Source organism: Lontra canadensis, unplaced genomic scaffold (genome assembly GCF_010015895.1).
Source record: "Lontra canadensis isolate GAN:19392208 unplaced genomic scaffold, GSC_riverotter_1.0 scaffold21, whole genome shotgun sequence".
Taxonomy (NCBI): domain Eukaryota; kingdom Metazoa; phylum Chordata; class Mammalia; order Carnivora; family Mustelidae; genus Lontra; species Lontra canadensis.
In genome coordinates this window covers 10,040,111-10,111,189 of record NW_022631015.1, presented here as the reverse complement: position 1 = coordinate 10,111,189, position 71,079 = coordinate 10,040,111, and the positions used below count along the sequence as shown (strand labels likewise).

General features: G+C 45.9%; 1 protein-coding gene and 1 long non-coding RNA gene across 5 annotated transcripts; one reads left to right on the top strand and one right to left on the bottom strand.

Annotated features, from left to right (window-relative positions):
* Nucleotides 1-39,534: 39,534 nt before the first annotated feature.
* LOC116869926 lies at nt 39,535-55,141 on the bottom strand. The gene is made up of 3 exons (XR_004383150.1): nt 55,063-55,141; nt 44,995-44,998; nt 39,535-39,545 (listed from the first exon to the last, which is right to left on the bottom strand). It is a non-coding gene; the product is annotated as an uncharacterized LOC116869926 (long non-coding RNA).
* TFAP2A (transcription factor AP-2 alpha) lies at nt 46,858-68,510 on the top strand. Of its 4 annotated transcripts, none has more exons than XM_032861546.1 (7): nt 46,858-47,044; nt 56,215-56,649; nt 59,777-59,828; nt 61,867-62,098; nt 63,993-64,111; nt 66,041-66,182; nt 68,101-68,510. In XM_032861546.1, the coding sequence occupies exons 1-7, from the start codon at nt 47,012-47,014 to the stop codon at nt 68,387-68,389; spliced, it is 1,302 nt and encodes a 433-aa protein (XP_032717437.1). In that variant the 5' UTR covers nt 46,858-47,011; the 3' UTR covers nt 68,390-68,510. The 4 variants fall into 4 exon arrangements, with proteins under 4 accessions (XP_032717437.1, XP_032717439.1, XP_032717436.1 ...); XM_032861548.1 differs by lacking the exon at nt 46,858-47,044 and adding an exon at nt 51,360-51,543 and having other exon boundaries at nt 68,105-68,304; XM_032861545.1 differs by lacking the exon at nt 46,858-47,044 and adding an exon at nt 51,364-51,543.
* The last annotated feature ends 2,569 nt before the right edge of the window (nt 68,511-71,079 follow it).

Below are 71,079 nucleotides of genomic sequence, written 5' to 3'. Positions count from 1 at the left end.
CTTCCCTTGAGTGGGTGTAAAATAATAAGATGGGATATCAGTATCATGATTGAGTTATATTACATGCCAAAAGAAATTTTGAAAGTGCAATTAAGGACACTAATCAGCTGACACGGAGATGATCAAAACAGAGATTATCGAGGTGGGCCTGACCTAATTATACCAGCCCTCTAAATTGCGTCTAAAGGGCAGAGCAAAGGAAGTCAGAGATTTGAAGCAGGAGAGGGATCTGACATAAAGGAGATTTTCCACTGCTGGTTGGAAAAGGAGGGACCATGTGCTAAGGGATGTGGGTGGTCTGTAAGAACAAAATGGCTCCCAGTCCACACCTTGATGTTAGCCATGTGATCTGAGAACGCAGCTATGCCATGCCTGAACTTTCAACCTACAGGACCGTGAGCTAATAAATGAATGTTGTATTAGGTTGCTAAGTGTGTGGTACTTTGCCAGTTAGCAAGAGAAAGCTAATACACTGGCCCACAGCCCTTGTAGATCACAACTAACAAACGGGTCAAATGCAGCTTCTTGGTTTGTCCCAACACTTGCTTCACCAGGCGTTGCACCACACCCACGATAGATAACAATGTAATTAATCATGAGGCCACAGCATGCATGGATTACTGGCATTCCAATTTATAAGGAACTCAGCACTGTGTTCAATGCAAGGGATATTTCCAATCTAGACCCAGCATCTCATTTGTGATGTTCTAGTTCCTGGAACCACTCCTGGCAATAAGTAGTCTATCAGTCAGGGGCAAGTCAGGAAAAAAAGAAACAATGTAATGTATCTCAACAGAGGGGATTCAAGAAAGGGAATTGGTACCATGGTGTTGAAGGGCTGAAGGAGGAAAAAACCAAAATAACCCCCTTCCCAAACAAAAAATAAACTTCATTGTTAGAATCCCTTCTTCTAAAGGTTCGGTGGGGGGCACACAGAAAACTTTGGAGTCATCAGAACCTGGAATCTTCATGGTGGTGATGGTTTAAAGAGCCCCTCCCAAAATTCCCATCCACCTTGAATGTGTGAATGTGACCTTATTTGGAAGGGCATAAGGGGTGTGTGCGTGTGTGTGTGTGTGCGCACACACATGTGCACAAGAACGCACGGGCATTAGGAGCTGGGTTGCAGGATGAATAGATACAGAGCCTGGACAAATGAATGATGCAAATATTCTCCATCCATGACTGGAGAAAAGGAGGCTCAGAAAGTGTCCAAAGGAAAGTTTATTCAGTCAAACTTGCTGTAAGAATGAGCAGGAAAAAAGTGAAATATATACTTTCAGAAGGCAAATAATAGAAGGACAGCATTACGTTAAAGACTGCTGTTCTTAAAGACAATTTACAGGGCACATGGATGGCTCAGTTGGTTAAGCGACTACCTTCAGCTCAAGTCATGATCCCGGAGTCCCTGGATCGAGTCCCATGTTGGGCTTCCAGCTCCATGGGGAGTCTGCTTCTCCCTCTAACTTTCTCTCCTCTCATGCTCTCTCTCAAATAAATAAAGAAAATATTTATTTAAAAAAAAGACAAGTTACAAAAAAACTAGTAATACTGAAATATTGGAGTTAGTCTTTAATATTTTCCCTTTAAATATTAATACTTTAAGTAGTAGCTCTAACGTGTATATCGAACAGTTTCTTCTTGGTTTTCATACCTTGGTCCTGCCACGACGGCTCCCACCAGGTGGAGCTGTGGAGTAGGTAAGTGTGGTCGGCCTCTCTGTTCCACCTTTGAGACTCCCCTTCCCCCACACAACCTCCAAAGGAAGCAGGACCCCCATTTTGCTCCCCTCGCCCCGCTAGCTCCATTTTAAAGTTCTGCCCAGGCTTGCACCCTAGATGGTACCTATTCTCACCTTTTTCTTCCCCTACGTTATACCTGGTTTTCAATTCTGGCCAATTAACCGAATAAAAGAAATCATGCCAAGCATTAGAAACGACAGTCTTTCTTTCTTTCTTTCTTTCTTTCTTTCTTTCTTTCTTTCTTTCTTCTTTTTCCTTTCCTTCCCCCCCCCCTTTTTTTAAGATCTCATTTTTAGGTCATCTCTACACCCAACATGGGACTTGAACTCACAACTCCAAGGTCAAGAGTTACATGCTCCACTGACTGAGCCAGCCAGGTGCTCCTCTTTCCTTCCTTCTTTCTTTCCTTCCTTCCCTCCTGCCTGCCCTCCCTCTCTCCCTCTCTCTTCTTTTTCTCCTTTCTGACAGCTACTCTTACTTCCCTATGTGCCAGAATGACTGCATCCTATGGTCACAACTCTGTTTGCAAGTAATAACCCCTTCTGAACCAGCCTGAGCAACAAAGGAGTTTTACAACAAGTCTACAAATAGATCTTATGGAGGCTCAAAGCTAAAAATCAGCCTTGGAAAAAAGGGACTAGAAAATAGTCAGGGGCTCTGGAGCTCTTAGGTTTACATGCCTTCTGTTCAAGAAAGTGCTCCAAATGGAACTGGAATCTCATGACCCCCCCATACTTAGTTTCTGATTGGCCTTATTTTGATAAAGTTTCCACCCTTGGTCCAAGCAACTGAACCCAAGTATAAGGTCATTATGAGGTGGGAAGACAGCAAATAATATGTCTATCATACATGTGTTAGTCATCAAGATACTTGTGAGAGATTTTATTTGTTGTTGGTTTGTTTGTTTGTTTAAGCTTTTATTTATTTAAGAGACACTGTGCATAAGCTAGTGCAAGGGTGGGGGGCAGAGGCAGAGAGAGAGGAAGAAGCAGACTCTCTGCTGAGCAGGGAGCCTGATGCAGGACTAGATCCCAGGACCCTGAGAACATGACCTGACACAAAGGCCGATGCTTAACTGACTGAGTCACCCAGGTGCCCCTATTTTTTTTTAAAAGATTTTTTTTTTTATTTATTTGACAGACAGATCACAAGTAGGCAGAGAGGCAGGCAGAGAGGCAGGCAGAGAGAGAGAAGAGGAGGAGGGAGGCTCCCTGCTGAGCAGAGAGCCCGATGTGGGACTCGATCCCAGGACCCTGAGATCATGACCTGAGCCGAAGGCAGAGGCTTTAACTACTGAGCCACCCAGGCTACCCCCCTATTTATTTTTTTTTAAGATTATTTATTCATTTTAGAGAGAGAGAGAGCGCGGGGTGGGGAAGGGTAGAGGGAGACACAGAGAGATTTCCAAGTGACTCCTGGCTGAGCAAGGGCCCCAATGTATGGCTCAATCCCAGGACCCTGATATCACAACCTGAGCCAAAATCAAGAGTCAGTCGCCCAACAGACTGAGCCACCCAGCTGCCCTGTGAGAGATTTTGTTATTATCTCTATTTTGGAAATGAGAAAACTGAAGCTCAGAGACCATGGAACTAGGTCTCTTAAGGATTTTTGCTTAAGGATTTTTGCTCCAAAACCAATGCTCTTTACCCAATTCTGAACTACATCTGTTGACCTGTTGTTGAACGGAGGTGTTGCGTTAACTTATTCATTCATCCAGTAAGAAATAGAAGTTTATGGTCATCTAGGCTTTACTGAGATAAAGGAGTGAACAAAAATGTTGCTGCTCTCAATGGGAAATAAAAAGGTAATAAACAAGGAACATAGGTGTTGGTAGTGATAAGTATTGTTGTATTAAAAACTAGTAGTCAGAGAAAGCTATGAGAAGGGTGGAGGGAAGTGTTGTAAATTGGGGGTCAGAGAAAGACTGGCGGATAGGGGAGATCTTGTGCAGGAATAACAAATTCTAGAATCAGAATCACAAGCCAGCAAGTGAGGCAGTTTTGCTTAGGGGTAGAAGGCTGTGCCTTTCTCCAACAATAATAAACCCTCACATATCACGCTTTCCAGTTACCACCTGCTCGCTTGTTAATTCTCCAATAACAGCAATTTGCATTCCCTGTATTTGTTAGCAACACAGAAAGAAGCTTGCAAAAAAAAAAAAAATCATCCTCGCTGTTGGTGAAATGATTGTGTTTGCTCAATCAGCAATAATGTTGGCTAGGATGCTGAGAGAAGGCCTTCACTCCAACTCATCTGGGAACCACTTCCTTCTCAAACTGTGACCTGGCTCCCCGCTGAAACCCCACATTCCCTTTCTCTTCTGTATCTGCTTTCTCTTCTGTAACCTTCTTGCCGCTGAGCCTAGGGGAGGAGGAAATCTCCTCCTGGCTCTTCATTGCCCTTTCCTTCCAGCTGTCTTCCCTTTCTTCTTCATGGATACATCCAGCTAGAAATCTCATGCCATTATCAGACTATTCCACTCATGATTCCCCCTTGCTGGTAGTCACCTGCTGACCCTGGGGTCACACCCTCCTTCCTTGCAGGGGCACACTGCCAATCTATCCAACACCACTCCCATCCCAATTCTGGGAGATCTCAATGTCCATTGAGATTATGCTTCTAACACCTTCGTGTCTCTGTTCCATGGCATTTATGGAACACTCTCTTAGTGGGGAGAACTACACACAGGTAAGGATTCTGGAAAGTGGGGTGCCTGGGTGGCTCAGTCGGTTAAGCATCTGCCTTCTGCTCAGGTCATGATGCCAGAGTCCTAGGATTGAGACCTGAGTTGGGATCCCTGCTGAGCAGGGAGTCTGCTTCTCCCTCTCCCTCTCTTAAAAAAGAAAGAAAAGAAAGAAAGAAAGAAAGAAAGAAAGAAAGAAAGAAAGAAAGAAAGAAAATTCCAAGAAACAAGGAACAATGGGGAAGCGCAGGACCATCTTGATCTCAGCTCCTTCTGGTGCTATGATCATGTTCAGCTTGTGCCCTGGTAGACATGAGAGTAAACAGAACAGCAGTGAGTAAGCAAAATAACTCCTTCTCGATTTTTAAAGTATTTCTAATATTTCTGTTTAGAATATTATCTCCATGATGGCAGGCACTGTATCTTGTTTGTTGAATCCCTTATGGAGCCATTTGTAGGTGCTCATGCAGATTTATTGAATGAGTAAATGCTCAAAAATCAAATGCTCAAAGATGCATTAAATCAATAATTAGTGCTTAATCATCCATTCCAATAGAAAAGAGAATTACAGATCATAGAAAAACCACAAATAGGGGCACCTGGCTGGCTCAGTCAGAGGAACAGTCAACTCTAGACCTTGGGATTGCGAGTTTGAGCCCCATGTTGGGTGTAGAGATTACTTAAAAATAAAGTCTTAAAAAAACCACAAATAATCCATTTATATTAGTCAACATTACGAATACAATTTTGAGGAATGGAATAATAACAGTGGCAGAGTGTATGAGCCCCTAGTGACTCTCCTTCATGATTTTGGTTTGCTGATTATTACTGTAAAGAGGGCAATCCAAGATCAGAATTGTACCAATTACAAGTTCATTTGACCTTCTGTGACTGTTGGCGATGAGCACCACCGATTCACCAGTAAAATTATTTTTTTTATAATTCTTTTCCTTTGAATTTAGGAAAAAAAATTCAAAACATACAGAAAAGTTGGCGATATGGTACAATAAACATTCACATACCCTTTGCTTGAATTTATCAAACACCAAGATACTTCGTTTCTAAATACTCCAGCAAGTGTCTTCTAAGATTAAAAATATTTTCCAAAAAAAAAAAATATTTTCCAACAATATAAAAGAGCATCATCACATCTAAGAAAGTTAACGCTAATTCAGTATCATATGGTAAGCTGGCCCATAACCGTATTTTCCTAATAGTTCCCAAAATCAGTTTAATACCTATTTGTTTCTCTTTTTAAGTAAGCTCCATGCTGAGCATGGAACCCAATGTGGGGCTTGAACTCGTGATCCTGGGCTCAAGTCCTGAGCTGAAATCTCGAGTCAGATGCTTAACCCACTCAGCCACCCAGATGTTCCAATAGCTCTTTGTTTTTTAAACCAATCCAGGATCCAATTAAGGATCAAATGTTAGGGCAGAATACATGAACAGACACTTCTCCAATGAAGACATACAAATGGCTGTCAGACACATGAAAAAATGTTCATCATCACTAGCCATCAGGGAGATTAAAATCAAAACTACATTGAGATACCACCTTATACCAGTTAGAATGGCCAAAATTAACATGACAGTAAACAACACGTGTTGGAGAGGATGTGGAGAAAGGGGAACCCTCTTACACTGTTGGTGGGAATGCAAGTTGGTGCAGCTACTTTGGAAAACAGTGTGGAGATTCCTTAAGAAATTAAAAATAGAGCTTCCCTAGGACCCTGCAATTGCACTACTGGGTATTTACCCCAAAGATACAGATGTAGTGAAAAGAAGGGCCACCTGTACCCCAATGTTCATAGCAGCAGTGACCACGGTCGCCAAACTGTGGAAAGAACCAAGATGCCCTTTGATGGATGAATGGATAAAGAAGATATGCTCCATATATACAATGGAGTATTATGCCTCCATCAGAAAGGATGAATACCCAACTTTTGTATCAACATGGACGGGACTGGAGAAGATTGTGCTGAGTGAAATAAGTCAAGCAGAGAGAGTCAATTATCATATGGTTTCACTTACTCGTGGAGCATAAGGAACAACACGGAGGACATGGGGAGATGGAGAGGAGAAGGGAGTTGGGAGAAATTGGAGGGGGAGACGAACCATAGAGATGGTGGACTCTGAGAAACAAACTGAGGGTTTTGAAGGGGCAGGGAGTGGGAGGTTAGGTGAGCCTGGTAGTGGGTATTAAGGAGGGCAGGTATTGCATGGAGCACTGGGTGTGGTGCATAAACAATGAATTCTGGAACACTGAAAATAAATTAAAAAAAAAAAAGGATCAAATGTTACATTTGGCTGTTATGCCTCTGTGGTGTCTTATAATCTTGAACAGTCTTCTTAGATTTTTTTTTTTTTCCCATGCATGGAAACATTTTGAAGAGTCCAGGACAGTTTTTTTTTTCTTTTATTTATTTATTTATTTATTTGACAGAGATCACAAGGAGGCAGAGAGGCAGGCAGAGAGAGAGGGAGGAGGAAGCAGACTCCCCTCTGAGCAGAGAGCCTGATGCGGGGCTCGATTCCAGGACCCTGAGATCATGACCTGAGCCGAAGGCAGAGGCTTTAACCCACTGAGCCACCCAGGCGTCCCCCCTTTTTTTCTTTTATAAAAATGTCTCACATTCTGTACTTCTCCGATGGTTTCTATATGTTTAATTGCCTGTTTCTTTGTTGAGAAGGTTGTATAATAATGTCAAGTATCTCAGATCAAGTGTACTCATTGTATTGGAAGGTGCATAAACCAGGTTTTCCTACTATTGGTGGTTCTAAGCTTGATCACTTGGTTAAAGTGAATACCCAGGTTGTTTTCATATTAATGAAACATCTATTTCATTTTCCTCTCTTTCTTCTATTTTCAGAGAAGCCACAGACACAAATCACTGCCTATCTGATAAATGAGCATTTATCTTTCTACCTTCCCAGCATCTGACCCTTCCAGTTTTTCCTGGACTGAGCCCAGCCTGTATCCCATAAACCCAGGGGGGACAAATAATTGCATCTAATAAAGGTTCACCTCACTCCTTGGGCTCTTGGCTGCAGGTGTTACCCCAACATCCAGATGTTGTCTGACTGCTGTAAATGGCTTTACTGTCCTGGGGAGCTGTCTTTGGACCTGGGGACTTCAGTCAAAATTTTTTTCTTAAGAGGTCAGAATAGTAGACTGGATAACGGCCCCCAAAAAAGCCCACATCCTGGAGCACCTGGGTGGCTCAGTCAGTTAAGTGTCCAACCCTTGATTTTGATTTTGGGTCAGGTTGTGATCTCAGGGTCATGAGATTGAGCCCTGCATTGGGCGCCACACTCAGCAGGGATCTGCTTCTCTCTCGCTCTTCTGCCCCCACAGCTTCTCCCCCCATGTTCACTCTCTCTCTCAAATAAGCAAATAAATCTCTTTTTACAAAAGACATCCACATCCTAATTCCTGGAAATTGTGGTCTTATACAGCAAAAATGGAACTTTGCAGATGTGATGAAGGATTTTGAAATAGAGAGAGACTATCCTGGACTATCTGATGGACCTTAAAACGGAATCACAGTGTCCTTGTAAAAGGGAGATTTTATAAAATAAGATGAAATCAGAGACAGAGACAAACCTAAGAGACTCTTAATGACAGGAAACAAAGAGAGTTGCTGGAGGGAAGGGGGTGGTGGGATAAGTAACTGGGTGATGGGTATGAAGGAGGGCACGTGATGTGATGAGCACTGAGTGTTGTACTCGACTGATGAACCACTGACCTCTACCTCTGAAACTAGTAATACACTGAATGTTAATTAATTGATTTTAACTACAATGAAAAATAAAAGAGGGAGATTTTATACAGAGGAGGAAGAGACAAAGTGACCACAGAGGCACAGACTGAACATATGCCCAGAAGGGCAGGCAGCCACCGGGAGCTCGAAGAGATAAGGAACAGATTCTCCCCGAGAGCTTCTGGAAAGGAGTGTGGTCCTGCCAACACCTTGATTTGGGCCCTTTGGTGCTGATTTCAGACTTCTGGTCTCCAAGATGTGAGAGAATACGTTGTGGTTTTAAGCCACCAAGTCTGTGGTCATTTGTTACGGCAGCCACAGGAAACTCATCACAGCAAGTGCCCTCCTTAATCCCCATCCCCTTCTTCTCCCATCCCCCCACCCACCTCCCCTCTGGTAACCATCAGATTGGTCTCTAGAGTTAAGAGTCTGTTTCTTGGTTTGCCCCCTCTCTCTTTTTTTTCCCTTTGCTCATGCGTTTTGTTTCTTAAATTCCTCATATGAATGAAATCACATAGTATTTGTCTTTCTCCGACTGACTGATTTCCCTTAGCATTATTCTCTCTGGCTCCATCCATGTAATTGCAAATGGAAATATCCCATTATTTTTTTATGGCTGATTAATATTCCATTGTATATAGATACCGTTCTTCTTTATCCATTCATTTATCGATGGACACTTGGGCTATTTCCATATCTTGGCTATTGTAGATAATGCTGCTGTAAACACAGGGGTGCATGTATCCCTTGAATCAGCATTTTTGTATTCTTTGTACTAAATAGCTAGTAGTCCAATTGCTGGGTCACAGGGTAGTTCTATCTGTAGCTTTTGAGGAACCACCATACTGTTTCCCAGAGTGGCTGCACCAGCCTACATTCCCACCAACAGTGCCAGAGGGTTCTCAGGGTTGAACTTGGATTCTGTCTCTTGGTTAGCAATGTAATCTGGGGCAGGTTACTCCACTTCACTCTCAGCTCTGGCTTTTGCAAAATCGGGATAATAATAGCCATCTCTTAGGGTTAATATAAATATTAAATGACACCACAAAGACATATTTTTAAAAACATTTAGTGAAAGGCTTGGCACATAGTAGCCACTCAATACAGGATAGCTTTTAGTACTCATTATTTAATTCAACAGGTATGTATTAAGTGCCTACTACGTGCAATATGGCTATCTTCAAGGAGCTTACATTCTAACAGGGGAAGAAAGACAATGAACTCATAATCAATAAATATATAGCATGCTAGATAGTAGTAAATGCTATAGAGAACAAAAACAAGGCAAAGAGAATTAACTGGATCTAATTAAGGCTTGGGACACATTTGCAAAAGACCCCATAGCCTACTTGCGGTAAAACATTATTATGATATTAATAACAGCTGTCATCTATTTATTTTGTTGTGTTCTCACCACGACGCTTAAAGTAAGGGTAAAATTATCCCCATTATGATGAGGAACCAGGCTCAGAAAGTTTAATTTTGTCTCAAACAACTGCCAGGACCAGGAATCAGACTCCAAGATCCAGGCTCCTTTAGCACCTCCATGTGCTGCTGTTAAGATGGAAATCCTCCCCTCCCCCAATCATTGACTTGTTGGTTCTTACACAGAACACAGGGTGTCTGTGATATCTCGTGTGGTTTTTGCATGCTTTGTCCAAAACACAGGAATAGCATGTGCCTCAGGCTCATACCAAATCTCTAACAATGGGGCCATTTTAGTCATGAGGCTGTCTTTCTCTCTAAGGCAGTATATTCTTTGAGTCAACCTTTCTTAAAACATTAATGAAAATTTTATCAGTGGAGTTCCATGATCAAGTAAATTCTGGAAATACTAGGATAACAACATGAAACTGTTTAGTTGTTTTTTGACCGGGGACCTTTCCTTTAACACGATTATATCACCATTAATTTACAAAAGGAGGTTACAATGGGCAGCATTTCCAAAATCGACACAAGAGAGCTTTTTCAGGGCCCATCTGTCAGAGCTAGTGATCCGAAGATCACATCTTGAGAAACACGGCTCTTAGGAAATCCCATACCTGCAGATGTAGATACATTTTTTGAACTTAGCTTATGTATTTTTAAAAAATATTTTATTTATTTATTTATCAGAAAGAGCAGGCAGAGGGAGAGGAGAAGGAAGCTCCCTGCTGAGCAGGGAGCCCAATGCTGGGCTCAATCCCAGGACCCTGGGATCATGACCTGAGCTGAAGGTAGATGCTTAACCGACTTAGCCACCCAGGTGCCCCTGGAAATTAATTTAATCATGACTCTTCTTTACTCCACAAAGTCAATATATTTAATCAGTGAGGATGCTTTCCATTTCAGGGGATGAAACTTTAACTCAAACTTGCTTAAACAGCAGGGGACTTTACTGATCCCTGAAATTCAGAGATCTACAGATAGGGTTACCTTCAAGTAAGGTTTGATCCAGCAGTTCAAGCAATATAATCAAAGACACAATTTCTCCATGTTCCTCATTCTGCCTCTCATGGTATCAGCTTCATTACCAGGCTACACTCAGGGGCAGGGGTGCGCTCCAACCCATGCACTCCAGGCTTTCCCTTCATGGTAGCAAAATGGTTGCTGTAGTTCCAAGCTTCTCATTTTCACTCTACAATATCCCAAGGAGAAAAAAGATTCTATCCTGGTATCTTATTTCTGGGAGACTGTCTTTCTTATGCGTCCAACTTGGGTCACTTGCCGATTCCTATACCAAATACTGTGATAAGAGGAATGAGATTTGCTGTGACACCCCTCCCCCAATTGGAATCCATCCCTGGAACTACAGGTAGGGGTCAATCCTACCCAGACTCCAAGACGGGGAAAGGAGGGAGTGCGTTCCCCATATCCATATACAAGAATCTCAACCATTTACTAATCTTTGTCCCATATAGGCTTTTTAAAAAAAGAATTTATTTATTATTTATTTGACAGAGGGAGAGAGAGTGCACAAGCAGGGCAAGTGGCAGGCAGAGAGAGAGGGAGAAGCAGACTTACTGCAGAACAGGAAGCCTGACATGGGGCTTGAGCCCAGGACTCTAGGATCATGACCTAAGCCAAAGGCAGATGCTTAACCAACTGAGCCACCCAGGCGCCCGCATATAGTCTTTTTAACATGAACTTTACTTAGGAAACACTATTTTACAACTAATAAGCACAAGTGTTTCCCTAAGTGCTTCCTAAATACTGATTCTCATAAAATCCTTGTTCTATAGATGAGAAAATGAGCACAGAATGGTTAGGTCTCTTGCTCACGGTCACACAGCTGGTAAGAAGCTGAATGTTAGAAAGTGTCAGAATCCAAATTTGGATACAGGTAGCTTGGCTCCAGAGTCCCTGCTTTCAACTTGCCCCTCGATTTCATCTTTGCAATTGCTTTTGCTAATATGGCTTTATTAGAGTGGGATGCTTCTAAGACTATTACCCCAGCAGATAATGAGCTTCTTGGTGGCAAGGAGCACCTCTATCTATAATAACAAAGATTTGGAGTGGAATATCGTGAACTGATTCTTTTTTTAAAATTTGAGCCCCAGTAAAGTTAACACACAGTGTGGAACAGAAGACACTTTCCTCAAATATATTGTTTTGTTTATGAACACATTGGATAAGTATTATGAAACAGCGTCCAGGAATGCTCGAGAAATGCCTATTAGTTGGACAAGTAGCGTTATTGTCCTGAAGACGCATCTTAGTGGACACTCGGGGTGTCTGCCCTACTCACAGCTTCAGGCATTTCGAATGTTCTTGGTCAGGTGACTCTCCTTCGTGGCTTCCTCTCCTGCACTTACAAAAGCCACCAATCTACTCAGTTGCCTGTGAGGCCACCTGGCCTTAAAGCTTACTCAATAGGGTGTTCCATAATGTGTGGCTCGCCAACAAGTCCGTCGTTATCAGCAAAATACACCCCAGCCCATTTGATCTAACCACCCCACTTTTGGAAGGCAGCTATGCTCACCACGATACCACCAACACTGCACACCACCCCACTTTTGGATGGGAAATACTCTGTAATGACAAATATTTCTAGCAGATCACAGGGAACTTACAAAATAGTGTTTGTACTATAACCTAAAACAATGCACAGTAAACTTTAAAAAAATAACTTTATTCTACTCACTTCAAGAGCATGTTGAAAATTATGAACATGCGTGTGAGGTAAACTATCAGCCATGAAGTGTGTTTGTCTTACAGCAATTTGAAAAAATTGATATATGCCTGTTTTAGCAATTGAGGCATGGGTTATTTCTACATAAGCAGTCATGGGTACAACTTCTAGTCTAGCTATTAGGAAGTATAAATCAGAAATACAGAAAGATGTTCTGCCACACATTGTAGGGTAAACCAAAAACTATAAACTCAACTGATAAAGATTTTTTTAAAAACCAACAATATAGCATCATTAAAAATCAGTACCAAAATAAATGACCTTTCCCAACAATAGCTAGCCTGCTCAAGGTCCTGGAAACCTTGCTTCCAAAATTCCTCAGAGACTTAAGCTATCCCTAACCACCTCCCAATTTGAAAGTATATAATGGGCCACTTCTCATTACCCTGGTACAGCACTTTCTGCCCATGGGTCCCGTCCCCATGCTTTAATAAACCACCTTTTTCTACCAAAGAAAAAAAAAAATCAGTACCAACTTTGACCCACAAAGTACCAACTTTGACCCAACTTTGACCCACAATACCCTCAGCAATAGCCTGGGCACAAATATGTCCAAGGAGGTCATGCACACAGGTGAACAAATGTCCTATTTTAGGCAAGCGAGTTCAATTTCTGGATTATGTCTCCTGTGAAGGAGGGGAAAGGAGGTGAGATCAGGTTTCTGGGCCTTACTCCTGCTCTGACATCTTCTCATTTACCAAGATGAACCATCGCCCAAGGCTTCAACATTCTCTTCAAGGGAGTGGGGAATCATGGGCCTCTCTCAGGGATCACACCCCAACGTGGCACCCAAGATCCAGCCACAGTTCTCAGGTTAGTTCATACCAAGCAAGAGTTAAGAGCTGTCAGTCATCTTGAGCGTGCCCAGGGGCTGCCTACTACTTACGGAAAAGGGCCAGAAGAAGTTGTTTTTTTTTTTTTAATTTTATTTTTTATAAACATATAATATATTTTTCTCCCCAGGGGTACAGGTCTGTGAATCTCTAGGTTTACACACTTCACCGCACTCACCATAGCACATACCCTCCCCAATGTCCATAATAACCCCACCCCCCCTCTCCCAACCCCCCTCCCCCCATCAACCCTCAGTTTAAGCCAGAGGAACTTTTAAGACACATTCAGACGCACGGCAACTAAGGTTCAGCAGTGGGAAAATCAATTTTTTTTAAACAAGTGCAGTTGTATATGAAAGACATTTTTGTAAACTACTATAAACAGACATTTTGGATGTTCTGTTCTTGATGCTGCAAAAGTTGGAGAAAAGGCAGCAAGAAGCAAAGGACAGGATATGAATCATCTGCTCGGAAAACGTAGAAACCACTGGATCGTGGCCTCTATTACTCCCATAACACTGTCCTACTACTTACAGTTCCTACAAAATAATTCCCGTTTGTTTCCCAGAACCATTACCTTTTAATAAAACTCAAAGTATAATAATTTAAATAATATGAATACAGGTAGATATAATTAATAAAATACACAGTGAATATAAACACTTTCTAACTTTCTAATGGGTTCTGGATTCAAGCCACCTGAAAAGTTCTATTTAACCAAATTGTTTGGGAAGTTTTGAGACCCGCATTTAGAGTTGCAAATCAAATTTTATCTTAACATAGCTGTTTTCCTTTGAGTCATTAGTGCTATGCGTTCCATTGGGCGTTTTATAGAGAACATTCTCAGGCACTAAAATATTACTTAAAATTCTCATAAAGAAAAAAAAACCCCTTCCATTTGAAGAGACATTAATTTCAGGAATAAACTAAATTCATAAATTGAAATAAAGTGTCAATGCTAGGGTTTTACCACACCTAATGAAAAAAAAATTACAGGCTTGCATGTATCATATTACGTTTAACTGGAATAAACCAATAGACACAAAACTGTGTTCCCTTAATAAGCAATTTTGACCAAAATTTGCCCCAAAAGAACAACAAAAATAGCACTCCCTGAGAACCACAATCACTCAAGGTAACTCGGGCAGATGCCCAGTGAAAACGTACCTTTTCCCACTGCTGGAATTCAAAATGTCTACGTGGAAATGTGCCCAGCAGAATTGCAAAGCTGCAATCAGGACTTCTTGCTGGACTGTTGCTTCAGAACCCTCAGCAAGTTAACTTTAACTTATCGATACCGAGGTTAATAACATTTAATCATGCATGGCCCTGGTTACCATTAAGCAGGTCTATGCCAGGCATGCAAACGAAGGTTTGTGAACGTTGATGACAACCTGAGAGCCACAACTGGGTTGAGTAGGAGCAAAGAAGACCTGCCTTGAGTATCAGCAATACACACACACACACACACACACACACACACACACACACAACACACACGCTCCATTACCTTTAATATGAAAGCAAACAGTTGAACCTGGCCCGCCCCACCCTCCGCACACACCCCCACATTTATACCTGTGTGTGTTGGAGGGCTCTTTTGGCTTTGAGGATGGCTCATAGGGTTCATTTTCACCCGATGTCACCTGGACCAAGATCCTGGAGGAAAGCAGCTGAGTGAGCCAGTCTTGAGCTCCGCTCGCCACGCTACCCCCCTGCCTGTGCCCTGTTCTCTGTCTCCCTTCAGAACCGACAACAGAGACACATTATCCTCCCTCGTGGGTAAGCCTTGGCGTCTTGTTCCTCCACATCCTTGCCTTGGCTTAGAATTTTGGACCCTGCCAGGAGATCACTGACACTTTGCAGGGCTCATGGGCATTTCTGCAGGGCTGTTTCACCAAAACATGCCATTAATGCATGGACAAGACTCACCAAACATTTTATTGGAAAAACAACTTTGTCGGGGTGCCTGGGTGGCTCAGGGTGTTAAGCCTCTGCCTTCAGCTCAGGTCATGATCTCAGGGTCCTGGGATGGAGCCCCACGTCAGGCTCTCTGCTCAGCCGGAAGCCTGCTTCCCCACTCCGCCCTCCCGGCATGCTCTCCGCCTACTTGTGATCTCTCTTTGTTAAATAAATAAATAAAATCTTTAAAAAAAGAAGAAGAAAAAAGGAAAACAACTTTGTCTAGCTGTTCTCCTGCCTGGTGTCACGTGGCCACCTCCCCAGAAAGGGATTGTGTCAGCTCTTGTCTGTCTGTTCAAGGTGACCAGACTGACCCAGCCAAGGTCACTGTCACAGCTGCTTCTGAGTGTCCCAGAAGTGAGAACCCGAAAGGAAACCTCTTCTTGTCACAAGTGCCATGGCGTGGCCGAAACCTTGACCCGTGGCGGTTGTCCCGATTCAGGACTGTGCTTCCCATGTCCACTTCTGCCACCTAGAGCAAATGCCCGAGGCAGGAAGGGAAGGAGGGACAGCCAAGTGCAGACACTCCCAGAGATGGGAGGCAGACGTGAGAGACATCGCTCATCGGACTCAAGTTGGATGACGGGCACTTAATCCAGCCCCGGGATGGAAATGTTCCCTGGAATGCGGCAGGCCTTGCCATCAAGGCATCCACGCTCTGATGTGCCCCTGGTGCTGCTGGGGGACCCCTGTGGGAGACCAGATGTGGCTCCTCCTGGCCTTCCCCGTGAATCTCAGCACGAGAAGGCATAAGATTTTCTTAAGGCTGATCAGTTTTGCCCAACGAGAGGTTGAGGGAACATCTCCGCTACTTATGCAAATGGCATATGGCCTGATTCTGGCGGGGAGGCGAGCCGTGCACAATAGGAGATCAAGGCCTTTTGAGACAATAAGGCCCAGTCACTCAACCCCTGCTCAACCCCTGCTCCCTGAGAATCAGCTGTGGGATCTCTAGCAAGAGCTCCTGGAGCAGCTCTGAGGAAGACCCAGGTTTGGGGAAGGTCTACAGGAGAACCAAAATAGTTATCCTGATGGGTAAGATAAGGGGGACCCTAGGCTAGCCCTGTATGGAGAGACTGATGGAAGAGGGAGTGGAAGTGGGGGTTCCATGGGGCTGTGGACACCAAAGCAAATTCTTCTGATCCCTCCTGGGATTTGGCTGCAGAAGAGAAGTGAGCCATGTAGGGAATGGAAAGGGTTGAAGTGCTGTTTAAAGGCATGGGACGTGGGCCCCTCAGGCTCTGGAGGGTCAGCCCGCCAGCCCTGGACACAGCCTGAACATGATCTTCATCGACATCGAAACCTTCGATTGGATGTTGCTAAACGGTTTTTCTCAAAGACTTCGCCAATTGGTACTGCTCCAAAAATGCATAGGTCTTAAAAATTTTTGCTGGCCTGAAAAGGGGAAGGTCTCTACTCTTGGTTCAGTTTGCATTCATTTGATTACTACTGGGAACCAACATAGTGCCCTGTGCTTTTAAGCTTTTCTATCTCTTTTTCTTGACCCTAGAGATTTCTAGGAGTCTGATTTAAAATTCTCAACATGTGGCCACAAAAATAGATGTTCAAGAGTGTTCTGGGGGCATTGATGGTTATAGAAACAAAAGCCAAAACATTTCAAATGTCCATACATAGGGAATGAACTGTACAGATTATGGGATATCTGCACTCAGGAGAGCTTGAAGTCATTTGAAAGATTGGGTTCATCCAACATACATGCGTGAGTAAAAAGATATTCAAAACAGACATGTGAAAATGTGTGCATAATGTATAACAAATACATATCTCGTTTATGGTTTTCAAATGTGGGGGCACGTATCGCATGGAGCACTGGGTGTGTTGCATAAACAGTGAATCTTGGAACACTGAAAATATAAAATAAAGTTTAAAAATTTTAAAAAATAATATGTGTTCATACATGTAAGTGCATAGAAATTCTCAGGAGAGAAAGTAAAAGGAAGAGAAATAGTGATGGTGGTTAAGTCTGATGAAAGGAGACTGCCCTGCAGATTTCTGAACTGTTTGAGTCTTGGGTACCTGAGGGGTTCAGTGGGTTAAGTATCTGCCTTTGGCTCAGGTCATGATCCCGGAGTCCTGGGATGGAGTACCACATTGAGCTCTCCTCTCAGTAAGGAGCCTCTCTCTCCCTCTGCCTGCTGTGCTCTTTCTCTCTGTGTCAAATAAATAAATGAAATCTTAAAAAAATAAATAAATAGTTCGATTCTTGACAAAGACAGACAGTCATGAATGGTGTGTGCAATAAAAAGACAAAGGAGGTGGGGGTTGCCTTTTCCTGTAAAGCAAGCTGATTTCGCCAAGCTGTCTGTCCACTAGAAAAAGTGCTTGCCTTAGAACCTTGAGTATTACTCTAAAGATAACAGTGTGCATTTAACAGTTTTTATTTTATTTATTTCATTTCATTTCATTTATTTTATTTATTTATTTAGAGATTTATTTATTTTTTGAGAGAGAGCATGAGCGGGAGGGGCAGAGGAGGGAGAATCTCAAGTAGACTCCTGCTGAGTGGGGAACCTGATTTCAGGGTTCAGTGTCAGGACCCTGAGATCACAACCTGAACCAAAACCAACAGTCTGACGCTTAACTGATGGCAGCCCCCCCACCCCCACTCCCTGTGTCCCAAAAGTTTATTTATTTTTTTTAAAGATTTTATTTATTTATTGACAGACAGAGATCACTAGTAGGCAGAGAGGTAGGCAGAGAAAGAGAGAGGAGGAAGCAGGCTCCCCACTGAGCAGAGAGCCCGATGTGGGGCTCCGATCCCAGGACCCTAGGAACATGACCTGAGCTGAAGGCAGAGGCTTTAACCCACTGAGCCACCCAGGTGCCCCCCAAAAGTTTATTTTAAAACAGAGCCTTTCCAATTTTACCCTTCAAACAAGTTCCCTGGAGAGCTTGTTATAATGCAGATTCCAAGTCAGTAGGTCTGGGGAGGGTCCAGCTGGAGCTCCCTGAGGAGCCAGGGATGCTGCTCTGCGGAACACTTTTGGGGTAACAAGGTTTTAAGAGGGCCGTTGCTCTTGTGGGATGTCCCTCGAGTCCAGGACATCAGTTTCTCTGGCCCTCCCTCAGAATCAGAAGCATTCACAGATACAGGGGGCTCTCTCTCCCTAGAGACACAGGGTGCATGACGTGGAAAATTGGCTGAGTAGCATCAAAATGCATTGGTTTGGCTGAGGACATGTTGCCTGTATCTGTCAGTGCATTTCAGTGCCAATAAACGCGTGCACGTGGGTCTCAGGTAAACATATTGATTTAAATGAAAATTCACGGGTTGGGAAACAAAAAAATAGGATTGCAGTGAAAACACATTGCATTAAGTATTTTACATAATCCCCACAAACAAATGCTGGGAAATGGATGTTTTAGTTTCAGTTGACAGCTCATTGAATTCATAGCCCGCTATTTGCCTCACTGAATATGTATGAGTTTTGATGAAAATGCGTTGCTTGGAAGAAATCAGTCAGGCTCTTCCCAGAGTCCAGTTGTAATGTCCTTCTTAATTTTATAGTGCCATACCATCTTTGCTCTTGTTTATGAATACATATTATTTTTGATGTTCCATGTTGCTTATTGTGGCAGTAAATAGAACAGTAGTATCTGTTCCTCTAGTTTCTAATGGAGTGGATATAAAAATTGAACATTAAGGAATATAAATGTGACTAAAATCTACGTCAGGGTAACTAAAAGATTTTTTTTTTTAAATTTCACCCAAACCACTATTTTTTTTCTGAAATTTTCTACAGAAAAATACATTTTGACATGTTGGACTAAACCTAGAACCAATTTTGACATCATGATACTGTACTTTAAGGGGAAATATTGGTAGTGTTTGGGGGGCGCCTGGGTGGCTCAGTTGTTAAGCGTCTGCCTTGGGCCCAGGGTGCTGGGATGGAGCCCCCCATCGGGCTCCCTGCTCGGTGGGAAGCCTGCCTGTCCCTCTCCCACTCCACCTGCTTGTGTTCCCTCTCTCGCTGTGTCTCTCTCTGTCAAATAAATAAAACAAAATCTTAAAAAAGAAAAGAAACGCAACATTGGCAGTATTTGATCAACATATAATATAAGTACAATAAAACTGCTCTGGAGACCAATGTCCTGAACTGAGGACAGAATTATAATTTGTATCAAATGAATGCCTTGAAATGAATGAACCTACATCAAAGGGAGGGCTCATAAACATGTTGCTAACTCCTGTTAAAAGATGGACTGCTGGAGAGGGGGAAGGAGCCAGGGAGTTTTATTTATATTGTGACCATGTTCTGATACAGTATTTTAGACCCTCAAATGGATCAAAGTATAGCACGTGGTCAACCAGTTGTCTGGTGTGCAAAATTATTCTTGATTCGATGTGAGAATTAAAGGGGTGGGGGCGGTTGGGGTAAAAGTTACATGGATGCAGCTAGTTAAGATGTACTTATTTTATTCACCAAATCGAGCTTGACAAGGAACTCTTAAGTCTCAACAGGCTTCACCCAGAAGTAAGAGCATTAGTGCTTTAGGAAACAGGGGTGCCATTTTGTTGGGTCACTTACAAAATCCAATCCAGGTAGAAATTGCAGGCTCCATGGCTGTGTGATCTCCAGCCTAACTTCTTGCAATTTGACACTCGGAGCACAGTCTCCTTCAATGATGCAGTCTACCTAAAAAAAGGCATTGTTTTTTCTCTTCTCAGGGTCTAGACTTGGCTCAGACTGGTTAAGCGTGTGCCTTTAGCTCGGCTCATGGTCTCCTTGAATTGAGCCCCACGTTGGGCTCCCTGTTCAGCAGGATGTCTGTGCTTCTCCCTCTCCCTCTGCCCCGCCCCCTGCTCATGCTCTCTCTTTTTCTCAAATAAATAAAATCTTAGAAAAAAAAAAATCTAGCCTTGATGGGTTATTTCGAGGGGACGCGTTCTAAAGTATATCAGGGTGATGTATCATGGTTTCTACAACGGACCTTCAAATGACTTAGAAAAATTATAAATCTCTCTCACACATGCATATGCACAAACACATACACATATCGTCTATTATCTGTGTATCTATCTCACATCATCTGTCTATCTATCTATCTGAGAAAAAAGCAAAAATGGCAAGGTAATAGAACTGTTAAATCTAGATGAGGGATATTTGTGTGTTTGTACACCATTTTCCAGCTTTTCTGATGATTTGAGTTTACTTTTTTTAAAAAGTTGGGGGGGAAATTGCCTTGTTTGGGTATGACAAAAAAGAAAGTGATGAATCTAGAGTCTGTATTAATGTATTAATTAATGTATCATAAATGCTTGACACATGGTCAGTACTAATAAATAATTTTTAAACTTAAGAAGTTCCTTCATTTGTCAAAAAGAAAAAAAGAGAGAGAGGGAGAGAAGGTGGAATGGAGGGAAGGAAAAAGGGAGGGAGGTAAGGAAGAGTTCCTAACAGGGTGATTTAATTTGTGGGGTGTCAAATTTGAACTAGAAGTCAGTTAAAATAAAGAAAAATTTGAGGGGCACCTGGTGGCTCCGTGGGTTAAGCCTCTGCCTTCAGCTCAGGTCATGATCTCAGGGTCCTGGGATTGAGCCCCACGTTGGGCTCTCTCCTCGGCAAGGAGCCTGATTCCCTTCCTCTCTCTCTGCCGGCCTCTATGCCTACTTGTGATCTCTGTCTGTGTCAAATAAATAAATAAAATCTTAAAGAAAGAAAGAAAGAAAGAAAGAAAGAAAAAAAGAACGAAAGAGAGAAAGAAAGAAAAGTTTGAGGGGTGCCTGGGTGGCTCAGTGGGTTGAAGCTTCTGCCTTTGGCTCAGGTCATGGTCTCAGGGTCCTGGGATCAAGCCCCGCATCAAGCTTTCTGCTCAGCAGGGAGCCTACCTCCCCCCTCCACCAATCTCTGCCTGCCTCTCTGCCTACTTGTGATCTGTCTGTCAAATAAATAAATACAATCTTTAAAAGAAAAAAAAGAAAAGTTTGAGACTCCTGGGAGGAAAAAATCTCGCCTTGATTTTGACTCAACCCATCTGTTGTCCATGGGCATACATTTCACCCTATTAAAAGGCATCCCCCTTGTCCCCCAAGCGCTCTTGGACAGTAGAATTCCACTCTGGTATTAAAGAAGCAATCTGAAGCTATTCAAAACCAAGAAAGAACACAACCTTAATCGCCCCAGACATTGAAGCATATAAGAGCTTTAAGTGCTTGGCGGTCTTCATGCTGCTTATACGGGAACCTATAAAAGATAATAGACCTTCAAGTTTTTGAGAAGTAATGCATTTGGGGAAAGAATAATGGGGTGTTTACTTCATCCTCTGGGGATAAACAGAGTTTTTCTTTCTCAGATACATTCCCAAGGTTGATTTCAGAGACTTTGGGGTTGATACAAACGTGGCATAGACGTAAGGAAAGACTTCTAAGAATTAAAGGCCTGAGAAGGTGAATAATTTTAACTCAAAGGCCTATAAGTAAAGCCCAAGATCAGGGGCCATCCTAACGCCAGGGAAGTAGTTCATTTGGAGGACTGACACAAGAAGACCTAGGTGAGTTGAGAGGAAAATACAGAATTAAAAAAAAAAAAAAGATAGATGAAGCATTGTTATTCTTATTTTCTATTTCCCAAGATATCAGCCCCACTATTTGATCCATTCGTTGCCAGGATTTTTAATTTTATTTCATATTATTACTATTATTTTAAGTATTAAATTTTTTTTTAAAGATTTTACTTATTCATTTGAGAGAGAAAGTGTGTGTGTGGGGAGGAGCAGAAGGAGAGAATCCCAAGCAGACTTTGCGCTGAGCGGGGAGCCCAACACAGGGTTCGATTCCAGGACCTCGAGATCATGACCTGAGCTGAAAGGGAAAGTCAGATGCTTAACCAACTGCGCCTCCCAGATGCCCCTACTTTATTCCTTTTTTTAGTTGAAGTAATCGCTACACCCAACATGGGGCTTACACTCACAGCTCCAAGATCAAGAGCCTGACCAAGCCAGCCAGACACCCCAACTTCCCTATTTTAGAATGAGCCCCTTCCCCCTTAACTTTGATGATGATGAGCTCCAGTTCAGGCCGGAACATGCTTCAAGGACTCCAGAGGTGCCATCTTCCCATATGTGTTGAGTGTCTTGTCCTGTTGGCTCTCAATCCTGCCTGCACAGTCAGGCTTCACCACAGTCCCTATCCCACAGATTCTGACTGTGTTGGTCGGTGGGGGGCTTCACCTTTAATTCTCTTTTTTTGTTTCATCAATACTATATAAAACTCTCCTAAGGATTCCCATGTACACCCCGGGTCTAGAATCCCTGGATTAGGCACTTTTCCTGTGCCCCGACCTCATGGAAAGAAGTATGAACTTTGAGGGAACACAGCCAGTCCCTCTCTGTGATTTTCAAATCCCAGGGCCACCTAGGCCTAAAGCGAATTCTAGAATGTCAGTTCTCTTAGGAGAGCCTACGAATGGATCACTCCTCTCTCCCAAACTCCCTGGGTGTTGAGGGGCCCATGAAGCAGAATATACCAGTTTTTAGCAGAACCGATCATAACCATGCCCCAAATCTCTGATATAATGTGTTTTCCCAAAAGAAGAAGTAATATATGTTTTCTCAAGATTTTTTAGTGTGGGCTTCATGATTGAAGAAAGATCTAAATTGTTAAGGAAAAAAGCACTAATCTTAGATATCACTTCAAATTCCCTTTTTGGTCCCCTTCCTCCTTCAAGACATTTGATAGAGTGAGTGTTGAGACCTAACAATTTCAGACATTTACTTATTCTTTGGTTTATGTGTGTTTTCCCTCATGGGGTTTTCTGTAAAATTCATGTTAGGATCATCCTTCTTTTATAGTTTACACAGTCACTGGTTTAGGAATGTCTCCTTCATTCATTCATTCATTTCATTCATTCAAAAAGACTTTTTAGGGGCGCCTGGGTGGCTCAGTGGGTTAAAGCCTCTGCCTTCAGCTCAGGTCATGATCCCGGGGTCCTGGGATCAAGCCCCACATCGGGCTCTCCGCTCAGTGGGGAACCTGCTTCCTTCTCTCTCTCTGCCTTCCTCTCTGCGTACTTGTGATCTCTGTCTGTCAAATAAATAAACAAAATTTTTAATTAAAAAAAAAACTTTTTAGGGGCGCTCGTGGCTCAGTCATTAAGCCTCTGCCTTCAGCTCATGTCATGATCCCTGGATCCTGGGTTCGATCCTCTCTCCTCAGCGGGAGGCCTGCTTCTCCTTCTCCCACTCTCCCTGCTTCTGCTCCCTCTCTCGCTGTGTCTCCTCTGTCAAATAAATAAATAAAATCTTAAAAAAAAATACTAAGTATCTCAACACTCTCCACTCTTTGGGTGAATATTTCTGTGCACTTTGTAGTGGGGAGAAAAGAGTTCCATTGACTAATGGAAGCTCTAAGCCACTGCCCACTGCAAGAGGACACCTTCATTACTAATTCTACATCTTTTTTTTTGGACAAATAATTGATATAACATTAGGCTAAGCTGTACAATATAATACTTCAGTATTTGTATGTATTATAAAATGATCACCACAATAAATCTGGTTAATGTCTATCACCATACATAGTTACAAATGTTTTCTCACTGGGATGAGAACTTTTAAGATCTAGTCTCATAGCAACTTTCAAATATACAATACAGTGTTATTAACTATAGTCACCAGGCTGTACATTATATTACCAGAACTTATTTGTTTTATAACTGGGAGTCTGTAACTTTTGACTGCCTAGATTTTTTTTTAAGATTTTATTTATTTATTAGAGAGAGAGAGAGAATAGGGGCAGAGGAACAGGTAGAAGCAGACTCCCCACTGAGCAGGGAGCCTGAAGCAGGACTCCATCCCAGGACCCTGGGACCATGACCTGAGCCGAAGGCAGACGCTTAACCAACTGAGCCACCCAGGTGCCCTGACTATATAGATTGTTAAACCTGTTCCCCAGTGATGATGGATGTTCCTCTAGGAATGGAATGCAGTTCTATTTTTCCTTAGCACTGCTAGCTTTCTTCCTCTAAGCTTCTTGGCTCAGTCAGAGAGGTTTCCCTTAAAGGAATGTCTGTCTGTCTTCCTTCCTTCCTTCCTTCCTTCCTTCCTTCCTTCCTTTCCTTCCTTCCTACCTTCCTTCCTTCCTTCCTTCCTTCTTTCTTTCCCTTTCTTTCTTTCTTTCTTTCTTTCTTTCTTTCTTTCTTTCTTTCTTCTTTTCTAAAGATTTATTTATTTATGAGAGACAGAGCAAGCACGAGTACGGGGAGGGCAGGGGGAGAGGATCCCAGCAGACTCCCCACTCATGCAGAGCTAGACTGGGGCTCGATCTCACTACTAGTGAGATCATGACCCGAGCCAAAATCACGAGAGGGACACTAAACCCACTGAGCCACCCAGGTGCCCCAAGGGAATGTCTTTCTTTCTATCTCAGGGCTTTAGGCTGACGGTCTTTCCCATGAACCCAGAGATAACCTTGCTCTGTGACACCATGCTGTGTTGCTGGCTCCAACGATACACCATGCTCCCTCTCTCTTTCAGTGGGGACGGCAGCAGCTTCTCTGGGATAATATGCCTTGTCATTTCAGCTCCGTTTTCACATGCCCTACCTTCAATCAGATCTTAAGATTCATCTCTAAATTGCGGAATGAGAGGGTTTATCTTGTGTTAAAAGAATTTCAAGCATTGGCAAGCAAAGGGGGTAAAGGGCCAGTCCAGGCAATGAGCTGATGCTTTGGGCAAACCCCTCAAGGTCCCGAAATCTTCCTCTTAGAGCAAGGAAAATATCAGCATTCTAATGCGTTCAACTGATCTGGGCATTCCATGCAGGTTACCTGATTCCAAAGTTCGAACGTGTATTTTTCATTTGTAAATGTAATGGCGTAGGTGTCAGAGTGCAGGTATATCATAAAGGAAAAGATGGGAGTGCTAAAGGACAATGATTTCATTTCCCCCCACTGAGTTGGTATTTCTCTCCGTTCTTGCAAACTCTTATCAAACCTCATCTAGGCTGAAATACACGTGTGCTAGCCCGATAGTCATATGAAGGGCGGGGAGTGAGTCAACTGAAACCAGACTCCAGCTCTTTTATTCCTAGTGGGCATAATGAAAACACAGTCATATTTCTCCCGGTCTTTTCTTCCACTAAAGGGATTTCATCTCTCCTCTCCACTTTATTCCTTCTGGGAACATTCTAGCTAACAAAGTAGGTTCAATGTAAAATCTCAAAGTCAAATAAGTCAAATGTTTCTTTTCTTTTTTTTTTTTTTTACTGAGCTATAATTGACATATAACATTGTGTAAGTTTGAGGAGTGCAATGCATTGGTTTGAGACATTTGTCTATTGCAATATCAATCCTACATAGCTTTGATGGACACCTTTTTGCATTCAAAATTTTCTTATAGAAGAAATGAGCATCCTAGAAAATTCAAAAGGTACAAAATGGTCTGTTGCAACAATGATCTCCATTCCTGGATTTTCTTACAGTCAGTTCAGGTCTTTGCAAAGACAACATTGTTACTAGGTACTTTTGTATTTCTAGATAGTCTGACTGTTTCCAAGCAAATATATATACATGTTATTTATGCCCCTTCTTCTTACAACAGTACCCCAAGTTTAGTTGGAGCTGCTCATCGCTATCCAGCTGAAAAACTATATTTAACAGCCTTTCTTTTAGCCAGTAATGTTGACCATGTACCTCAGTTCTAGATACTGGAATGGAAGCCCAGGTGTATGTCAGACTTCTCACAAGATTTCTTTCTGCGGGCTGGATGGTGTCCTTGATGACTAGATCTTGAAACAGCCCACTCAGAATGGCAGATCAATGCAATTAGAGAAAGCTGAGTGGCTCAGGTGGTTAAGAGACCACCTTTGGCTCAGTTCATGATTTCCAGGTCCTGGGATCGAGCCCTGCATCTGGCTCCCAGCTCACTGGGGAATCTCCTTTTCCCTCTCCCTCTGTTCTCCCCCTGCTTGTGCTCTCTCTCTCTCTTTCAAATGAATAAATGAAATCTTAAAAAAAAAAATGTTATCCTGACGTTCATCAAATCTTGTAAGCTATGACCTGCCTACGTCCGGATTTCCTCCTATTGGCAAGAGAAGTCACTTAAACCTTTATTATGAGGTTATTATTTGAAGCAAAATACAATTCTTTTTTTTTCTAAAGATGTTATTTATTTATTTGAGAGAGAGAGAGAGCACAAAGGGAGCAGGAGAGGAAGAAGCAGGCTCCCCTCTGAGCAGGGAACCCGATGCAGGACTCGATCACAGGACCATGGGACCCAGGATGGGGACCTGAACCAAAGGCAGCTGCTCAACTGACTGAACCACCCAGGCGCCCCCAAATACAATTCCTGACAGATGTGTACTTGACTTTTTCTTTTAACACTATGATCTTGGAGACTCATCTATTTCAGTGCAGAGAAGTGCCTCCTCCTGGTAACATAACAGTATTCCTTTATGTAACTATACCATAAGTTACTTAAAGCATCTTAGTTACAATTTAGATTGTTTCCAATCTTTGCTATAAGAAAAAATGATACACCATTATCTACCCATCATTGCACATACTCCAAAAGCAAAGACTTTCCATCTATGCCTTCCTGATCACAGCTTACTTTTGTCATGTTCAGAATGGATCCTGAAAGTAGGAAAAGACCAAATCTGTCATGTTAGAATACTTCTGTATTTCTTTTAGTGGGATTAAACTGAGAACAAAATCATCCAATTTTAGACTCATTAGAAAGAGAAAAATGAGCAAGTCACACCGTATAAGGTATGAATAAATTAAATCCAACAAATGAGCTTTGAGAAAATTCCAGTAGATGGCAGTATTGGCCAACTTTTTTTTCTTAAAGTTCATTTTCAAGATGCTAATGAAACCTTGTTTGGGCAAGTTAGATTCTTTCTTCTTCTTCTTCTTTTTTTAAAATATTTAATTTATTTATTTGACAGAGACCACAAGTAGGCAGAGAGGCAGGCAGAGAGAGGAGGAAGCAGGCTCCCTGGGATCATGACCTGAGCCTAAGGCAGAGGCTTTAACCCAATGAGCCACCTAGGCGCCCAAATTAGATTATTTCTTAAATTTCTAAATAAGAATTGAGTTAACTGTATGGTGACTAACATAACATAAAATAAGAATTGAATTGAATTAAATAAGAAATTAGTTAAAAATAAGAAAAACCTTTAAGTGTTAATGACATAACAATATTAGAGTAAGTGAGATATGAAATAACATTTTTAATGTTTATTTATTTTTAAGTAATCTTTACACATGGGGCTTAAACTCATGACTCTATGATCAAGAGTTGCGTTCCCTTTTGACTGAGCCAGCCAGAGGCCCCAGGAAGTAACATTTTTGAGTACTAAGAAGTGTTAAGGGCTTTGTAATGGACCCAAATGTACTTGCCCATCCCCCAATCCATGTGTTGAAGTTCCTACCCCAATGTGACTGCATTTGGAGATAGGGCCTGTAGGCAGATAATTAAGGCTAAGTGAGACCATAAGGATGGGCCCTAATCCACTAGGACTTGTGTCCCTAGAAGAAGGGGAAGAGATCTCTCTCTGTAGGAGCACAGAGGAAAGGCCATTGGAGGATGTATCAAGAAGGCATCAGTATACAGCCCAGGTCAGAGCTCTCATCAGAAATCAACCCTGGCTTAGGTGCCTGGGTGGCTCAGTTGGTTAAGTGTCTGTCTTCAGCTCAGATCATGTTCCTGGAGTCCCAGGATCAGGTCCCACATCGGAGTCCCTGCTCAGTGGGGAGTCTGCTTCTTTCTCTGACCCTCCTCCCTCTCATGCTCTCTCTCTCTCACATAAATAAATAAAATCTTAAAAAAGGAAGAAAGAAGGAAAGGAAGGAAGGAAGGAAGGAAGAGAAATCAACTTCAAAACACCTTGATCTTAGACTTCCATCCTCCAGAATTATGAGAAAATAAATTTTTGTTATTTAAGCCACACAGACTGTAGTGGGTTTTTTGTTTTTTTTTTTTTTCCTGCAGACTGTGTCCTACCCCCTAGTCTCTAGAATTTTTTATGGCGGCAAGAGCATATCAATACACCCTTACTTAGCATCACCTTTTCACTTTTTATTTTTATTAGTTGTATGCATTTTATTTATTTTTATTTTTTATTCATTTAAATCCAGTTAGTCAACATACAATACATCATTATTTTTTTTTAAGGTTTATTTCTATATTTGTCAGAGCGAGCGAGCAAGCAAGCAAGGAGAGCAGGAGTGGCAGGTAGAGGGAAAAGCAGGCACCCTGCTGAGCAAGGAGCTGGACACGGGACTGGGGACTCGATCCCATGACCCAGGGGAAATGACCAGAGCCAAAGGCAGTTGCTTAACCGAATGAGCCACCCAGGTGTCCCAGTACAACATTGGTTCTTGGTGTAGTGTTCAATGACTCATTAACTGCATATAACACCCAGTGATTATCTTTTCAGGTTCTTACCACTCTGAGGTAGGAATTATTCTACCTCTTTACTAGTGAGAACACCAAGGGATGAGTAAATAGCTTAACAGTAGCCCCATGTTATGTAGTGAATCTGGCTAAAACAGGGACCTTTCTGATTGGAATGTCTCTGGGCTTTCTACCACAGGCAGTGACTTCTCTGTGACTACGGCCAGGGGTCTACCTTCTGCTCAAACTTCAGCGATGGCGTTCCTCTTCCTTCTTTGGTGGTTCCTTTCTCAGGTGTGCTTATTGGGCCCTGCACCTCCTTGACACTACATGTTGGAGAACCCCAGAGCTCGGTCTTGGGCCTCCTCCTGTTTATCTGAAAGCACTGCCCAGGTGATCTCAGGCGGGCTCATGGTAATTGCTCCAGCCTCCGAACTGGTTTTCCTGCTTCTACACTTGTCTCCCTATGGTGACACAGCAGTCAAGGCATCCCCGTTAAAACATGAGTCAGATCATGTCGTTCTTTGGCACAAACCCCTTCAAAGTCTCTTCTCTACCTCAAAAGGAAAAGCTAAGGTCATTAGAGTGTCTCAGAAGGCCCTTTGCCAGGAGCACCTCCAGCTCCTAGGCCTCCAACATTTCGCAATTTCTCTCTGGCCTGATCAGTTACTACTCTTTCCTTTGTCCAGTCTCTCCAACCACATAAGCCAGTCACGTTTCTGCCTCTGGGCCTTTGCACTTGCTGATTTCCCTGGTGATGCAGATGTAACCTTATCCTTGGGGGCATCCCTATCTAAAATGCATATCATGCACTCTCCCAGTACTTCCTAACTCCCCTTCTTCATTTAGATTTCCTTTAGCCCATACCGTTGCCTAGCATACTATATATTTTAGTTATTTATCTGGTTTATTGCTGGGTTTCTCTCTTTAGAAAATAAATTCTACAAAGGCAAAGATTTCCGTCCTTTATTTTCACTGTCCTACCCCCACAATCTACAATAGGGCATGGTACACGGAAAAGACTCAACGAGTATATGCTGAATAATTGAAAAGACCGGACCATGTTGCCCCACCCAGAGTAATTGTTAAGAACGAGAAAGGTTATAGTATAAAGAATCCGAACAGCTGTCTACATCTCACACAGAGACAACAAGAAAAAATTTGATGTGAGCCACTAACATGAAGGATTATACAGAATTAAAAAAAAAGCTACCAGATATTGAAAATCCTTAAGTATTGCAATAAGCTCTAAAGAAAAACAACCAAGTATCTGAAGACATCGGAAAATAGAATAGTTTCCAAATTCGCTGGTATTTCCCTTTGCTCTGTGTAAAGGCAAGAGGAAGAACTGACTAGCTTCTCTTCCAGGCCCACGCACCCAGAACTGCGTGGATAGGGATAAATGTTGTCTTTTTTTTTTTTTTAAGATTTTATTTATTATTCATGAGAGAGAGAGAGAGAGAGAGAGGAGTAGGCAGGGGGAGAAGCAGGCTCTCTGCAGAGCAGGGAGCCTGATGCAGGACTCGATTGCAGACCCCAGGATCGAGACCTGAGCCAAAGCCAGACACCTAACCAAGTGAGCCGCCCAGGCTCCCATGAGATAAATGTGTTCTTTATCTGATCTTTGTGCATTTAAACATTCAAATGTAGCAATCTTACATGCAAAGAGGATTTGACAGACAACAAATAGCTTTGTAAGACTAATTCTGATTTTATTTTATTATTTTTTTAAAGAGTTTATTTATTTATTTAACAGACAGAGATCACAAGTAGGCAGAGAGGCAAGCAGAGAGGAGGAAGCAGGCTCCCCGCTGAGCAAAGAGCTCGATGCGGGGCTTGATCCCAGGACTGGGATCATGACCTGAGCCAAAGGCAGAGGCTTTAACCCACTGAGCCACCCAGGTGCCCCTGATTTTGTTTTTTTATTCATGATTTTTTTTAAGTTTATTTAAACAATCTTCCCACCCAGCATGGGGCTTGAACTCACGACCCTGAGATCGAGAGCCACGCACTCTACCAACTGAGCCAGCCAGGCACCCTGACTATTTCTGTTTTTATAAAAAATACAACAGCAGAATTGCCTATAAAGATTATTATACGTAATACATTCATAGGCTTGCATGAATCAGTTCCCTTGAGGAAATGTCATAATTTTTATTATGTCCCTGAGTATTATTGGCATGTGTTTACACAGCTCTCTTCAGTGGAGCTAATAGTGGGATGAAGTAGCAGAACTTACCTGGATTTTGTAAGTTAGGATACAGAGAGAGATACCACAGGCAAAAATGTTTTGCCTAGTAAAAGATAATCTAAAATAGGACTGAAGGGCGCCTGGGTGGCAGTGGGTTAAAGCTTCTGCCTTCAAGCTCAGGTCATGATCTTGGGGTCCTGGAATCAAGCCCCGCATAAGGCTCTCTGCTCAGCAGGGAGCCGGATCTCCCCACCCCTCCACTGCCTCTCTGCTTACTTGTGATCTCTGTCAAATAAATAAATAAAATCTTGAAAAAAAAAAAAAATAGGACCGCCTCATGGGGCACCCGGGTGACTCAGTAGGTTAAGGATCTGACTCTTGATCTCAGTTCAGTTCTTTTTTTTTTCTTTTTTAAAAAAAATTTACTTATTTGACAGAGAGAGCATAAGCAGGGGGGAGCAGCAGAGGGAGAGAGAGAGAAGCAGGCTGCCTGCTGAGCAGGGAGCCCGATGCAGGACTGGATCCCAGGACCTGAGCCGAAGGCAAATGCTTAACCAGCTGAGCCACCCAGGTACTCCTCGGCTCTGTTCTTGATCTCTGGGTCCTCGGATTGAGCCCTGCATTGGGCTCCATGCTGGGCACAGACCCTCCTTAAAAAACAAACAAATGAGGGGTGCCGGGGTGGCTCAGTGGGTTAAAGCCTCTGCCTTCTGCTCTGGTCATGATCTCAGGGTCCTGGGATCGAGCCCCACATTGGGCTCTCTGCTCAGCAGGGAGCCTGCTTCCTCCTCTCTCTCTGCCTGCCTCTCTGCCTACTTGTGATCTCTGTCTGTCAAATAAATAAATAAAATCTTAAAAAAAAATGAATAAATAAAATGAAACAGAACCGACTTTCATGTGTCCTGAACTGTTTAACCTCACTTTCCTCTGAAGGGAACTGAATGCATTAGACGATGTTTCTCAGTTGTACGTTTCCCTTCCAGAAAAGAGATCTCTAGGCTGCTGTTTGGGAACTCAGCTGACAGACACGTGAATCTGACTCAAGGGGCTTTTAGATCTGGAAGGAGCCTCAGAGATCATCTTGCTTTCCAAGTCAGGAGATGTGACCTCAAGACATGGAGCCACTTGCCCAATGACATACAGGTAGCTTGTGACAAGGGTGACATTAGAGTCCCATTCTTTCAACGCCAGTCTGAGTCCCTTTCCCTCATTCCATGCTGCTCAGAAAACCCCCACATTCCTACCCACTGCAAACTGAGCATGGCCCTACCTGTGACAGTAGCCCTTTTTAGAAGGCTAGGTACTCTATTTTTAAACAGGTCCTACGGCTTTGGGAAACAATGGGCATAGCACAGGAATGGGGCTGGCGTTTGAGAAGCATTGCAAAAATGACAAAGCCTTCGCAATAATGAGTGGACTGCAATCAGACCCAGCACTTGGCTCCTCCACCAAACTGAACTTGGGCTCTGAAGGTCATTACTTCACACCTGTCCCTCTGCCCTTTGCTCCAAGGACACATATTACACTGGTGGCTCTTAGAAGATTCTTCTGGTTATATTGCTAATAATGTCTATAACTATCATTGGTTTCTTGGTACAGAGGGAGATGTGGAATAACAGAATCATTATTTAGATAAGAACACATGAATATTGGGACGCCTGGGTTGCTCAGTCAGTTAAGCATCTGTCTTCGGCTCAGGTCATGATCCCAGGGTCCTGGGATTGAGTCCCTCATTCAGTTCCCTGCTCAGCGTGGAGCCTGCTTCTCCCTCTGCCTGCTGCCCCCCTTGTTTGTGCTCTCTGTCTGACAAATAAATAAATTAAATCTTTAAAAAAATGAATATTTCCTACACCCTAAGTCTGTTTTCTGTTCAGTTATATATTAAGCCACCTGGTAATGGAGAGAATGTTTGAAAATCTGCCTATGTTTAACCTGAAATGTTATATTTAATGCCTTTGGGGCTTTGGATTTTTTAAATTTCACATTGTAATAGATGGTAATCCGGCTAAAAGTAATACCTCCCTTATACATATGCACTTGTTGAAGTCAGGGTACACGTGCACATAATTCACATAGCAAGACACATGTTTTACTAATATGCCAGTAACGCTTAGGAAACACAAGAATGTGAGACCAGAATCAAGTTCCTCCAAGCAACGAGGGTAGAAACATTTACCGCATTGTTTTATGAGGCATAGTATGCTAGCACGTGAATATTCTAGTGCTAATACATGATATTCAAAGGAGGGCTCATAAATCTGAATATGACTTAGAACCTTGTGCCCTAGGGACATAGCGACTGCATTAATGTTTCATGTGTGCAAAGAAGAAGACACACAAAAAAGTCAAAGGGCTTCACAGTACATCACGTGGTGATGTGTACGTTAATGATGAACATGAAAACCAAAGCCGAAAGTAAAAAAAAAAAAAAAAAAAAGAGACCAGATTCTTTAAAAGAAAAAACAGATTTGAGTACAGGAGTTTTCAAACACTTTGGTCATTAAAGCCAAGCAATTGGTAAGAAACAATCAACAAATCTTGGGGCGCCTGGGTGGCTCAATCAGTTGAGCATCTGACTCTTGATTTCAGTTTATGTCATGATCTTGGGGTCCTGAGACTGGGCCCTGGTCGGGGCTCAGTGACGAGTCTGCTTGAGATTCTCTCTCTCCCTCTTTCTCTGGCCCTCCCCCTGCTCATACTTGCTTTCTCTCTTTCTCAAAAATAAATAAATAAATCTTGAAAAAAAAAATGAAAGGAAACAATTGGGAAACCTTGATATCCTGGTATCATTTTAATGATTTACATATTCAAGGTAAGTGGTAATGAAGTTTATACCACTAATAATTACTTGGAAGAGGATAGTAGTAAATGACAATTGTACACATTATGATAGTTTAGGGATTGTGTCTGAATTGTAAGAAAAATGTTTTTATATTTAGGCTTAATCTTATCCAGGTAAATAAGAAAGTTTCTACTTGTAGGTTATCTCTGCCCCAGTCTTGGTTTTGTATTTGCAAATGAATAGACTGCTTTAGTTTGAAGACAGAAGTGAAAGGAGTAACATTCTGAAATTATATCATCACACATTTTACTATGTTAAGATATACATACCCATTACAGAATCCTATTTATAAAACATCCCTATATAATATTAGCAGAATTCCATGAACTCCCAGGATTTCCATGTGCATTGTTCAAGGAACCTCATTTACAATAAGTGTGCCTGTTTTCTAAAAAAAATATCAGGGTATCAGGATGATGATGAAATTAAATGTCTTCTACTCTAAATTAAATGTCTTCTACTCACATACATATTAAGTCCTGAGGTAGGACAGCTACGGGGTTAGTTAATTTAGCAGTTTAACAAGATCATCAAAGACTGGAATTATTTCAGTCTTTCCACTCAGCTGTTCCTTGCAGGTGGGAGCTTCCTTCATGGTCACAAAGTGGCTGCAGCAGCTCCAGACATCACATTCCTTACCCTCAGATGGTAATAACCAAACCCTAGAAGGGAAAATAAAGACATAACCTCATCTTCTGTTCCTTTCTAAGAGTGAGGAAAACTATCCCAGATGCCCCGCTGCAATCAGATTTCCTCTTATAAGGCTGAAAATTGCATCATGTGTTCATTCCTAAACTAACTGCCAGAGAAGTGAACGGAATAATCATCACTGGGTTAGACAGGTGATTCTCAATCCAAGTTGCACACTAGCATCTCTTGGAGAGTTTTCAAAAACAGTCAAGCTCTAGACCAAGTAACCAGAATCTCTGGGGGGGAGACTGGGAGTCAGTATTTTTATAGAGCTTCTCAGAAAATTCTGATTAACAGTGAGCAGTGATCACATCTCTTAGAATGGCTAATATCAAAAAGACAGGAAATAACAAGTGTTGACAAGGATGTGAAGAAAAGGGAATCTTCGTGCACTATTGATGGGAATGTAACTTGGCAGAGCCATCATGGAAAACAGCATGGAGGTGCCTCAAAGAATTAAAAATAGAACTACCATAGGATCCAGCAATACTTCTGAGTATTTATCCAAAGAAAAATTATGTTAGCTCAAAAAGATATATGAACCCCTGTTAAGGGGGTAGGAGAAGAGTAAAGGAAGCAAGATGGGATTGGGAGGGAGATAAACCATAAGTGACTCTTAATCTCACAAAACAAACTGAGGGTTGCTGGGGGGAGGGGGGTTGGGGGGGTGGGGTGGGGTTATTATGGACATTGGGGAGGGTACGTGCTATGGTGAGTGCTGTGAAGTGTGTAAACCTGGCGATTCACAGACTTGTACCCCTGGGGAAAAAATATATTATATGTCTATAAAAAATAAAATTAAAAAAAAAAGATATATGAACCCCTATGTTCATTACAGCATTTTTAAAAATATTTTATTTATTTATTTGACAGACAGAGATCACAAGTAGGCAGAGAGGCAGGCAGAGGGAGAGGGGGACACTGGCTCCCTGCTGAGCAGAGAGCCTGATGCGGGACTCCATTCCAGGACCCCGCAATCATGACCTGAGCCGAAGGCAGAAGCTTAACCCACTGAGCCACCCAGGTGCCCCTACAGCATTTTCTACAATAGCGAAGATATGGAAACAGCCTCGTGTTCATCAGTTGATGAATGGATTTAAAAATAAAACTGTGGTATGTGTATATGTATACACCCACACACAGGAATATTATTCAGCTGCAAAAAGGAGGAAATCTTGCCATTTGTGACAACATGGATGGACCTTAAGAATAGGCGCTAAGTGAAATAAATCAAAGAAAGACAAATACCATAGAATCCCACTTACATGTGGAATCTGAAAAAAACAAAACAAAACAAAGCAAAACAAAAAACTGGGTTCCTAGATACAGAGAACAGATTGGTGGTTGTCAGAGTGAAGCTAAGGGTTGGGAAAATGGGTGAAGGGGTCAAAAGTTACAAAATTCCACTTATAAAGGCAGTAAGTCATGGTGATATAATGTACGCCATGGCAACTGGGGTTAGTTAATACTGTATTGCTTCCTTGAAAATTGCTAACAGAGTGGAACTTAAAAGTTGTCATTGCAAGAAAAAAAATTGTAATTATGCATGGTGATGACTATTAGCTAGGCTCATTGTGGTCGTCACTTCACAATGCATACAAATATCAAACCATTATATTGTACAGCTGAAACTAATCTATGTCATTTGCACCTCCATAATAATAATACTAAAACAAAAACTTCTGAATAAAAAAAAAGAAGGCAGTGAGAGTTAGTGAGTAGCCTAATTCTTAGATGAACCAAGATTCATCCCCTTGGGGAAGGGAGGGACCCAGTCTTTCTTGAAACACGTGGTGGCTTGATAACTAAGTAAAATCAGGGTTCTGTTATCAAGGAAATAGGGAGAGAATAGTTTTGTGAAGTTTACCATGGATTTGCACAGAAGATTTTTGAACAGCTAAAGCTGTAGAAGCACCTGTTATTAATACGTACTATAAACTGTGAAGATGATTTTCAGTTTTCAAATCACAAGCAGTCGGCTTCATAATTGTTGGTCATTAAAGAAAATGAATTCTTTCTTGTCTCCTTAGGCTCGGAGCTACTCAGACATTGAGAAGCAGGTTTGTCAAGATGACAGAGGACCAAGGTAATGGATTCCAGTGATGAAACAGGAAATTCATTCATGAGTTTTGGGCACATCTCCAAGTTAACTACCTAGCCAGAAATGGAATCACTAGGTTTTCCTACTTCTGTTTTATTATCCTCAATGAGAATGACCAAATATGAGGCTAGACGGGACCTTAAAGAAAATCTGGCTCCCATTGTACCCCATCCTGCCAACCAGCCACCCATGTTAATATTTTAAAAAGCAAAGGCATAAAGAAGTTATGCAATTCCTAGAGATTACATCAGAAGTCTGCTGCAAAAGTGAGATCTTTTCTCCACCTTTCTCCAGCCCTGCCTTTGGTGCTTCTTCCTACAATGATTTCAGCGTTTCTCTGATTGTAGTTCTGTATATCAAAATTGAATGCTGTCTAGGAGATGCTAAATAAATGGGATTTCGCCTTAACACTCAGTTTTCTAAAGGAACACATGGGGGCAGCAAATGTTTAGGAAAAACGTCCAGATCTAACATGTAGGAGATTGTGTGTGTGTGTGTGTGTGTGTGTGTGTGTGTGTGTGTGTGTTTGTATTTGGAAAATGTTTGGAAAAGAGATTTTCAGAGACAGTGGTAGTCATGGTGATTCAGTTTTGCTTCCAAATGTGCCACCGCTAAGAGATTATCAAAAGCACTCTTTATAAATGGAATGTCTTCTTCAGAATGTTTGTTAATATTAAAGAATTTATTAAAGAAGTTAACAATGAACTTATTAGTTGAACTTGCTGGTGAAGATTTCCTTCAGCTGCTATTATAACCCATTTTCATTGTTATGATTACTGATGAATCAACATTCTCTTTTGGTAGATACTTCAATTTTTTACTTTCCTACTCATTTAATGTTTTCTTCTTATTTTTGCTTGTTTCTTTTTGCTCTCTAATAATTCTTCCCAAATAGTGACTCTATAAGTATTAGCCCCGCTTTCCTGCCATCACTTATTACTAGAAGTGGGCTGCTAATATTAGAATTGTGTACTCTAAAATATCAAGCAAGTGTCTAGACAATGATGAGACATTGCAGGCATAGTTAGACTAGAAGTGTTTTACATTTTCTGGTTTTCTTATAGCTTTCGGTAGAGGTTGACTGTTTGGTGGGAAACAGTCACCAGTGCAACATCAACATTAAATCCAAGAGCCGTCTCTCTAGCACCACCAGAATCAAGGCCTTGGTCATTTCTATCAACCCTGAACATTCCCCATCTGCAATTAACAATGGGTACATAGGTCATATTTAATCTCAACTCCTTTAAAGCGGGTTCGATACTTAGGTTTACAAACATTTAGTTAAAAGGGTATTGGAATCAGGCCTTTAATCCCGAGCACAGTCTAGGACACAGTGTCATGGACTAACTCAGTGGGGGAACAGGTGTAGCGAGGGAAAGGCCACCCGTCTGGACACCTAGTCCTGACTCCCTTGGCTATCAACAAGCTGAATGGTGTTGGGCTCAGAACCTGTACAAGTACTAGGCTCAGAACACACTTTGTGGTGAAGGGCATTATAATGATTCTTTCTCCCTTGGGATAAAACTAGGGAAAGCATCTTGAATTCCAGCTTTTTGGGAGGTTTGAGCCAGGCTGCTGTTGAAAATCACATCAGATTGTTCCTAGCTAGTGTTGGCATTGAGATACACCAGGGCCAAGGAATTCCTACTGTTTAAAGAATTTTTGCTTTCTTAGTTTCTCTTTCTAGCAGGAAATGAAAAAGAAAAAAAATGCTAAAAATCTTGTCAATATCCTGGGAGGTGGGGTTGTGTGTAAATATTTGAACACAATAAGAATATGTAAACTGGATATGTATTTTTTTACATTTTACTTAATCTGAATTTTATATAAAGGTGTTTGTACGCTCCAACAATGAAAGGAGAGAATATGTATTTAAACAGTTTTTAAGTTTTATCCTTTATTCATACACTTGAGAGTTTCCTCTAGCTGTAGTTTTAAAATTAGAAAAAAAAAAAAAATTGGGGCCCCTGGGTGGCTCAGTCGGTTAAGTGTCTGCCTTAGGCTCAGGTCATGATCCCGGGTCCTGGGTTCCAGCCCCGGATCCTCCTCCCTGCTGCGGGGGGAAGGGCCTGCTTCTCCCTCTCCCACTACCCCTGCTTGTGTTTTCTCTCTCTCTCTCTCTCCTACAAATAAATAAATATCTTTTTAAAAAAGAAGATTTAAAAAAATTTAAGATAACTGGAAATTAAAATCAGTCAACTGCTATTGTCTGTTCAAAAAAATGTCTCAGACGACTTTTCCTTCAAAAGTTCCTGAAGCAAATGAAAATGAGTTTTTCAAAATGAGAAATCAAATATTTAAACTGAAGACCACAGTTAACTTAGTATCCCATAACTTTGGTATTTTAAATAGTAATTCTCAGAGAGGGGAGGTCAAGTCAGAAAGGGAACTGTGTGTATAAATTGTCAGGTTCTGGTGTTTGTTTGCAATCGCTTCCCAAGAAAAAACTTCCTTTCCATTTTCCTCAGCACTGCACTTCAAAGGACAATTGTATAATTCTTATATCCACAACATAAGGACTGAAATTACCCAATTAGGAAGGTTGTGCCATTTACATTGTAAGATTTAGAAAAAATACACTTCGAGTTTGGAAACAGATGAAGAGATGTGTGCCGTGTCGATTTTCTAAAAACCTCACATGCTTGATCTGGCCTTGTTCAATTATCAACTTAAATTTCCAATGCAACTTGCCATGTAGAAATAAATACAGTAGAACACAATACCATTTGAACAATGCCTCCCTCCAAGTTTCCAGAGCCGTTTTAAGCATCCTTTTATTTTGGAAAAAAAGAAAAAAAGACTTCCAAAAATATATTTTTTTTCTTTAGGCTCAAGAAGCAAGACACACACATCTTTGAATTTGGAACATGTAATTGGAAATCCAGAGATAGCTGGCCTGTTCCTTGGAGGTCCCTGATAGTCTTGCACGGCCTCAAAACGCAAGCAGAGCACCCCCACTGTGGGCAAGTCTTCCGGCAGCGCGTGAAAAGCAGTAAGGCTCCATTATTAGGAAACTGCATGAGATGCCAACATGGAAGTCGGACAGGTTTTCATGGCAACCGAAGTTTGCTCTTTTAAAGTCTGTGGTCGCGTGAAAAAAAGCAGTGGAATCTGGCGTGTGAGCCCACCGTCAGGAGCTTCCTTGAGGAAGGCAGAAAGGCCAAGCTCCCGGTCTCCACTTTTTGGAAAAGAAGGCCTTACCTCGGGTTTCTAAATTAAAGGGGCAAATCCTTGAGAAAAGCTCAGAGCGCGCAGTGCAGCCGGTTCTGCCGCTAGGCAGCTAAGACAAACTGAAAGTAAACGGAGCCTCGCCGGAGTCCAGCCACGACGGCAGACCCCTCCGGGCAGCGGGAAATGGGCGAGCGTTTAAGCGCCCGCACAAAGGGAACCGGGACCGAGCGCTCGGACAGCCCCGGCTTTGCATGCGAAAAGTTTTGAGGCTTCCTTCCCAGACTTTCAGGAGACGTGCCTCAATTTAGGAGACTCTCTGTCTCCACCAGACTCTCAATTGTGAATGGGAGGGAGCCCGATCGGCTCCCCCCACTCCCCGCCGCGGCCCGCCCGGCTTTGGCGCCAGAACGCCCTCCAGACCGAAGCCCGTGCGCAGCGGGGACCGTCCGCCCGGCGGGGGCGCCCAACTCCCGGCGCGGCGCCCCCTTCTCCCGCCGCCGCCGCCGCCGGGTCCGGCCTCCAAGCCACACACTCCCTCCGCCCCCGGCCCCCGGCCCCCGCACCCCGGAGAAGACCCGTTCGGCAGCCGAAAGTTTGGGGGGGGGGATGCTGGGAGCGCGGCTCGCCGGCGGCCCGGGTGCGACCCTCCGCGCCGCCTGGGAGCACTCCCACCTGTTTGCCCAGATGCCGCCCTAAGGATAGACACTGGGAGCCCGGATGGTGACCAGGCCCCGACCGAGGCGCGGCAGGGCACCCGGGCGCGCACCTTTTTCTAGATTGCGTGACCCGAGGGGCAGCTGCGTGGGAAGCCCCTAGGGCAGGGCGCGCTCCCCGCGGTGCCAGCCGCAACCGGGACCCAGCCGCGCCGGAGGCCCGCCGCAGGGAAAGGCGCCGAGCCGCCCCGCCCAGCCAACCTAGCGCCCTTTAGGTACAGATCCGGCAAGCTTGCCCTAGGAACCGGGCCCGGGGTGCGGCGACTGGGTGCGCAACGGATCAGCAAACTTAACCCGACCGATTTGGGGCAAGATGGAGAGGAGGGAGACTGCAAGCCGGCAGTGCCGGAAGAAGTCGGAGAATGGAGGAGAGTTGTGATCGGACTTCAGATTCCCGGGACAAGTCCCAGACACGTGGCCTGGGCGAGTGAAACAGAGGTGCATAGCAGGGTTCCAGGAGTTGCGGGTGGGGGAGGGGCGACAGGGAGAGAAAGGGTAGAAAAGAAAGACTCAGAAAGAAAAAGAAGCCCAGAGCTCAGAGGTTGAGTAAAAAGTTCCATCTGACCCCAAGTCAAACCCAGGTGTCGTTCTAAAGTGTAACCCGCGAAAGCGGCCGACGCCACCTAGAGAGGCGGGGAAACGCTGAGTTTGCAGGGGGTTGTTTAGCAGTGACGTCGAACTTGTTCCTAAGTTGGCTAATTCTAATGCTGGGAAGTTGCTGGAAGATTGACACGTCTCCGCACCTACGGCCGAGACAAGCCCTGTGTTGCCAAAGGATGGACAGGTAAAACCCAGGGGTCGCAGTTTTTCGCTAAGACAAAGACGAATAGCGGCGGCTTGCAAACTCCGCCTCGATTAGAGGCATACAGTTCCCCAGGTGAGTGGTTCCCAAATTTGAGCGCGCACCAGCATGGCTGGGAGGGCTGTTTCCAATACTGATTGGTGGGCCTCACCTTCAGAGTTTGCAGCAGAGCTAAAGTGGTGCCTAAGAATTTGCATTTCTATTAAGTTCCCATATGATGCTCACCTCGCTGTCCTATAGACCACCCTTTAAGAACCACTGCCCTAAGCCATTAGTTCTCAAATTTGGCTGCACAGTGCAGTCACCTGGGATACTTTTAAAAATATTTATACTTGGGTCCTAATCTCCAAAATTCTGATTCCATTGATTTGGGTGCCACTCGGGTATCAGGATCTTCACATTCTTTAGGTGATTCTAATATCGAGCAAAGGTTGGACACAACTGCCCTAGGTTCACTTATTGTCCCAAGATTACACAATAACTTGTGTGTGGGGAGAGGGGACAAGGACCTTCCCCCATCCTGTTCGTGGGGATTCTGCCAGCATTAGATCTAGCATCTCAGTCTTGGGAAAGACAAGTCCCCCGCCTTAAGATGTTTTGCACAGTGATGCAAGCATGACGTGTACTCTCTGTTTTCAACTGTATAGGAATTACAAAGGATGAAACAATTTCCCCGAGGTTTTAAAAATACAAATGATAATTTCTCATTGATAATACTGCATGCCCCAGCTCAGAATATCCCATTAGGAGCCAAAGTGATCTCTCTGGGTTAGTGATTGCAAGCGTCATGGAGCCCAAGAATCCCAAATCTAGGCTAGATCACAGGCACTTGGATACAAATTCACCAGATGATGTCCTGGTACATTAATGTCGATTGCAGGGGAAATTGCAACCTTGACTAGGAGAGTGGGGGTGGGGGGAGCGGTACTGGATTTGAGGATCACCTATGCCACGCCCAAACTCTGGTTGTATTATGAAGTCTTGAATTACTGACAACTAGACTAGAAAAGTCTTCACAATGGAAAGGAAATGGGGAGGGTGGGAAAGCCATCTCTCTTTGCCCTTCCAAGGGTGACACAAGGGGCAGAGACACCTGTGCCCCAGAGGAAGCCCCCAGAGGTACTCTGCTGGGCATAGGTTTGATCGCGGGAAGGATTTCTCATTTCACTCTAGACAAGCCAAGGGATGAAGATAACCCAAAGAGACTGGACACTCACGGGGATTGCTTATAACTTCCCAATAATTTTGCACCCATCCCCCAATTTCCAGACCATTTGGTCTGTATTGCCAGAGCGGCCTGAACCATATCCTCCTCAGAAACAAGTATGGGTGGGGGAGGGGGACACCATGGGAGTTAAAGGGAACAAAACCCTCCGCCACTCTTAGGAATTACTGAGGACTGCTAGTGAACCCTGCACTGCCCCACAGGGAAGGAGGATCAAGAGGGACCTCGCAGTTTCCAGGAACTCACTTTTCTCTCCTCTCTGCTCATCTGTGGGGGGTGGGGTGGGGGTCGAGCATCTTTGAAGACCCTAGAAAAGTAAGCATCCGGTGGGAGACCTACAAATGAGTGGATTCCAAAGACGAAGAGAGTGATCGGGCACTCTGCCCTACCCAGTCCTGGACCGGGCTCCCCATCACACCCCGGAGCCAGAGCTGGGGCTACCCTCAGTCTTTCCCCGCCTGGAGGGACGCTGCTTGTCCAAGAGATTTACTCTGGAAGATTTGGGCGAATTCCCCTTTCCTTTGCTGTCCCCGCATCCCCCGCCCCACGCGCGCATGCACACACACACACACTCCTCGCGGTTCTTCGCTAGAGTTTCCCTCCGGGGCAGATTACTTTATGACAGGGTGTGATAAGTGGTGATTTTGTTCCTCTTTTGATGGCAGGATTGCTTTGTAAACAGAAGCGCAAACTCGTTCGGATAGTGGTTCCGCACCAGCGAGCGGCGGCAGCCCTGGCACAGCGGGCGGCGGAGGCTGCGGCTGCACCTGTCGCCTGGGGCCTGGTGGAACCCGGGCCACGCGTGGAGGGGGTCACAGTCCTTTGACCTCCAGGGCACCTTTAAGTTTTTGGCCTCTGGGCCTCCTGTCTTTGCACCCCTCGGGCCTTCTGTACCCAATGCTCCAAGAACTCCCAGTTCAAAGTGCCTGCCTGGGAGGCACCTAGGTAAGCGCAGCTCAGGGACGCGGTGTGTCCCTTCTGCACTCTCTCTCTCGGCAACTTCGGTGAGAGGTCTGGCTTCCTCTGCGGTTACTGGTAACCCTAATCCTTTGCTCTAATCCAGTTGGAAAGTTGAGAGGGCTTTTGTGTGCTGAAGGAATCACTGGAGGGTCCTGGCGTGGCAAGTCACCCCATAGCTCCCCTCACTTACCCCCCCCCCCAAGAGTCCAACCTTTTCCCTTCCCTGCTCTGATCCTGGGGTCCACTTTACCACTGAGAGGGGCCCATGAATGACCCAAAAGTTGAAGGTTCTGTCAGGTTTAAGGGCCAGAAAGATGAACTTCTGTAGGGGAAGAAGCTCCAGGTGCAGTGAGCCGTCATTCAATCTGTCGCAATAATTCCAGACTCCTCTAAGGGAAAAGCAAGCTGAGGCCACCACAGGTGTGAAATTCTGAGTTAACCCATTGCTCAGACTTGAGTTTAAATTTCCAAGTGCCTTAAGGAGCCTCCACTGGGCGGGGTGGGGAACGCTGGGGAGGGGCACTTGATGCGGAGTGAAAAAACGAAAAGGTGAGGTAAGTCCAGAAAGTTCTGGGGTGGGGAGGAATGCGGTTGGAGCACAGCTCTACCCTAAGGGAGAGATTGCTCCCGCTGCAACTTTGGGGCTCCTGGAGCTGGGAGGCGGGTTACAGGATATGAAAAATTCCACCCAGATACCTCTGGGCACTGGGGTCTGTAGAGAGCCTGAGGTGAGCATTACATGAAGCTGGGAGATTGGCGCCTGCTGACACCAAGTTTTCCAGCCTCTCCCCGCAGCTTTGGCCGCCTGCACTGAGCAGCGCACAGAAAAGTTTGCGGTTGAGTCGAGAAGTCCCAGGACCTGTTAGCTGTGGAACCTGCTTTTTGGAGGCAGGGTCGGGAGAGGGGAGGAGGACTCCTGCTGATCTCCTTTTCCTTGACCCAGCAAGAAAAAAAGAAACAAGAAAAAAAAAAAAAGTCTCACTTTTCTCTGGTTCGCAGGAGGCCTGAGGCCACAGTTCTGGAGACTGCTAGGTGCTGACGTGGGTCACCAAGTGCAGCCAATGGTCTTGGGACTGCCCTGGTACTGGGTGCATCTGACCCGAGTCTGGGTGCTGGGTGAAGTTGGGAGGTGCCACCCCGCCTGCCCCCCAGGGCTCCCATCTGGAGGCAGAGTCAGGCTGGTGTTGGCCTCTGGAGAGGTCAAGGGGTGAAAGGCCGGGAGTGGAGAATGGGTATCTGGGGAACAAGGGGGAGGGCCCACACTTGAAGAAGAGGGTTTTATGGAAGGAGTCGCTGGAGGTGCCGTTGACCACAGTGTCTGAATGCAGTGTGCCAGTGGAGGGCCAATGGAGTTGACTGCATCTTGAACTGAACCAGCCTCAGGGAGTCTGAGGGTGGGGGATGGGCGGAGTAGACTGTCCTTGACCAGGCTCCGCTGCTTTCCTTGGGCTAGTGCTGTGCTAAGCGCTTTCCTCTGTTGAATTCTCACAACAAATCACCCATTTTACAAATGAGTAAAACTGAGGTTCAAACGAGCTCAGTAACTTCGCTCAGCCTGTAAATGTAAATGGCTGCGCGGAGTCTGGACCCCGAGTGGTCGTTCTCCAAAGCGAAATGCTTGCTCCCGGCTGCTTCCGGAGTCTTCCTTCTCAGTCCCCTCCCCACCCGGACCCTAGCCCCAGTCATCCGAACAGAAACCCTCACGCCCAAGGCCTAGGCTACTTCGATTCCAAATCTTCTTGTCCACTCCCATGCAACCCAGCGCAGCAGCGTGGCTTCGCGCTTAACCGCGCTGGTAGCTTTGCCTTCTCTTTCCCGCACACGCCCTGCCACCCCCCGCCCCTAAAAGGTACCAGAGTTGGAGACGGTCCTCTTTGCGCCCCACCCCAGCCCCAGCCCACGCTCGCCGGACCTTCCCGAGCTCGGCCGGGCCCCGCCAGCGGGTCTCGGGTCCCTCCAGCTCTTGTGCCACCCGTGCGCGCGAGCAGTGAGGCTGCCGCGGCCGGGAACGGTGTTCATTTTGTAAGAGAGCACAGCGCCCCCCGCCGGAATCTCCGGGACGCGCCTCCCGCGTCTGTCTGGGGACTTTAAAGAATTCGACGTTCAGCGACCTGCTCTGACAGTGTGGAGAAAGCCGGGAAAGTGAAGTGGAGATACTACGGGTTAAAAAGGCCATAATTTTAATTATTTAAAGTTCTCGCAAGGAGAAAAAAAAAAGCCCTCACAAACACACACCAAACTTGTTGAGCAAGGTTCTAAGGCAGGTCCAAGAAAGTTTCAAATCCACAAGAGAATAGGTACAGGGATGAGAGTCCCTCAGCCCAGGGACGACTCAAATGCCTAGGCGACACGGGGGTTCCTTGAGAGTCACCAACCACACCATCTCTGTGCATGCCAGGAGGGTACAAGGCCAGTGGGGCAGGTATGGAGGCTCGAGCTCAGAGCTAGAAAGGGGCAGTTTAGGTATGGGGACAAGTCTTCACTCCTCAGCTTCTGAGCTGACCTCTTACACATTTTGCCTGACGTGTCGTGGTCGATTTGAAGCTGGTTCTTTGTTCCTCTTAGTCCCCGCGACGGCAGCCAGCCGGGGAGGGTAAACGGCCCTGAGGGTAAAAGGCCCTCAGAGCCTTTCCCCGGGGTTACAGGCCCAAGCCCCGGATTCTCCGATCTCGTCGCTGTCGGGATGGGGCGGGCAGGGTCTCGGAGGAGCGCGGCCCGAGGCTAAGCTCCTCACCCGGGCCTCCCTCCCAACCAGGTGTGGTTCCTGATGCGGAGGTGAGCTCCTCGGGAGCCCCAAATCCTGTGGCTTCCTTTAAATCTCCCTTCTAATTAGAAGCAGCGGTGAAATCACTTGAGTGATTTTATCTGTCATGGGAAAGCAAACCCCAGCCCAAACCTCAGTTGCCCATCCCAGAACCACCAACGCCCCCATTCTCCTTTAAAGACTTATTATTGGAAAAGATAAAGAGCAGGGATCTCATAGAGGAGTGGGGGAGGGGGCCACCGTAAATAGAAGTGTAAGTGTATGAGTGTGCAAGAGTGTGTGTTTGTGTGTCTGCGGTGGGAGGAGACTAAACTAGAAGCCAGAAATGAAACAGAATCGCGAACGTTTCCACTTACTGGGAAACATTGTGATCTGGGATTGGACGCTGAACCCCCTGGGGGTTGCGGACTCCGATCCGCGAGGGCCCGGACTGTCCTGAATCTCCCGGGCTAATGGGGAGGCCCGCCCTAGGGTCTGGCCGAACCGCATGCGTACAGGTGTGCGGGACCTATTGGGTCGGGCCCAGTCTCCGGGCCTTGCTCTTTTCCCCTCCCCACCTCCAATTCTCCCCACTTCGGGGTGGAGACTCCCAGCCCCAAAGTTCCGAGGAGGGGAGGAGAGTCTGGGGAAGAGCGCGCAGATGCCCCCATTGCTTGAGTGCGAAAACACACCCACTCACACTCGCATCGAGCCTTGCACACCCCAGCAAGCAGTCTGCCTCTGTTCCCCGGTCAGAAACTGACCGGGAAAGCGGGTTGGGGCTGTTGGGAAAAGCTGGAGCTGATGGCGAGATTGCCGCGGCTATAAATCCATCACTTCCCAGGTCAGCTCTGCGAGGCGCTGGGACTAGAGCTGGCGGAGTGAATTCCTGGGCTAGCGCGCATGCGTCGGCAGGTAGCAACCCAGCTCTTTATGACCAGGTGAGATGTTGGTGAGCAGGTAAAAAAGGAGGATTTGTCTAAGCGATTCCAGGGAGCGGGCCCGGCCGAGCCCTACAGCCCATGCCCGGCGGGGATCCATCGCCTGGAGCGCCGAGCCGCGATGTCCATACTTGCCAAAATGGGGGACTGGCAGGTACGGGGGTTTGCCTTGGCTGGGGCTGATGTGGGCGGGGGGGGGGGGGGGGGGGGGGCCGGGAGGGGGGAGGCGGAGAGGAAGAGCCTTGGCCCTGGGCAGGAGAGTCGTAAGCGAGGCGCGCCTGGCAGCGCCCAGGAGAGTTCCCAGGAGAGAAAGGGCAGAAAAAACACGCGCTGCCGGCGGGTCCGGAGCGGAGGGAAGTCCGGCACACGCTCCACAGGTGGCCCCGGGGGTCACCTGTGGTTTGCGCTGCGGCCTTTCACGCCCCCCCTCCCCACCCGGTGGAAACAAGGGAGGATGACTAATTCGAGAGGGGGAAGGGCGCGGGGCGGGGGTTGCAGTGCGTGGTAAGGAAGGTTCACTACTCTGTACGCCTTCGTTCTTGCCCTAGACCCCAGGGCGACGCATGAGGTGGGGTTCTGATGCACCTGTCTCTCTTTCTGTCTCCAATTTGGGGGGCCTAGTGGGTGTGGAGAATGGAAAGGGGTCCGGATGGACGGGGCGCGCCCGCGAGAATGTTCTTTGGGGGAAATACTTAAAAGAGTTTGCACAAAGTTTAGCCTCTCTCTCGGTCCGAGTTGTGAAGCCAGTTTTCGCCTCTTGGGCTACAGACTGGGGTGACTGGATAAGGGGTGAATGGTGGGTGATAAGGGAGGTCCAAAATTTGCAGAAACCGAAGTCTGCCAAACTCGGCCGGCTAGGCCTCGGATACCTCAAGGCCAAATGGGCTTTTGATCCTGCCCTTCTTGAGTCCTGACCCAACCCGGGCCACAGGAGCATTCTTCCGGCTCTCTCCTAACGTCCAGACATTTCCCCTGTGGAAACCAGGGCAGCTCTGCACAAGCTGGTGAGGGTAGCAGACTCTCCTCTTTTCCCGATTTCATCATGGGAACCGTGGGGCCCTATTCCCCTCCCCCCACCTCCCACCGAACCTCCTGGCCAAGGGAGGCCTGGTTAGGGCAAGATTCTGTGCGCCTAAAAGGCTGCAGGGTGATTTGAACCGAAGGTGGGGAACTTCCCAGAGAGAAGTCAAGGCTCTGCCCTTTTCAGGGGTGAGTTCTTTTTCTTTTTCTTTCTTCAGATTCATGCCATTAGAAATAAAGTTCAGAGAAGTCTCATCTTTTCTATATTCTTTGGAATTGGGAAAAGGAAATAGTCTTGCAATTTTTACTTCTCTCCTTCTATTTATTATTTTTATTAACCCTGAGCTCTTTTATACCTCTCCTCCCAATTAAACCTCACGAAAATGCAATTTCATCCCCAAAATTAGACTGACTTTGTGGTTTAAGGATGCAAGACCCACACCAAACACAAATGTTGGGAATCCACATCTTTCCCTTCCTTGCCCCAGTGGGCCTCAGGGCCCTTCTTCCTTCTTTTCTCTGGAGGGTGTAGACCGGGGGAGGTCTTGGGCTGAGGTCCTTGCAGTTTTCTCCACAAACCCGGTGGACCTCCCAGCCAAACTCCTCGGGTCTGAGAAGGCACCAGTAGCGCAGGATCATCCTGGGTCTGAGCCTCCAGAGGGCCTACCATTTGGGTGCAGTGAGAATATGGCCCAAAGGGGAAAGGAGTGAACCCTGGGCCTGGCTCCTGCGGGCTCACAGTTTGGCAAGTGGTGGGAAACCTGCCTCTTGGGTGGGGCACGTGGATTTGGGGCCTGGAGGGGCTGGATCCTTCAGGCTTGGCCTTTTGGGCCCTCGGGTCCCACAGAGTGGTGAGGACTAGAGAAGAGTCATTCAGACCCCTTGCTGTCTCTTTGTTTCTGCCAGTGTCTCTGTCTCACACTGATACTCATTTTTCCCTCCAATGGCCTCTTCATGCCCCCACTTCAGGCCTGGACCCCCCACCTCTAGCCCCAGGCCTGGCGCTATTGCCCTGGGATGCTGGTGGGGACAGAGCATTGACATGCAATGAAGAGACTTGTCGTGGTAATGACGTTCCCACAAACGCGGCTCCGCTGGCTCCAGGATCGACTGGGGCGCTCGCCTGGGCCTTTCTTTAAGGCCCAGAACTCCGGCGGTGGCGCAGAGCCCGCAGGCCCTAATCTGCACCTCAAAGGCACCCTCGGCGGGAATACAACAACAGTTTAGCAAGCCCTAGAGGGTGCGGAGCCAGAAATCTGCAGGTCGCTGGTCAGCAAGGGGGGGATGGGTGGAGAAGATAAAGGGCCTTGAATGCCTTCCCCAGCCCACAATCTGAAAGAAAGCGAAACTTGGAAGTTTCCTTAAGCACAGTGCGGCGACATCCGAGGGTGTAAAAATCCCACGCTCCCAGGCCTAGGATTTGGCCTACAGCTCATGCTCTGAGGCTGTGTCCGCTTGCTGGGAAGGTGTAAATGCTCGCGGCGGCCCATCTCCCGACTTCAAGCCACTGCGTTGGGTGGCGGGCCCTGGGGCAGCCCCTCAGGGTGAGTGGTGCGAGTGCTGGAAGTTGACCGTTTTCCGGGTGGAGCGTGGCACTTAACCTCGGGCTGTGTTCAGCCAGAGAACTGTGATAGTGTGCAGGTGGGGAAAAGGAGTGCAGGGCAGGGCCGCAGGAGGGTGTCTCTCATGCTCTAAATCCCCCTTCCAGCTCGAGCCATTTCTCTAACTTTTGGGAGGGCCTCTGGCCTACTCTGCCTGGCTTGGGGAATTTGCAGCGGCCATCCGGAAGGAGAAATTGCCCTCAGCAAAAGGGGGAGGGGAGAGGGAGGTGGTCCTCCCTCCTCTTGCTTTCCTTCCACCTGTTAAGAAAATCTTGGATTTGTAACACCCTTTACCCCCTCTGCAAGGACACACTTTGGAGACCTGGGAGGCCTGGAGATTTGCAAAAGACAGGCCTAGATGGAATCAGAAGTCGTTCCTAGAGCAACTCTGAGGCAGAACTACTGTTGGTGAATTTGCAGTATTCAAGAGAGAGAAAGACACACAAAAACTTTTTTATGGAGGACAAATGAGAAGTTTGACCAGAAAAATTAATTACTCCGTATTTCAAAGGATTACATCACGTCTTTCTTTTTAATTTCTTCTTTAAAACAATTCGCCAAAACAGAAGGAAAACATCTATAAAGCCCCGCTGGGGCAAGCCGGTCACTGTGTGGAGCCGGGAAAGCCTGGACTGGCCAACCTGGACCAGGGGGTGGCCCCGGGGCCTCGGGGTTCCGCGTCAGCCGGGCACTGCGCCGCAAGTGCGCCCGCTTTAGTAACATCACCAAATCATGAAGGAACTCTCCCTGCTTTAATTAAAAAGGGGGATCTTGGGAAAACTGGAGCAGATTAGCACAGCGAAGAGTTGGTTCCCAGCGACTTATTTTGATGCATGCATGACACGAAGCACACATGTCGGTATTTCCGCACAACTCCAGGAGCGGCTGTGAGTCTCCGTAGGAGTTCTGTATTTTGTCCAGATCGCACCTACGAAACCCTTAGCCCCAACACCACGTTGAATTATCAGTCAGCCCTAGCTTCATACAAATGAGAGGAAAATCATTTAACCCCTGGAGCTGTCAACTAACTTCTTCGGGGTACAATTTTTATTTTACACACGGCAATTAAAGGATCGCAAACCCCAGCCGAGCGACTGGAGCTGTTTGGCAAAATTCTCAACCTGGGGGTGGGGTGGGGGGGATGGAGGGGGTAAGCGCAAAGCCAATAAAACTCCCTGGGCGCTGCGGCCCGAGGTGGTGGCTGCCGCGAGCGGAGGCGATCTCTTGTTGGGCAGAAATCCTGGAGTGACTTTGCCGGTCTTGGTTTGATGATTATATTTAATTGCGAAAGGGATAATAATTTCTAATAAAATTGGACGGGGCCGAAAGGACAGCGCGGTTAGCGCAGGCAGGGGTGAGGGAGAGGTGGTGAAAGCCGAGCCCCAGGCGCAGCCGCTTGGACCCTGCACGGTGCCGGGTTTTTGCGGAAGGCTTCTCCCTCGAGAAGGAGAGGAAGAGGAGAGGGGCGGAATGGCGCGGCGGCGGCGACCGGAGGTGGCTGGGACCGGGGCGCGCGTCTGGTCTCCGGGGAGATTCCTCGGCTCACAGGCAGGCGTGCGCTCTAGAAGCAAGTTCGCCGCTCGGAGAGGCCTTTATACCTGGGTCGGAGCGGCCGGCCGCAGATCGCGGTGCTGGCGAGCAATTGGACTATTGTTGATATGCTAATGAGGCGATTAGGCTGTTGGTAAAGAGCTGGAAAAGGGAAAAGTTTCTACCATTAGAGGGAGATCTCCGAGCGCACACGGGAGCTCTTTCCCTTCTCGCCTCCTCCCTCCTCCTCACCCTCCTCCTCCTCGCCCTCCTCCTCCTCCTTTTTGCCCTCCTCCTCCTCCTCCTCGCCCTCGCCCTCCTCCTCCTCCTCCTCGACCTCCTCCTCCTCCTCCTGCGCTCACCGCCGGCAGCCGACACTTTGCGCTTACCCAGAGAGTAGCTCCACTTGGGTGCGAGGCGGAGAAGGGGGCAAATCCGTTCACGCCGATCCATGAAAATGCTTTGGAAACTGACGGATAATATCAAGTACGAGGACTGCGAGGTAAGCGCGGCGTTGGTTATCCTTGCGGCCGCAGGCTCCGAGATCTACCTTCCCGCTCCTCCTCCTTTCCTCGCAGCCAGCTGCGAAATGCGGGTGGGACAAACTTTCCCCAACGCAGCGCCCGCCTCTCCAATTCGCCCGAAGAACTCAAGGGAGAAGCTGGAGAGGAAGGATGTGGACGCTGTCTTCTTTCATTTTCCTCCTTGGAAGCTCGTGTCCCACTTTCCCCCCTTCTATTTTTCGGCCAGTTTTGGGACTGCTTAAGAGTGGAAAGAGGAGCATGGGTTTTTGAGGCAGTTGCTGGCAATTGGGCATGCGTCTGTGCACCCTGCGTGTGTCTTGAGCGAGATTCTGGGAGCCCGAGTCACCAGGAAGAGAAAGGAAAGAGAAAAACCCATTTGCCTCCTTAAGTCCTCTCGGATCTTTCATATTCCTTCTTTTATTTATTCATTTTTCCCCCCTTCCTTCCTATCTTCCTCCTCCCCCTTTCTAAAAAAGAAGGGTCTTTTCTGTTTGGAGAAGGCGCCCGCACACTTCGCTCAGAGCTGTGTTGCACCTCCCAGTTATCGGGTTCAGTCTGGAAGCGCCCCTCTCCCAAATTGCTGCGGGGCTCGCTCTGGGTATCTGTGTTGCTGAAGAAGTTCTAAGCACCTTCTCCCTCTGAGGGATACTTTGAGAGCATCCCTGGGGCGGAGGTGGGAGGTCTGCACCGCGTGGAGCCGCCTAGTTGCCGGGTCCTCAAGCTGCGGGCCCTGAAGCCGCCGGGCGGTCGGCTGAGTGACCGTGGGAATCCTGGCCCGGCTGCACACGACCTCCGGTGCGCTGAGCCCGCGGCGCCGGTGGAATGCGCCTCTTTGGAGCCCATTTTAAAACCCAGGGTCTCCAGAGCTCGGGTTCTTAGGGCAGCCGGGGAAGCCCCAGCACCACTGGCCCGTCCGCGGGAGGCGCTGGGAACCGGCCTGGCTGCTGCAGCCCCGAACTCCTTCACAACCACCGCTGAAATAAGCGGAGGAGTCACAGGAGGGGGAGGGGGCCGAGGCCGATGATTACCTAAATAGGTGGTAGTCCCGGCTTTCGATATTTTTTCTTCTCTGTTCCTTTCTTTCTCTTTGGCATTTGGAGCTGGAAATGTCTGGAGCAGAGGTCTGTGCGGGCGCAGCAGCGTGGGTCTCGTCTTCACTTGAAATCAGAACCCGGGTTTGTGTGAACGGTGTGTCACTGGTTCCCTTCCCCCTCTCCTCTCCTTCGACTATTTTAAAATCTTTCTCCTTTCCCGGGCTCTTCCTTTTCGCCTTCCCCTCACCCCTTGGGGCACAGGGTGACATCCCGCGGGGACGGTCTCTTCTCTGGGGGCTCCTGCTGTGCGCCGTGCGGGGCGCAGAGACCCCAGGGCACACTAGCCGCTTTGTTTTCAGGCCCGTGGCGGGGGAGGGGGGGAGGGGGGAAGGGGGGGGCGGGGGTGCTCTGCGAACTGGTCCGAGTTAGCTCCTCAGTCTCCGCAGGTGAATTGTCGCCGCTAGGGCTGTGGCCCGAGGCTCGAGCATTTCACCTTCGCGGAGGCCGAACCCCAGCTCTGGGTGCTAAGCCCTCGGCGTGCGGGGTTCGAACCTCTGCACGGCGGTGGGCGCCTATGAGACCTAGGTGGGAGGCAAAGAACTTGAGGGACCCTGTGGGGGCGCGTGTGAATGTGTGTGTAAGTGAGGCAACGAGAGAGAGAGAGAGAGAGAGAGAGAGAGAACACAGTGAGGGCTGTTTCAACAACTTTGACTGCGGTGGGCGAGCGCCGGAGCAGGGATTTCGGGTTTCCGAGCCGGCTCAGGGCTGTCTAATTATGTCGGGGCTCTGCAGGGACACGCAGGAGGCGAGGTGCCGCTTGTTCTGACAACCCAGCGGGCAGACTGGCAGCGACGGCAGCCTTGCCGCGCTGGGAGAGAGCGAGCCGTGTCAGCGGATGGGGGGGGTGTCGGGCGGGAGTGGCCCAGCCAGTCGGACGGGTTTGCGCCGGGAGCCGGGAGCCCGTGCCAGCGGCGCCCGGGCTGGGCCGCTTAGCGTCTCTGCGCGCCCCGGACAGCGTCCCGGCTCTCGTCCCCGAGCCCCTGCCCCGAGAGCTGAGGGCGGGGCGGCAGCTGCCGCAGAGCGAACGGCCCGGGCTGTCCGCGGGAAGCTTGAGCGGCGGCCGAGGAGAGGGCCAGTGGAGCGGGCGGGCTGGCCGGTCCCGGGCGGGGCGCCGGGCCATGGAAGAGCGGCGCGGAGGCGGGCAGCCGAACCCCGAGTCCCAGGCCCGGCTGCGGAGCGGAGGAGTCCGCGGCCGGAGAGGGCCGGGCAGCACCTCCCGCGCGGAGAGCCCGATGAATGCTCGGACGCGGTCCCCGGCAGCTCCTGCCCGCGACTCGCGGCCCCCACGGTATCCCGAGGTCTGCCCCAGCCTTTTAGGTCTGATTGTCCTCGCTCGCTTCCTCTCCCCCTCCCCCTCCCCCTCGGCCTCCCCCTCCGTGCGCTCCGGCTCGGCCCCCTCCCCCTCCTTCCCTCCCTCCCTCTTTCCCTCCCTTCCTCCTCTCGGGCTCTCCCTCCTTCCCTCCCTCCCCGCTCCCCACTCTGGGCTCCACTCTCTCACCCACACTTTCTTTCTCACACACGCACGCAGACACATTCTCCCTCTCTGCGCTCTCTCCCTCGGTTTCCCTCGCTCCCTCTTTCTCTTTCACTTTTGCATGCCCTGCAACCTTTTAAAATGTTGCCCCTTCCCTGTGATTCGCCAGACGCCGCGCCGCGGCCCCCCGCGCGCTCGCCCGCTCCCTCTCTCTCCCGCTTTTTGTCTCTCGCGCTCCCTCTCCCCACCTCCGATTTGCTACACTGAGGCTCCCGTCAATGGACTGCATTGAGAGCCGGCTCCGGCGCGAGTTGCCTCTCCGCTTCACGCTCGATTTCCAGGCATTCTTCCCTTATTAAGTATTCGTGTAATATTAATAGTCATGAATATCTGCTATTAGGAGGCTCCAGGAACGCTACTCAGCGCGGTTATTAGAAGCTCAAGCGAAGCCGCCGCTAAGAAAAGAGGGGAGACACGGATTAAGGAACACGCACATACACACAGACACACACACACTTTTTTCTTTTTCCTTTTTTTGGGGTTTTTCATTTTTTAAGGAACTTTGAATCATAACCGATCACGGCAGGATAGAGACCGTGGGTTCGACCAGCTGAAGGCGCCGCTCGAATCGGTGGTTCAAGTTCGGATGGACCAGAGCGGGGCTCCAGCGCTCGGGGGAGTGTCTGCGCCGTGACTGGAGTCCTGGGTGGCGCGGGGCTCTCGGCGCCTTTTGTGTGGGGCGCGCTCGGGCGGCGGGGCAGCCGGGCTCTCCAGGCTTGCTTGTTTTTTTCCACCCTGACTCGTTACCCCAGACTCTTCGCAGATGTTAGTTCACAGTTTTTCAGCTATGGTGAGTCCCATCCCCACCCCCATCCCTGTTTCCTTAGGAATTCTCTTCTGGAAACCTGGTGCTGCGGAGCTGCCCCAACCTCGGGTTTCCTTCAGGGCACCCCTTTTTCCATTTGCATTTCGCTCTTTCCCTCTTTTCTCTCGCTTTTTTCATTCTTTAATCGAATGCATTACCCCCCCGCCCCCGCTCGACCTCTCCCGGCGCGCAGACCTACCTCGCCGCTACTTACCCAGGCGTGTTCCTAGCCACGTTCATCCTTATTTCTTTGCGTCTTCACTTGTTCCCGAGGTGTTCTCAACGTTTGATGCTTAATCCATATGCAGGAAAAACGCTGCCCGGTGTGTCCCCTGCCCTCGGGGCCGGGGCTGAACCTCCCAGGGTTCGCACCCCCTGGAATCAACTCTGTTCGCTTGTTTGGCAAGCGAATTGCAATAGAGGAACACAAGTCTGGCGTTTCTTCTGCCCTTTGGGGCTGGGGTGCAGGGGGCGGGAGCCTCCGCGCCGGGTTGCACCTCTCTCTTTTAAACCCAATAAGGCTGAATCTTTCTATTTTAAACCTTGACTTGACGACCCCCCTCTCCCCATCCATATTGTAAATCGACCCTATTGAGAAAAATGCTCCTAACTGAGAAAGCGGAAAAGACAGAACCCCATCCTGCAGTTAAAACCTTCTTTAAGCTGGTAATTTAAAGGTGTGCTTTCGTTACAGCCCCTCTACAAAATGTTTCTATTTAAATAGTCATGAAAATGGTAATAGTCTTTGAACGTGTATGATTTTTTCCCCCCCTCCAAATAAATGGAACAGGGTAAACAATAACGCAGTGGCAGGCAGGTTCAAATCCGGGGGAAAAAGAAAAGGCCGCTTCTACTGTTCAATATTTAGCAGGAATTTTAATTTTGCTTAAGGGAGGTTTCATGCTGCAGCTTAACGGGCTGTATTCTGGGAGGCCTTTTTCTGTCCCCCCCTTCCTCCCCCCACTTCGAAAAAAATGCCTAAACAGAGCCTCTCATGCCCCCACATTTGCACGATCTAATTCTCTGCGTTTTTGGAAGAAGCCCGTCTCACTTCTGGGGGTACCGAAATGAACAACTTAGAGCTCATTTCTTTCGGCGGCCTGCCGAGGGGAATGAACGGTTTCCCACGCAGTCTTGCGGAGTGGATTTAGAGTGGACAGATGTAACTCGACGCCTGATTTCTTGTTCTTTCCCCCCTTCTTCTTCTCTCTCTCAGGACCGCCACGACGGCACCAGCAACGGGACGGCGCGGTTGCCCCAGCTGGGCACTGTAGGTCAATCTCCCTACACGAGCGCCCCGCCGCTGTCCCACACCCCCAATGCCGACTTCCAGCCCCCCTACTTCCCCCCGCCCTACCAGCCTATCTACCCCCAGTCGCAAGATCCTTACTCCCACGTCAACGACCCCTACAGCCTGAACCCCTTGCACGCCCAGCCACAGCCGCAGCACCCGGGCTGGCCCGGCCAGAGGCAGAGCCAGGAGTCTGGGCTCCTGCACACGCACCGAGGGCTGCCCCACCAGCTTTCGGGCCTGGATCCTCGCAGGGACTACCGGCGGCACGAAGACCTCCTGCACGGCCCACACGGGCTTAGCTCAGGACTCGGAGACCTCCCGATCCACTCCTTACCTCACGCCATCGAGGACGTCCCGGTAAGAGGCCTCGCGGGCGGCGCGAGGGAGAACGCAGCCCCTGCTCACCCACCCCCAGAGAAGATTAATCAGGACACACAGACTGTGGCCCCGGGTTTCCCTCAATGGCATTTACTTCTTCAAAATTCCATTTTATTTTTTGGGCGGACACTTGGAGAACCCACATAAACGACCGAATTAAGAAATTAAAAAGTAGTTGAGAGTTATAGCCCTAGAACAATGGTTCCTGGAGCTCCTTCAAACAATGCCTGCATTACCATTTCCACCGACACAAATAAATCAGATGAATGTCACCATTAACAATATCTGCCCCTCTCCAGGACAGTAAACTGTTTCGATTGGGAGAGGATCTAATTCCACCGCTGCGTCTGGCATGGGGGATTTATCCCTGTCCTGGAAAAGATGTTAAATTCAACCAAAAGAACTCATTAAATACCCTAGGAGTTTAAAATAAAGTGTGAACAACATATTAAGAAAATTATTTCTACCGGATTTCATAAGCACTAGTGATGTCTAAAAGTTCTGTGTGTAGCTTACCCTGATTAAAGAATAGTTAAGTAGCAAATCGGAGCAGAGGGACATTAAAATGAAGCCTTCTTCTCCTCCTAGGGGTGCTAAGTGCTGACCTCATAAATCATTAGCTGGGTTCCCAACTCCTATCAGAACCTGCTACACCCTAGATTAAATTAAATGTTTTGAGACTATTGGGCAATACATTATTTGAGTTTTAATCCAGTTATCGATAAATGCAGTTTAAAACGATTTCTGAATAAGCATGGTATTAGCACATTTACTGTTTACAGTGTAAACCAGGCTATTGATAATTTGAAAATACTTTCTGAAATTAAATTTAAACCAGCATCTCTGTTTCAATTCTACGTATTTATGGTTTCCTCACAACCCTCCTGAAATGGAATTAGAATGAGCCAATAATTTTATTAAAGCTGTAAAGGCTCTGTTAATGCTGCTTTTCTTTGGAGAGGAAATGTATCTGGATGTGATTTTTACTAAAATGCTATTTCAAATTAGTGCATCAAATATTGCAGCAATATGTCAGTTGACAGTTTAATGATTACTGCATTAGATTGCAAAGAAAATGGTCAGATGAACTTACCTGCTTGCTTGGTGAATTTAAAACATTATTTAAGTTACATAGGAAAATAGAAAATTTATTACAGCTCTCATTTGGTTCTCAGTTAATCACTGAAATTTGTTGGTTGTATTCAGCAGCCTTGCATGGAAAGAAGGAAAGCAGGCACTTGATCCATTGTGGGGTTTAGAAAGTATTGTGTGTATGTCTGTGTTCATAAATGTTTTTGGAAACTGACATTAAACAGTGCATTTCTTGGGAAGTAAAATAAGAGGAGCAGTAGATGAGAAAAAGCAATTAAAAAACAAACCTGGAAGTTGTGATCATTTCAGTTCTCCTTCCCAAAGAGTCTTCTGAATCCTTTTTCTAACCTGCTCTTTGGACATATTTGAATTGCAAAATGCACTGCAGCCCTTTGGAATTACTGTGAATTAGAATTGCTCTACTTTGCAAAAATTCCAAAGTGGCTGGTGTGAATTCTTAACACCTGTATAGTCACTTTTTGTGGTGAAATTAGTCAGCAGGAGAAATTAACCAAAAGATAAATAAAAACAAGGAAACCCAGTTGCTGCTCTTCCCCACCCTCCCCCACCTATTAAGAAAAAAATTCTTTCAAAGGAATTTGGGTCAGGAAAAGGGTTGTTTTCAATTTTCCCATTGCTGCAACAGTTAACCTTTAATAAGAATGACTGCTAAATATTTAAGAAAATCAAATTGATGGTGAAAATTATTTAATCATTAATATCTCAGTGGGGTTTTAAACTTAACAGTCTTCCCTGTATGGACAAGGTCTAGAAATAACACAAATAAAAGTATTATGCCACACTACATTTACTTTATGGGTTTAGGGTGCATGCATAAAGGGATCATATTTCCCCATATAGTTAAAACACAAGAACTGCAGCAGTAGTCATTTCTGAACATTTCTCAATTTAATTATACTTAAATCCAGAAGCACTTTAGGCAAGTTACAAATGAGAGCATTGAGTATAATAAAACCTGTAATAAAGCAACTTAGTACCATCCACCCGGAATCATTGCGATCAGGCACAATTAACAGGAGCATAAATCCAAGACAGAATGGAAAATGTTCGAATCAGTATTATTGTTGGACAAAGACTAGAGAAGGAAGTAATAGTTTTTTAAATGGTAATGCCTGTGTTTGGTAACGATTGCGAAATCTTCTATCTCAGCAGCCCTGGTGCTAATTTGTAAACACAGCCAGACATTATATTGCCTGTCAGTTTCTGCATTAGAAAACATGATTTCATTTTACTTTCTAATCACGTTTTGACTCTAGCACACACGTATACCCATCCATCTGTATAAAAAAAAAAAAAAAAGGAGAAAGAGAACGAGAGAGAGAAGGAAAAAAAAAAAAAAAAACCCACACCAACAAACCCGCTGCTGGACAACAGGGGGAAAAAATACCCTCAGAGTTTTTTGCTTTTGTTTTAATCGTTTTCATATTTGTTTCTCACACCCAGTTTAGGCTGTAATCGTCTTTAAAAATTATTTTTAGTTTTCCATAAGTGAAGGTGTGTATACGCCTTTGCTTTTTATCACATTACCTAAAACGCTTACAACACTCCCCTGTTACTCCCGCCTCTGTCATTTCTATTGTGTTTCCCTAGCTTTTGCTGCCTCAACACTGGTACCGCTAAAGTCCGAAGCCGCTGAGGCGCCAAACTAAAGCTAGGTGCATTTTTAAAGGTTAAACTGACTTTGTGAGAAAGATTAGGTGCTCCAAAACTTGGTTTAATTTCCAAAGAAAGTTTTATTCCCCACCCCCATCTCCTTCAAACATGGATTATTTGCTGGGGGAGGAGAAATTGGCCGTGGGTGTGCAGTGAAACCTCTTGAGTTCCAAAGCCTCAAATTCCAATAAGCCAAGAAGAGATGTTTATATATAAATGTCACTATACAGGAGGGGGAAATTTTGATTCTACACCTTCCCCTCCCCCCATCTTGCACAGAATATTCATTTCCTTTTGTTTTGATTACACACTTACATCCATGTGTATCCTTTTGTTGCAGCATGTAGAAGACCCGGGTATTAACATCCCAGATCAAACTGTAATTAAGAAAGGTAAGCCATTTCCTTCTACATTCCAGGCATGTCCTTACAGGCATAGTGCTATTTAAAAGAACTCTCAGAGCTGTATTTATTTTTTTCAAATAGGATTTCCTAAAGGCTCAGAATTAGCAAATAGATGGCATAGAACAGCCATGCTTTAAATGATCGGCTTTCAGTATGTTAGTAATGGCAACAGGCTAGCTTTGTTCATGATCTGACCATTTAATTTAGTTTAATGATATCTAGACAGACACATGAAATCTGTAATAGTTGAACTGATTTGGAAGTGGCATTTCAATTTTGAAATGGTTTAATAGTTAATCCGTTGTGTAAGTGGCCATGAGTATTAAGAAGTGTATAATGCTAAAATAGTGCAAATAATTCAACATCAGTATGAGAGTTGTGTCTTTTGTACCACTCCTTAGCAGAGGAAGAAAAAAACTTTCATGTTCTTCAATTTAATTTCTCATTAGCTGTTTAAGGGTTTTTAAACTTTGTGAATTAGGTTAACAAAAATTTGGCTTTTGGTTAAAATTAGCATCTTGAAGATGTCAGGATTATTAGCATAATTGTTCAGAGCAGAAATTGTTTTTAAAAAGTGTCAAGTGATTTGGATGGATTTGTAATTTGTATTGTGTTTAGTGAGTAGAAATAAAGTTTACTGGATTAAATGCTATTCACAGCAGCTTTTTTTTGTTGTTGTTATAGTAGCAATGAATTTACATTGCAGGATTCTAGGCACCACCAGAGGACGATGCTATATAAAACTGTTCTCATTTCTAACCCCAATCGGTATATTGTTAGCTAGTTTAAAGTTTCATTTTTGCATCTGTGAAGTCTTTGTCACGTCAAATTAGATGTGCAAGGGATAAATCTTAAGAGATGCTCTTTCCAAGTCGACATGATAATTGGCTCTTTTATTAGTAATCTCTCAAGAGTTCGTTTAACTCCTATTGTCTCTATTAGCCTCCCCAGAGCTATTAATGTCACAAGTGATCTATCCAAAACCTAGAGCCCCCCACCTCCCCATACATCTAGAATATCCCCATTAAGGAGGGAGGAGTACTGAGGAGAATGTATGCATATTATTATATATGTCTCCTTGTGGAATTTTAAAATACAAATGCATACAGTACGTAAATGGTTGTGAATGCATCTGAATTATACTGGTGTTGAGAAATGTAACATGGTAGTACACTTTTTCCTGGTCTTGAATTTTTTTCTATGGTGGGGCCGACAAGGAAGAGCTTGTGATTTTGCCTAGTAAGAATATATCCTCTCCACTTGCCAATGAAGACACTCAAGCAGACAAGGATATTAACTCTTTGCTCAACAGAAGGGCATTGATAGAGCCTATGGTAGGCCTGTTTATCTTTCTTCTCTCCCAGTTCAAAATGGGACTGTGGAATGCATTTCTAAACGGTCCTTTTTAAAACTAAACATAGGAAAGGGCCTATTTATCAAAAGGATGGGGCACTTGCCGTGTGTGTGACCAGAGAATCCACCACCTCCCAGCTTGGTGCCTTAGCTGAAATGTTCACATACAGGCCACTTAAGCCATCTAAACTCTCTGCTGATCTTTGTAACAATTTCTCCCCAACACTGAACTCCCCACCCCACAAAACCTCCAAAGTACACGTAGCTTGCTCTCGGTGTGCAAACGTAATCCCCTCCCCTGCACCCTATGCCCGTACTGCAGCACCTTTCCTCGGATGAGAGCCCTGAGGGTCACAATTTCACTACCATTTCTAGAGAGCACCCTGACGGCTAACAGGAAAGGGTCCAAGCAGAAGCACAGTCCAAGCTGGTGGGGCGAGGTGGGGGCGCCTCCCGGCCGCCGGGCGGGGTTCGCCGAGGGGATGAGGCTTGATCCCCAGAACGGGAATACAGCAGGGAATAGGACAGAAGGTGGGGTAAAGGAACCACAGGATTTTTCAGGGCTGGAAGGAAAGTGGGGGTTGCGGCGCAAGCCGGGGCGAGAGCCCGGGTCGGGCAGGACTTGGGAGGGACCCCCGACGCCCACACGCAGCTTCCCCGTCTGTCTCCGCAGGCCCCGTGTCCCTGTCCAAGTCCAACAGCAACGCCGTCTCCGCCATCCCCATAAACAAGGACAACCTCTTCGGCGGCGTCGTGAACCCCAACGAAGTCTTCTGTTCAGTTCCGGGTCGTCTCTCGCTCCTCAGCTCCACCTCGAAGTACAAGGTCACGGTGGCGGAAGTACAGCGGCGCCTCTCACCACCGGAGTGTCTCAATGCTTCGCTGCTGGGCGGAGTGCTGCGGAGGTGAGGCCCGGCACCGCCCTGCCCGCCCCGCCCCGCGGCCCGGGGAAACACTGCGCCTGCGCTTGGGCGGCGACGCAGACGGGCCTCGCGCCACGGCCCTCCCTTCGCGGGAAAAGAAAGGGGCGGGGAGAAAGGCGTAAAACGGGGTGGGTGGGAGCTAGGGGCGGGATGAGGCGGCGCGCGCCTGCGCTCTCCGCAGCCTTCTCGCGCGCTCGAGATTCTGGCGCGCGCTCGGTTTCGCCGCCGCAGCGCGCTCCCCGGGCCCTCCGCCCCCAACCCAACTCCTCGCGCGCACGCGCAGCTCACTGCACCGCGGGTTCAGTCCCGGCTGCTACAGCGGCGGGGCGCCGTGCAGCCGCCTTTTCCCTCCTCGCGTACACCTTGCACGCCCTGGAAAACTTCCTCTCAGGCGCCTTACTTTGCGTTACCTCCGTGTAGGGTCTCCGAAGGTAACCCACCGTCCCTTGAATAGGGTTTTAAGTAGAAGACATTGGCTTTCTCTTGAGTCCGCCGCCCAGCACCGTCACCGTCACCTCTGGCCAGACGGCGACTCCCGGTGCCTAAGGCGCTCACATTAGTGGTTCCCAGGTACTGCTGCCGCGACGTGCTCCAGGCAGCACGCATGACACGTGTACGTGCATTATGTGTAGTCGTTACCCACCAGTCATGTTACATACGTGGTAGGGATACACGTCTCAGCCCTGTGAGGTCGGAATGTTTCGTTTCCTAGATAAGATTTGATAAGGGTCTGCGAGGTGAAGCACCTTCCATCAGGGCAGGTTTCTCCCTGCTTTGGGCTTCGCCCTCTTAGGGTTCCACCCAACTTTGTGAGTGGTGGGTGGTGGGTTGAACTTTCCCAAATGATCTTTTTTCCTTTCCTTTTTTTTTTCTTTTTTTTTTAAAAGTAGACCAAGAACTTCACAGTTTGCCCCTTATTTATTTATTCATCAGTGGACCCATAGTCCCGCTCTGATGGGCATGTTCCACACAAAGCGTATAAAACCATTATTGGAAGGTTTCAGACATTAGCTTTTCCAGTGTTTTCTTCCTCCTTCACAGTCATTTTGGCTTCCTTTTGTAATCTTTCCCTGACAGATCTGAAACCGCCCTCTGCTTTTTCCTCCCCTTCCCCCACCCCCAGTATTGGAGACTGTTTACCTAGGGGAGTATAATCTAATCCACACAATTAAAGAGCACTTGAGTAGGGAATAAAATCTGAAATTAATTAATTTGCTGTTTTATTTAAACAATTTATCTTAACCACTTTCTGATTATGGGAGTCTATGTAGACATCTATTTAGAACCACCTCCATTGTCTCTGAAATCAGTGAAATTTTTAAAGGCCAATACCGGCTTTTGACATTTCCAGTTAGGCTACTGACATAGCATGTAAACAGTTGGTAAAATGAATTTCCCATTGGGGTTAAAGCCAGAGCAGGAAACGTGAGAGTGATGATAACTTTGGTTACTCTGAACAGCCTAACAGCGGTTCTAGCAAAGACAATTTAAAGACCCCATTGGGATTTGTGTGATTGTAACAACAGGGAAAATACACAGTAATCAGTTGAACTCAAAAATACGTCAAACCCCAGAGATGAGAACCGTGTTTGTTTTTTTGTGGTTCTTCTTTAGAGAGTTGGGGAATCAAAACCTTCCAACCTGCCACCAGGGCTGCAGGAATAACTGAACACAGGGGGTGCTCTACAGTTTAGCCTTTGTCTCCCATGAGCTTTCCCTACCATTCCTTCCTAGGTTTCCCTCCCTTAAGTATCTCGGGGCCATGATTCTCAATTTTAAAAAAGCACATGTTAGGAGGTTGTCAGAGTGACTATAATGTGACTCAGAGCCACCCAATGTTTTCTAAATCCCTTTCTTGCATGTATTTGTGAAACAGGGCGAAGTCTAAAAATGGAGGAAGATCTTTAAGAGAAAAACTGGACAAAATAGGATTAAATCTGCCAGCAGGGAGACGTAAAGCTGCCAATGTCACCCTGCTCACGTCACTAGTGGAGGGTAAGCGAGTCCACTTGCTAACAAGAAGGGAACTGTCTTCTGGGAAAATGGATAATACTCTGTGGCCAGATGTTTGGTTGTATTTTGTGTTAGTTGGGCAGTTTCTTTTTTTCTTTTTCTTTTTCTTTTTTTTTTTCTGGCGAATATAGCTGGAAGGGAACAGAATCCTGGCACGTCAAAAAACTATTTGCACTTACTCCTGTCCTCCTTTCTTCTTCCCCTTTGCCATAAAATTCCACCTCCCTGAACCCAATTCTGACCTAAACAAAGTGAAAATTTAAGAACTGCATATTCTCTCCAAGTTCCTGTCTCCTCCACAGAGCTCAGCAGTAAATCACTTAAGCTATTCTGACATCTGCGTTTGAGAAATGCGTGACCATTACTTCCTGAATTAATTTGGGAATCTTTGACCTGCATCCTGATTTAAGACCGTCCTGAAAGCTCAGGGTTATATGCCCTTTTAGTTTTTGTTTTCCAAACATATGCTCCCTTATCTCTTACTTAATTGTGCTTCTCTAGTGGCGGGGAAGAAAAGTGAACAATCTTAGATTTTGAATTGTTGGGCTAGGAAAGAAAAAAGAAACACAAGCCTTGCTGAAAGTTCCTCATGGCAGTTTTTAACACACACACACAAAGCTTCCAACCCCTTTAAAACAAAAGCTACCCCTGTTCTCACTCTGTGCCCTAGATACACTGTCATCAGAATCCACTCACATTCCTACTTCCTCTGGATTCCTTTTAAGTTCTTCTGATAGTAAATTGGCTTAAGTTTAGATGTGTTAGAAGGAATGTCTAAGCTGTCTTGCGTTTTCCTTTGTGTTGTGTTGGAAATGTCTCCTGCCAGTGGAAAAAGAAAGACACTTAAATGATCAGGTAGATATCAAAACTACCATTTATATTTAAAGAAGCATTTTGTCTTCTTTACACCTTACAGTTGAGGAGATAGATCACAGTGGAATTTGGGTTCCAGCTTTATAAAGAACTGTAGTAAAGTTTAAAATCATGCACTTGAGGAGGACTCCCAGGAGGCAATCTGTGAACAGCGTTAAAGATGATAATATAACCGTTAAACAATAAGCAGTTCTTCGGGGCCAGAAGCTCAACAACAGTAGCTTTGCATTAAAAATACCATTACATACAGAACCCACTTTGCATACCCCAAAAGAATTAAGCATAAGGGAAATGGTCGAAGTGGCTTTGGGTGTAGTGTGAGAGTGTGCATGAGTTTGGGGGTTGAGTCCTGTTCCAGGGAGGCAGTTTCTGGAGAACTGTTATTGTTTGTGATCCGCTCCATTTTATGGAAACAAGCTCTGCAGAGAGGGCTTTGATGCTCTAATTGGCGCATGCGTTCTTCCGGAGCTGGAGCTAATGGCAGGAAGCCCTGCAGTAAAAACCAACTGGTTCAGGAAATTAAAACCAAAGATTCGAAAATCAACAACACAGACAGACTCAGTGGAGTGACCCTCAAATCCTCTTGGTTAATCGGTTTGGATGAACAGATAATTATATGCGATCAAGTTAAAATGTAAACCTTTAGTTGTTCCCCTTGCAGAAAAACTCAGCGAGTAATTATGAATATCATTTATGAATGTGTTGATAGGTGTGAGGTTGGAATACAAGGAACATTTTAAAAGAGAAGTTGGGGAAATGTCATCAGGGATCAGGGTGGGTGGGGGATGGGACAGGAGGGTGGTGGATGGGATTTACATTTTCAAGTCATATTGGCTTTACTGGGACAAGTGGCCATTTTTCCTGATAAATTCATCTGCCAGATCCTACAGAGAAGGAAATAAAATGCCTGAAACGAGAAAACAAGTAGTTTGTGTTTTCTTAAACATCTGGGTTAAGAAAATAAGAGTGTTGGGAGGAAAATCTGACCTCAACTCTTTCCATTCTCTTGTGCTCACCTCCCCTCTCGCCTCCTGCCAGGAGAAGCAGTCCACCTAGCCCGGGACTTTGGGTACGTGTGTGAAACTGAATTTCCTGCCAAAGCAGTAGCTGAATTTCTCAACCGACAACATTCCGATCCCAATGAGCAAGTGACAAGAAAAAACATGCTTCTGGCTACAAAGTAAGGCATTTACCTTACCTCTCCGGGGTCTCTGTCTTACTGTCAAGAGAAACAACCAGAATTGTTTCTGGTCACACTTTTCTCCTCTCTTTGTCTGGTGTTAATCAGCTTTGTTGTCATAAATAATTGAAATTACCAACACAGTCTTAGAATCCATACTCAACCTTAAAGGGGAAATGTAGGTGGGATTCTTGGTGTGCTCCTATTCTTGTCCTCTCTTCTGCTCCCCTTTTTCAGTTAAAACAAAAAAAGTGTGTATGGAGGTGGAGTATGGTAGGGGTTTGTTGGAAGCTGAGTGTGGATTGGTGACTATGTTGTTTTAGAAAGACCAGCATTGAGTCTGTAAACGGGTAAAACAGGCTTGCTTGTATCAGTTTTTGTCTCCTATCAGTATGTTCTCCGAGAGCAAGGATTAAGCAGTGGCCTGCAAAATGTGCAAGCCAGAAGTTGTCCTAGTTTCAGCCTTAATCCCTTATCCCATTTCTTGCCTTTCTTTCACCTCCCTCCTGGAAAGTCTCTCTCTCTGTCTCTGTCTCTCTCGCAAGCACACAAACACACACACAGCCCACAAGTTTTAGCCTACAGGCGAGATGTCAAATAGGTTTCAGAATGGCCCAAGTTATATTCCCATCAGTGCTTGGGCTGAATAGGCTTCTCCAGGTGGTGTGTGAAAAGAAAATGACTGTTTTGATATGTTTTCTGGAAATTAAAAGGCTTGTTTGGAAGCCCTTAATTATCAAAGTTGATGTCACAGGAGGGCTTGGAACCAGAGGGCAGAGGCTGAGGCCTCAGGTGGGGCAGTGTTGTCCTGGGGACATCAGCTGGCCTTGGAGAAGGCAGCCTGCCAGTGCTCCCCCATTCTCCCTCTTCCCCACCTGCCTCATACCAATACCCCCATCCCCTCCAGACTGATGCTGCCCCAGGAGGACCCCACCTAGGCCTTGCTTCCCAGATTCACAGACAGCTTCCGGTGTACAGGCCTCTGCTGTCTGTACTTCCGACTTCTCAAGACCCTTTCTGAGATTTCAACTTTTTCTCTTCCCTTAGCTTCCTAAGCACACCTGTGTTCACAATTTTCCCTCGGAATGGGGAAATTGAAATTGAAGCATCTATTTCTTCTCAGAAATCAGTCTGAGGGGCACCTGGGTGGCTCAGTTGCATAAGCATCCCACTCTGGATTTTAGCTCAGGTCACGATCTCAGGGTCTTGAGATCTATCCCTGCCTCTCAGACTGGGGCTTGGAGCCTGCTTGAGCTCCCTCTGTCCCTCTTCCTCCCCAGCACTCTGTATCTCTCTCTGAGCCGGCTGTCAGTATCAGTCTGCATTGTCTCCAAGTAACTGATTTTTTGTGCATTTATTTAAAAGCAAAACAATCCCAAGAAAAGTTTGCCTTTCTGTCTGCATCTGCCTGATTTGTAGGATTTCATCCTACCAACTGAGGTCTCTCTAGAACAGAGCAGGAAGCAGGTCTCTCTGATATTTTGAACAGGACAACTGATGGCTGCATGCTATTGGCTATTGGGAAATGCTTTTGTTTCTGACTCCTCATCCCTCTCCTCCTCCTTTGTTTCTCTTCTAAACATGTGCAATGTTTCTCTGTGTCAGGGGTGTTTGGTGTGAGTGAGAAAGAAGGGGGCTAGCCGTTAGGTGTAGCTGGGGAGCGACAGAGGGGGAATTTGTGAAGGTAGGAAGGGCCACATTCAGTCAAATGGAGGGGTGACTGGGTCTTCCGTCTTGTGCCCCCCCCCCAAGTCTGTCTCTGGGGCCTTGGGTCAGGTCAGGGTTCACTGGATTCCGGTAGAGGTAACTGCAGAGAGAAAGGTTTTCTCTTTGCTGCTCATGCTGCCCACAGGGGAGCCTCAACTCTCTCTCCCCGCTCCCCACCCCCCTCTTTCTCTCTGCTTCACTTGTGCTGCAGACAGATATGCAAAGAGTTCACTGACCTGCTGGCTCAGGACCGATCTCCCCTGGGGAACTCGCGGCCAAACCCCATCCTGGAGCCTGGCATCCAGAGCTGCTTGACCCACTTCAACCTCATCTCCCACGGTTTCGGCAGCCCAGCGGTGTGCGCCGCGGTCACAGCCCTGCAGAACTATCTCACCGAGGCCCTCAAGGCCATGGACAAAATGTACCTCAGCAACAACCCCAACAGCCACACGGACAACAGCGCCAAAAGCAGTGACAAAGAGGAGAAACACAGAAAGTGAGGCTGTCCTCCCTGCCCTGCCTCTCCCGCCTCACCAGTCCGGCGAGCCCACCCACCCAGTCAGTCTCCAGCCCCCTACTGCCGCGGGCAGGTGACAGCTCCGGGACCAGCGCCCCGCCCCCCCCCCCCCCCCCCACTGCTGCTATTGCTGATGCTGCCGCCACCACCGCCACCACCTTCAGTCCCCCAGACGTTGGGGGACTCTCTGCCGTCAGCGGGCCAGCACCTGCTGACTGGGCCCCCAGCCTCGAAGTCCCTCGTCGGCACCAACTCCCCTTTGCCCTCCTGTGGAGCCTAAGAGAACAGAACAGGCCGTGGAGCCAGCAAAGAAAAGTTCTGTCCAAGTTTGTGAATGATTTTTAAAAAAAAAAAACAAAAACACAAAAAACCCAACAACTCAACAACAACCACCACCACAAAAAAGCTAAAAACACTTTTTTTCTAAAAAAAAAAAAAATAATAATAATAATAATAACATAAAAATTAAAAAAAAATACTATATGCGCTTCATGGGACTGAATCACCACCTTCCCTTACATACTTCAGATTGTAGCCATACTTTAAAAAAAAAGGCGTAAAGGAAAATGACATTTTTATCAGTATTGTGAATAAACTTGAACGCAAATACACGAAGTTCCATGTCATGTCTTCAGTTGTAGAAGTTTTTTCCTCTCCAAGGTAAAGCGACCAACTTGAACTTTCTCTGGCAACACGATTCACAGTTATATAAGGGAATCCGTGTTCACGTCTCTGTATATATTTATTTATGTGTAATTTAATGGGAATTGTAAATATGGTGAGTCTGTTTTAAGCCTCTCTTTTTTTTTTTTTTTTAATTTATCTGGTGATCTCGTTTACCTCTTGTTTAGTGGGTTTTGAATCTTCCCTATTAGTTCTTCATGTGGTTCATGGTACTTATTTAGAAATTCAAGGTTTGGGGGACTTTTTTTTCCCCCCTCTGGGATTCATGAATTTAGCCCTATTGTAGCATGTTAAAGACAACAATGAAACAGCTGAACAGAATTTTAAAAAGTAAAATAAAATTTTATATATAATTAGTACTACATTTAGCATTTCATTGAACTGAAAGAAAAAAGTTGATATCGGACCCTGGAAAGATTTTTAAACTTGAGTGGTTTGATAACCCTTCTATGTATTGTGGGGAGAAAAAAAAAAGTTTATTTTATTTCACTGTCCTCCCTTGAAAGCATCATTTGAGCAATAAATGAGTATTGTCTTTAAACCAAGGGTAAGGGATTCCCCCCACCCCCACACTCTGTCTCTTTCTTTCTCGCTCTCTCTTTTTGTTCAAAGAACTTCAAACATTTGGGACCACCTGGTATTCTGTATTTTCACTGGCCATTTTGGAAGCAGTTCGAGTTGTATTGTATTGAGTTGTGCTGGCGTAGTTTCCATGCCTGTCAATGTATCATAGTCCTTTGTTGCCCAGATAAATAAATATTTGATACGCTTTATGTCGATTTTTTTTTATTCAGTGGCTGTCTTTACCCAGGCGTATTTTTGTTCTTGGCAGTATTTTTTATTCAGTATGGTTACAGTAATTGAGTTTAACTCTCCCTTGGCAATTGCTCCTTGCAATAAGCAGCTGAACCCACTGTTTCCCTCAAGTATAATAAAAACTTACTTTCAACTTGGAGTTCAGAGCAGGGTATCATTTCGATATTCCACGGAGTCTGTATTCAGACAAATGACACAATAAAACCCAATGTATTCTTTTGGATAAAATATTGTTTGTACTGCTAAAGGAATGACATACTATCTTTTCCTTACTAGAAACATTAATTTTATTATTAAAAATAAAGTTTTATTTTATTTATGTTGATCCTTTAGGTTTTCATTTGTGTTCTGGAAACCACAATATAAAACCTTCAGAACCAAACATTAAGGATGATAAGGAAGATGGAGAACAGAACAGAAGACCCTCCCCCGCTCCCCCCACCCCCATAACTACTTTGGAACCTGTCTTAGAGGATAACTGAAATTTGAATTGTTAGTTCATTAGCACAAAGGAAATACCCACTTAAACCTTTACTTGCTAGCTCAGGCTTCTCTGCGCCTGAGACATGTAAATGAGCAAAATCTAGCTCTGGTATTCTGGAAAGAGAAAAGGAATGGTGGCAGAAATGCATGAAGAGGAGAGAAAGAGAGGGTACGTTGTCTCCCATTTATTTTAGTATTTTCTTTAGGGATGAGTTCACCACTATGCTCTTCTTAGGATCTCCTGAGATAGCAGAGATGAGTGGGGAATTATGTGGATTCCCAGAATCTTTTCTGCCCGCCCTCCCTAAATGTTGACCCACCCTTTTCTATCACGGAGGGGCTCCTCCTAGGACCTTTTAGAAATACAAACCGTGGTCTGAGGTGGGATGGAGAGGATGGGGGAGGGCTGTGCGTCCAGACCTTTCCTATCTGTCTTCTACAGTAACGGGGCTGTGTGCTCAGCTCTTAGAGCAGGAAGGACTTCCTGTACGTAAAAATGGCGAATTTAGTGCTTTTATAAAGTCTGATTTGGAAAGACTTTGCTTTGGAAGTGAGGGAGATTTTAAATGGTTTTTAAGAAGAAAATGGGGGTAGTTAACTGGAAGGTTTATAGGAAAGGTCATAGAAAAAGTGTCTAGGTATACACACTGGAGGAAATTTAGCATTTGTTCATCCAATTTGACATTCCGA

Bases quoted from the DNA above. Each gene is read 5' to 3' on its own strand.
- TFAP2A (XM_032861545.1), top strand. From the start codon at position 51,493: ATGAAAATGCTTTGGAAACTGACGGATAATATCAAGTACGAGGACTGC. The intron at 51,544-56,214 runs GTAAGCGCGGCG...TCTCTCTCTCAG, and splicing joins TCAAGTACGAGGACTGCGAG to GACCGCCACGACGGCACCAG. The intron at 64,112-66,040 runs GTAAGCGAGTCC...GCCTCCTGCCAG, and splicing joins GCTCACGTCACTAGTGGAGG to GAGAAGCAGTCCACCTAGCC.